The 72089-nt window shown below is 38.0% G+C and overlaps 1 protein-coding gene and 1 pseudogene across 3 annotated transcripts; one reads left to right on the forward strand and one right to left on the reverse strand.

Annotated features, from left to right (window-relative positions):
- Window positions 1-404: 404 nt before the first annotated feature.
- LOC141543219 (pre-mRNA-splicing factor SPF27 pseudogene) lies at window positions 405-1121 on the reverse strand (annotated as a pseudogene).
- Window positions 1122-5546: 4425 nt separating this feature from the next.
- LOC141543220 (uncharacterized) lies at window positions 5547-28965 on the forward strand. Of its 3 annotated transcripts, none has more exons than XM_074268155.1 (4): window positions 5547-5688; window positions 6364-6471; window positions 17186-17288; window positions 28048-28965. In XM_074268155.1, the coding sequence occupies exons 2-4, from the start codon at window positions 6379-6381 to the stop codon at window positions 28347-28349; spliced, it is 498 nt and encodes a 165-aa protein (XP_074124256.1). In that variant the 5' UTR covers window positions 5547-5688; window positions 6364-6378; the 3' UTR covers window positions 28350-28965. The 3 variants fall into 3 exon arrangements, with proteins under 3 accessions (XP_074124256.1, XP_074124253.1, XP_074124254.1); XM_074268152.1 differs by lacking the exons at window positions 5547-5688; window positions 6364-6471 and adding exons at window positions 12242-12357; window positions 21548-21707 and having other exon boundaries at window positions 28048-28847; XM_074268153.1 differs by lacking the exons at window positions 5547-5688; window positions 6364-6471 and adding an exon at window positions 12242-12357.
- Window positions 28966-72089: the final 43124 nt, after the last annotated feature.

The following is a 72089-nucleotide window of genomic DNA, read 5'->3' on the forward strand; positions in this document are numbered from 1 at the left end:
GTGGCTCCCCCTTTCTTTTGTTTTTGGAGGAGTGTCTTAATGTCTCTGTTTCTTCTTTACTATTGCCTGACCTTGCAGATTAAATATTGAAAATTAAATATTGAAAAGGAGCATGTCTTTGAATTTTTTCTGTAGCTATATGCAATTTGTGGTTCTTTAGTGTTTCCATGGTCTTTTGTAGACATGCTTCTAACATTTGTTCCTCAGGTGCACATCCCAAAATATCATCCATACAATATAACAATATTATTTTTAGAAATGCTTTTATTACTGGATCAGCAACATACATTTGGCACATAGTAGTTTTTCATTCCCTATGGCAAAACTGTCCGTTCATATCTTTTATAAGGCTCAGCCAAATTAACACTAGGCACTGAAAAAGCAAATCTTCTCATATCTTCCTAAGATGCCCTTTCTCTCCCTCCCCACTACACCCCAGTTTTTCAGAAATCCTGCTGGATGTTTTCTTTGTTTGCCTCCCCATGCTGCTACTTGATTTGGAAGATTTCATTTTCTAGCTGTATAATAGTCCGTTCAATCTCATAATTTTTACTGACGAGGGAGACCCAAGTTGATTCCATTTCTTGTAATTTAGATCCAGCAGTGAGTTGCATGTTCTTTCTCTGCCAGTTTAAATCCTGAATATGTTTTCTTAATTTCTGCAGTTCCTTCTGGGCTTGTTCAATCATATGAACTAGATTTTCATTATATACTTTCCAGGCATTGCAACCATGTTGTGACATCAACTCAAGGTTTTCAATGCGAACTGCCTGATGCTCCAGTTGGGCCATGGAATTGTTTACACATTCCTGCCATGCAGTGATATCATTCCTCTGCCCAGAGGAGGGAGCTGGAAGTTCATATCGTTTCATACTAAGCAATTCAATTGGCTGTTGGGCAGCCAGTCTTTCAAATTCATTTCTCAAAATGTCAGTCTCAAAGGCTGAGTAATCCGGGGCTGGGAGGTAGCTCAGATAGTTCTTGGTAGGCCGGTACCTACGCATTTCTTCCTCTACCAAGGCACCAGTAGCCTCCCGCACACCAGGCGCTTCGTAACCCTGATCGAAGTAAGGCAGGGCATCCACCACTGCCTCCCCAGTGACAAGACCAGTACCTGCCATCCTGCGGTCCCTGTTCTGGCACAAAAATGTGAAGGCCCGGGCTAGCTCCCTCTGAAGGGCTCAGAATCAGCCCTAGTCAGTATAAGCAAAAGTCTTTGCCCCACGTTGGGTGCCAAATGTAACGTTCTGATTGTCTTTCAGTTGTAATCCTTCTCTGGGAGGAGATTTCTTTTCTGTATAATCTTTTCCTCTGTGTGCAGGTTTCTTGAGAGGCTTCTGGAGCCTCCAGCCAGAGCGAATGTAGAATCTCAAATCTGCTTCTTCGTGAATCCTGGCTCTGAATCTCCTCTAGCTCTTGTCCTTCCCCAATCCAGACTCTCTCCTTCCAGACTGCCGTCTAAACTCAATCTCCCAGAATAGACTGCATGTCCCAATGCTGCCCTCTTTTATCCTCGAAGAGAATGGGAGGTGAGAACTCCCAGGCACCTGTGGGAACTCCTATAGCCAATGAACTTGCTCCTTTTAAAGGTTGTGTAAACTCCTTTTCAGAACTCCTTTTAAAGGTGTAAACTCCTTTAAATGTGTAAACTCCTTTTCAGAAGTCTAAAGGTGTAAACTCCTAAAGGTGTGAACTCTGAGCTAGAGAAGTGTATAGACAACCTGAGTTATCACCTTGTAATCCTAACAAATGAGTTTACTCATTTCATGTCATACTTTAGTCCCATTCAGCAAAATGATAAATATATAGGAAAGTACTTGGCTGGACTAATTAAAATTGGGTTTTGGTAAGGCATTTTGGTAATAAAACAAGAAATACTAGAGTAGCCAATAATGTGGATTGCATTGGTTTATTGAGGGGTTTGCTGGAAAGAAAGCAGCATTTAGCCAGAGTAGAAATGATAAATATCCTGGGGGAAAAAAAAAAAAAACAAACTATCAAGTAGTTGAGGAATTTAAGGTCATAGAGAAGATAAAGAACACCTGTAACAGTAGTAATGCACAAAGAGAGATGGAAATATAAAAATATGATCAGATAAAAGAATGTCATATTGTCTCCTTTCTTTGCCCCAGTTAGCCATTGAGAAGGCACATGTGAAGTTATGCAAAACATTTCCATAAAAGTCATTTTCAAAAGAAAACATAATTTCTACTCTCCCTTTCTACCTCCCCCCAAAAAAATCCTTAGAAAAATAAAGTTAAAAAATGTATGCTTCAATATTTATTCAGATAATCCATTTGTTTTCTAGGTATGGATAGCATTTTTCATCATATATCCTTCAGGTGGTCTTGGATCATTGTATTGCTGAACATTGGCATAGTCATTCACAGTTGATCTGGATGATACGTTTAGGTGTCAGTAATATCTCTCAAAGTTTTGTACACTATCACCTGCACCATGTTGGTTCTATATAATCAACCACAGAGATTGCCCACTTTCACTGAGCCCATATCCAAGCTGAGCTGATAATGAGAAAGCAGAGGATTTCCCCCCCCAGTGCCTTAATCGTGTGATTATTTTTTTTTTACTCCCCTTCTGATGGGAATATCAGGGACTCATAACTTCGAAGAGACATAGGTCTACAGAATTTTCTTAAACAAAGTATTGTTACACCAGTAAGCATGGTAAAGCTGCAGAAACTATGGCAACTAAGACTGGCTGGAGAAGAAGTTGGTATCCGAGAGTGGGAGACTCTCTCTTACAATGTGGTCCAATGACTTTCAATGGAGAGATTACAGATCTACCAAATTGGTCATGTGTTAGGACAGCCACATGATTTCATTTGTCTAGTCTCTTTGGTCCAAGTGTCATCTCCTAAAAGAGAACAGGACAGAATAGCACTGTCTAGAAATTTACAAGAATTAAGGATAATGCCTCATCCCAAATTCTTTAGAAAATATTTATAAAAGAAAATTGATTCAAACATTTGGCTTTAAGTGTATGATAACAAAAAGAATTACAGAAAAGAATTAGCCAGACCTGCATACCAAAATACTTCTCACTAAGTCATTCTTTATTTTAAATGATCAAATCATTTTCCAGAGGCAACTTGGCATAATATGTGCTTTCTTAACGTTTTTCTATGTGCATCATGGACTCATCTGGTGATATCTGTGAACCATACTTTCTTAGATTCATGCCTTTTGAAATGTACAAAATAAAATGTAGGATTATAAAGAAAACCAACTACATCAAAATACAGTATTTTTCTAAAGTTTAAGGACCATATGTACTGGATAGAGATCTAATTCCCAAGGCAGAAAAATCTGGGTCCCACCTCTGATACATACTGACCTTTGGACCATGGATTTAAGATAATTCTGTGACTACAACGAGTAGAAAACTCACCAGCATGTATTGGTAGAAGGAACTTCTTTAATGAGTTTTCCCACAGCAACAAAATCACAGATCATGTATCTAGATTAAAAAAATATATATCTGGCAACTTAACTTTTAGTTGCTTTCTAGAGGTGTTTGATATTTCCAAAGTGCAATGGATTATTTGGGTCCAAATACTTGGCCTCCTATTTGTGTGCCCTGGATTTTTATCTCTTTAATCACTGACATCCCACTACCCATCTTGTAAAATTCAGCTGAAATTCAGCTGCCTGTACAAAGGCATGTGTGATTTTCCCCCTCTCCTTATAGCTGACTTTCCTCTATTTGTATTGCTCATGCCAAGAAAAAGTAAGAGACAGAAACATTTTTAAGACTATCTAATTTACTTATTGAGCACTGCTTTCAGAACAAAAGGTCCTGGAAAAGGGGGAACTTGCTTTTGTGTTCTTTCCCTGAAGCCTTACTCAGTGTTAGGCACATAGAGAGTATTTCATTAGTGTTTGATGATTATAACTTAGACAAAACCAGGACCCTATCCTCATGCAGCTCACTTCTTAAAAGGTACATGAGACACAAAACTAGAGAGCTATAATCCCATCATTCTATGATCTGTTCATGGCTGTGCTGAAAAGCTCTCTGAGTTGGGGTGGAACAGAGAGCATCAACTACTTGATGAAGTAGCTTAGAGTCAGGAAGGCCTGAGTTTTAATTCACTCTCAGCCTGAAGAATGTTCAAATTCAGTCTCAGACACTTACTTGCTATGTGACTTTGGGCAAGTCATCAGTACATAAGAGGGTTGGACTAGAGAGGTTCCTAGGTTTTTCTTCATTTTAAATCTTTCATTCTTCAGTTCTACAAAAAAAGGATGAAATTAGATTTTTTTTTTGAGAAGGTAGGAATCTCAACTAGTTTTTTAAAGGAAAGGAGAGAAGGGAAATTCAAGGTAAAATTAAATATGTGAGAAGAATGATAAAAAGGAAGAGAGAAATATCATAGTGTGAAAGAATGACTGTTGGACCCCAAGCAGGAAAGACCTAAGTTTGAACCATGGTTTGCTGGTTGTAGAAGGAATAGATGATACATCTCTGAGAATATTTGCCTCCTCTTTTGTACAATGGAGTAATAACTCTTGACATTACTTCAAAGGGCTATGAAGTGAAAAATATCTTGTGAAATTCATAATTCTAAAGAAAAAGTTATTTTGGAAGAATGAAAGGGAAAAGAGATCCCCTCTGTGTTGAGAGCAGTAGTTTTTAAAGTGCAGTTCATAGAACTCTACTGTGGATCTCTGAGATCCTTTCATTGGGTCTTCTAGGTCAGAATGATTTTCACAACCCTAAGACATTTTCTCTATTTTCTCTAAAATAATGGTAGCTCCTTCTTTATGTGCTTTATAACTTTTAACAGTGACTTTTCTCCAAATCATTTTAATGCATCATGATTTAACCAAAAGAGAAGAGCTAAAGGTCAATTGAGCTGCTTTTTAACTAACATTACAGGGACTGTGAAGCAGCAAATAGATAGCCATATCACAGATCCAGATCAACAGCACAACAGCCTGTCCTAGAGTGGACCACCTCCCCCTCCAGATCCACTGAGAGTCCTGATACAAACCTCATGAGGTTGAAGCCTTCACTAATGACTGGAAGATCTGCCCCTCCTTCACCTGCAGTATGGAGATGAACAACAATTCAATGAGACTAACCTCCCTTTTGCCCTTCCAACACACCATTTTAGTTTCCCAGTGGCTAATTGGTATATCTTATCATCTTTGGCTGATCACCAGTATCACTAGATACTAACCCCTAAAGTGTAAGCACACTATTTATATTCAGTACGTAGCTACCATTGTAATTGGTTTATTAACTGTTTGACTACATTTGTTTTGTGATTTCTCATTTATCAGGAGTCCTGGGTAATTTCCCACATGAAGCACATCATAACTATCATCTTCTTAGCCCTCAATAGTTATCTTCCTCGTTCTAGAATGTAAGCTCTTTAGGGGCAGGGATTGGCTATGAAATGAGGGGTGGAGACTTCTGTAATATCCAATTAATGGAGGTTTAGAGAAGGGGCTTGTGCTTCATGATAGGAAATAAAATTCTTTTTCTGGCCTGACTTGGTTTCCCTCTCTTTAGGTAACCTGGTGGCCTCTCTGGTCCCACAGGTTTGCTATATTGGTGCTGGACTTTAATGTGGTTATTGAATCTGCTCAGTTCTGTTACACCTCAGAACTACTGCCCTGAAGCAGCTATCAGCCTCAGCCTCGGTGATAGCAGGAATTACAGGTGTGAGCCATCATTCTTGGTTAAGGAGCTTGTTAATATGATTCTACTTTGGGTATCGTGTAGCTGTAGAAATGAAGACATTATCCTTGCCCAGAAAGAGATTATAGACTTGTAGAGAACTAAGTGGTACAGGAGATAGACCCCAGGGACCAGGGTCAGGAAGAACTGAATTCAAATCCAGGCTTAAATACTTAATCTCTTTTTGCTTCAATTCCCTTAGCTGTAAAAAGGGATGATAACTGCCTCTAATCTAGTATTGTCGTGAAGATCAAATGAGATAATAACTGGAAAGTGTTTTGCACAATCCCCAGCACCTAGTAAGTACTATGTGAATGTTAGCTATTATTGTTGCTCTTATTATTATTATATGGCAGGAACTAGAGAAATTCAGGAAAGCCTTATTGGAAGAGTAAGTGAGCAGATCCCTGAAGAATTACTAAAACTTAGGGCACAAGGGAGAGGTTATTTCAGGGTAAGTAAATGACACAAGTAAAGACCCAGGAAAGATTGCACATGGCAGGTGTTGGATTTGGTTGGATTAGAATAGTTTATGTGAGGATGCTTCTGAGCATGATGGGCTGGAGACAACTCTTTGCATAGCTTGGAGTCCTGAGATTTGAGCTTATTTCCTTAATCAGTGAGGCTGCTCCACTAATACAATTGTGTTCCTTCCAGGCAGAACTTTCTCTTATGAGCTGGCTTTTTGGCTACGTCGATATCACAGATTTCAGCTTTCTGGCTGTTCTTCTCTGCATCATTTTCAATCCCCTTTTCTGGAACGAGGTAAGCTTGTCTGACATGACACATGTTCATACTACATGGTTCTATACCCCATACTGTCCCACTGTCAGATAAACCATGTGATGTAATATTTCCAAGGACACATTTTCTTTTTGGACAGTTTCCTAGGAGACAGGCAGACAGTGTTTCCTTTTACCCTGTTCTTTGGCCATCAAGTTTTGATTCCTTATTAGTTAGCTCCATTTCTTTCTTGCTATGAAGCAAGTTTGAAATGGAAAGAAATGGTATAGTAACTTATGTTATCCTTTCAAAGCAATAATTACTAATAAGTCCACATATCGGGTCCTACAAAAATTTGTTTTCAACTTTGGGCTGTACGCTGAGGGTAGAGAGCTATGGGAAGTAAGGTTAGAGAGCTGAGTGAAGGTCAGGCTGTTGTTGAAAGCCTCGGTCAGGTTCCCTGCTAAGATAATCATGAAAGAGTCAAAGGTTAGATTAAGCAAACAAGTGAATTTGATTGAATGACACGAATAGAAATGTCTGAGATCCTTATGCTTAAGTTAGAAATCTGATTCTTAGGGCACCAAATAGAAGACATCTGATGGATATCACCTGAATCAGAAATCTTTTTTTGAGAGCTTGTTACTATTTAGTATTCCTGCAGCTCTCAGTTTGGGCCAAAAACTCCTTGGTGCTTCAGACCTTCCTCTGCTTCAATCTTGTAGGTCACCTGGTTCCCTCCTCGTCTGGGGCTAAGTGCATCTCTGATGCTTGTAGTTCCCTAAAGGGGCTAGTGGTGAAGCAAACTTTCCTCTAGACTACTGGAGGGCTTTTTTTTTTTTTTTTAAACCTCCTTCCTCTGGCCTTTTCATCTCTGATTTTCTTCCCTCCTGGATTTGTTCTTGCTCTCTTGCCTTCCTTTTAAAGACTAACTAATACAAGCATTAACTTCCAGGGCACCAAAGTGCCAAGTAGTCAGTCTGTGAATTTCATCTTTGAAATGAAGTTAACTCAGTGATATCCTGGATAGGAAAAGTTTCATATATTTTTTTTTCTTTCTTTTTTTTTTTGTTAGTTAAAAAATGCATAGATAATTTCCAACATTCACCCTTGCAAGCCTCGTGTTCCAGATATTTTTGTGTCTCTGTCTCCCCATCCCTCCCACGGATGGCAAGTAATCTAGTATATGTTAAACATGTGCAATTCTTCTATACATATTTTCCACGTTTATCATGTAGCACAAGAGAAAAATCAGATCAAAAAGGGAAAAAATGAGAAAACAAAATGCAAGCAAACAATAAAAAGGTGAAAATGCTATGTTGTGAACCACACTCAGTTCCCACAGTGCTTCCTCTGGGTTAAGATGGCTCTTACAATCCAATAACTCACAATAATCACAAGATTATTGGATCTCACTGACTCTTCAGGCACATCCATCAGAATTGATCATTGTATAATATTGCTGTTGTCTTATCTAATGATGTCCTGGTTCTGCTCATTTCACTCAGCATCAGTTCATGTAAGTCTTTGCAGGTCTCTCTGAAATCATCCTCGTAATTGTTTCTTAGAAAACAATAATATTCCATAATATTCATATACCATAATTTATTCAACCTTTCTCCATTTGATGGGCATCCACTCAGTTTCCAGTTTCTTGCTACTACAAAGAGGGCTGCCACAAACATTTTTGTGTATGTGGGTCCCTTTCCCTCCTTTAAGATTTCTTTGGTATATAAGCCCAGTAGAAACACTGCTGGGTCAAAGGGTATGCACAGTTTGATAACTTTTGAGCATAGTTGCAATTGAAGAATGGTTTGAATTCTTATAAATTTGAGTCAATTCTCTATTTATGAGAACCCTTGGATGTAATTTTTTTCCTGCTTATTGCTTCCCTTCTAATATTGTCTGCATTGGTTTTCTTTGTACACAAAATTTTATAACTTGATATCAAAACCCATTTTGCATTCTATAATGTACTCTAGTTCTTTGGCCACAAATTCCTTCCTTCTCCACAGATCTGAGTGGTAGACTATCCTTTGTCCTTCTAATTTGCTTATACAATCACTCCTTATGTTTAAATCAGAGTACATACATTTTCAAAGAATTAACCTTGTAAATTCTCAGTGAAGACTTTTATGTTTTGTATAGTGAAATTTCATCAGTGATGGAACAAAGTCCTCACCGGTGAGGACAAAATTTCTATCTATACTTCCCCCTTGCCCCTTCCTCATTGACTCCCCCATGAAAGATCATAGATGTGGAAGAGCTTTGAAGTAGATAAAATAATATGTAGATGATATCATTATTTTTATATGAATTTCCTTTACAGGGAAGAAGTGATGAGGTTCAGTAGGAAGAGCAAATGCTAATTGGATCCTTGTGTTGAAGCAAAGCCATTCTAGTCAGTTCTTGCATTGTTAGAAGCACCCCGGCATCTCTGAAACTCTTTTTCTCAAATTTTGCATGTACTAGAGTTGGGGCTTTGAAAATTCTATCCTAAATTGTGTTTTCCATAGGTTTCTGCAGCACAAATAACAGGCCCTGGGCTGCTGTAATATAGTATTTCTTTGGCAATTGCTTTTTTTTTTTTCCTACTATGTTGGAGTCATCCCTCAAGAATACTATAAAGTTGTGAAGGGCTTTATCTCTTGGCTCTTTTCTGAAGGGTGTCTAATTTAGATGTTCTTGCTTCTGCTGGTGGTGATATTGATAGCGATGGTGAAACAGGGAATTACAAAATTTAGACCTGGAATGGTACTTTAAGAATTCTCTAGTTAATCTCTCTTTTTTGTTTTGAATGTAAATATTAGCAAATGTGAGTTTTCTCTTAAAGAATAAAGAAATGTGAAATCATGATTTCTATAACATGTCCTTTAAAAACCAGTATATCATTTTGGTAATACCAGCATTATCCTGTCTATTAATATTAATTTCTTTTGGTTCATTATGACTATCCTTCTGAATCTCCCCTCTAAATCATCCGTTGTTGTTCATTTGTTTCAGTTCTGTCTGACTCTTTGATCCCATTTGGAGTTTCTTGGTAAAGAAATTGCAGTGGTTTGCCATTTCCTTCTTCAGCTCATTTTATAGATGAGGAAACTGAGGCAAATAGGATAAATGGCTTGCCCAGAATTAGCCAGTGGGTGTCTTAGGTTGAATTTGAACTCAGGAAGTCTTCCTGATTCCAGGCCAAGTTCTTTATCTACTGTACTAGCTACCTGCCCAATAAGTCATCCCCTTCTAGGCAAGAATGTTCGCAACCCTCAAAAAAGTTCTTGTAACCCATAGGTAAGCAAAACAAATCCACACATTGGCTGAATATTTTAAATCTATTAGAAAAGATATGTATCCTTAGATCTAAATAAAATGCGATAGTTGTATAATTGAATTCTCTTAAATAATATGGTTTCCATACCTTTTGTTCCCATAAATGATACTTTGTTAGTTTCTAGAATAGAATATGCTATTCTAGATGGGTTCTGACCAATGCAGAATACAGAAGTACTATTATCTCTCATAATTTAAAAGCAGAGAAAACATAAAACACACAAGTGTGAATCTAGTACACAGCTCCAATTGTAGAAATTCTCTTTATCAGTACCACTAGTCAGTTGCTTGTCAGCAACTACATAGTCATATATAGTTTCTTGCAAATAAAAACTGAAGAGTTTGATTTATGGTCTCATAACTTATAAAGTTAACAGAGGTGAGATTTTTGTTTGTTTTTTGTTGTTTTGTTTTGTTTTCCAGGGGGAGTATAGACAGTTAGGGATAAGTGACTGAGGCCTGATTTGAATTCAGATTCTCTTTACTCCAGGGCGAGTGCTATATCCATTGGGCAATTTAGCTGTTCCTCCTCAGGGTTTGTTTTGCTTTGTTTTGTTTCTTCAGTGATGTACTTTGTTTCTTCAGTGATGTTTCTTCAGTTATGTAGATCCCCAGTATGAAGTAGTCACTCTAGTGAGTAGATATACAATCAATTAGGGAGAAATAGAACAACTCTTCTGTTGTTTTGAGGATGTAATTTAGATTAAATAACTTGATTTCAGGCAGATGGATGGTACAATATCTAGAGTGCTGGACTTGGAACAGGAAGGCAAGTTCAAATGCAGCTTTTATGCACTTATTGGTTTATAGGTCTTGGGAAGTCAATTCACCTTTCTAAACTTCAATTTCACCTGTAAAATAGGAATAATAATAGCTCCGACTTCCTGTGATTTGTATTTTGATTAAAATATGATGCTATTGCAAAGCAAGCTGCAGATAGTAAAACACTATGTAATTACTATAGAAAAGTTGTTATTAAGCACAAACAGCCCAATTTTATGACTTCCTCCATAGTCATTCTACAGCAGATAAGGAGAATGGAAGGAATCAAATAGTGATTATTGTTTTATATGGTTATGCCTGTCAGTCGACAAGGAAGCACAGTGATTTAAAAGTGTAGTCAAGTTATAGTAATAGAAATGTTGAGAGTAACTGATTGCCCAATTACTTGAAGACTGGGAAAGAAGAAGGTGGTGTCAATAGTGGGAATGGCCTGGGAAAACAAAGTATTTAAGGGATTAGAGTTCAACTAAGAATAGAACTGGAGTAACGTGACATAGAAAGATTAAATAAGAAAATGAGGTATTTGGACAGAGAAGTCTTGGAATTTTTAGTCATGGAATCCGAGTCCTTGTTGGTCAAGTTACTATGTATCCCTCTGTGTGGCAGAAGTAGAATGAAGGAGTAAGTCAGAGGAGTTAGTGAGTGGGGAAACCGTTGGGATTTTTGAGGAAGCATCGGCTTGTACACTGAAGTTTCCTAGTTCACAGTAGTTAAGTTGTAGAGGAACATTGATAGGCAGGATCCTGCGGTCCTTGAGAAATCAGGGAGAATAATTTGGCGCATGAGGGACACCGGGTTCTAAGTTAGGGGATACATTTGTAGAGGTGGGACTCTAAGCTCGTACTATTGCTTCTATAACGGTAGAGACTCTGGAACTGCCAGTGGACCGGGCGTTTTGACTTCCCCATCCCTGATGCTGACTTGGCGGATGGAAGAGCGGGTGGAGCTGGCACTAGACATGGTTGAATACAATGGTAGGGGCTTACATTTAGATCATAGGGTCTGACAATTGAGTACGAATAGCTTTCTAATTAGTCTTTTTCACCTCCCTTCTTACAATTCTTTTTTCCCTTCAAAGCTGCCAAGATCTTTGGTTTGGGTTAAATCACTATTACAAGCATTGGTGCATTCTCGGAGGTGATTACTCAGTCCTTCAAGGAACCCTTTCTTCGGAGCTACATCCATACTTTTTATGCTGCTGTCAGTCAGAAAATTAGTCATGAGAATGAGAAGGAATGGGCATGAGGTGGAGAAAAAATACACATACGCCGACTTTGCATGTTTGGGCTTCCGGCCAAAGCAGTTGCACTAACTTTTGGGGCATAATTGCAACATAATTGCAATTGTTTTAAAGGTAAACAATAAAAATTTGACAAAAACATAGGGAGTTCCTTACAATCCTGGGGTGAACTAGACCAAAGTAAACAGAATTACAAAGAAGGCACATTGAAATAAGTTACAGGTGAGGAATGATGAACGGATTTCTGGAAAGCGTTGCTGTGCACTAGCCTTAATTGGGCTCATTGCTCTGTCCTCACTTCTGATTTTATAACCTGAAGGGACAGCACGTGATCTGCATCAAGACACTGAGTGGCGCTTCCAAGATGAGGGCGGTCCCCCACATCCCAAAAGAGTGGGGGCGTGGTTCCCAGGAGCCTTTGCTGCCTAGGGGCGGGGTTCCCGAAATTACCCTGGAGACCTGGGCTTCCCAGAAGCCCTTGCAGTACGTGGGAGTGCGCCTCTAGTTCTCTGTGCTTCCTTCTGCCATAAGGACTAGACGGGAATACGACCTGAGGGGATTTTTACAGCTCTGAAAAGGTATGTGGAGACAGCAGTGGGGAGGGTGGCAAGTAGAGCCCAAGTTAGCGCAGTCTTGGACTGCATTATTCGGAGAGGTTTTGACTCTGCTCGGCTCCTTGTAGCGGGGGCTGCTGGGCTCATCTCCCCTCCCCCCACCTTGCCCTGAGCCCATACAATGTTACAAAGTTTGGATCGGACCATCGCAGGTTCAGATGGGGGAGCCCACTCTCAGTGAAACCGGCCAGAGACTCTCGGCCCCCTTGGTGCAGGAGCGTTAGACCCTGCAGCCGCCCACAGCGAACCCCGTTGGCCACATTTCTGTGGAGGAGCGTGGCCTGTACAAGTAGCATGATTCTTGCCTCCTGAGGGGCTTCCGAATATACCCCAGGTCTTCTGGTCGGGGGTTCGAGAAGGGCGCCAGTGATCAGAGGGCGTGTTGGAGAAGCCAGCCAGAATGGGCGGGGCAGGAGCCACGAGCTCCAATGGGTCTGGAATTGGTCAGAAGATCCGGGGATTCCGGGATTTTAACTACCTGAAGTTGTCCCTGGGGGGAGGAGGTGGAAGGGAGCAGGAAGAGGATTGGCAAAGAACTGAGGCTGGAGGCGGGAGGAAAGTCTTCCTCCTGAGGGGCGACCTCCAGGGAAATGGGCTGACTTCTTTTTCATGGCTTTTTATTCACCAGATATGTGCATGGGAAATTTTTCAGCTCTGACAATTGCAAAATCTCTTCTTCCAACTTTTCCCCTCCCCCCCATGACCCATACATGTTACATATATTAAAGTATAAATTAAACACAGTATGTGCATACATGTCCAAACAGTTGTTTTGCTGCACAAAGAGAATCGGACTTTGAGACATGTTTTCCCAGTTTGTTGTTTCCCTTCTAATCTCATGCATTAGTTTTGTTTGTACAAAACCTTTTCAAATTGATGTAATCAAAATTTTCCACTTTGTGATCAATCATGATCTCTAGTCCTTCTTTGGACAAATTCCTTCCTCTTCCACAGGTCTGAGAGGCGAACTATCCCGTGTTCCTCTGATTTAATTATAATCTCAGTCCTTATTCCCAGGTCATGAACCCTTGTTGACCCGCCCTTGGTGTTCGGTGTTAAGTGTGGTCAGTGCCTAGTTTCTGCCACGTTAATTTCCAACTTTCCCAGCAATTTTTGTCGAACACTGAGTTCTCATCCCTAAGGCTGGGCTCCTTGGGCTTGTCAGACACTAGGTTATTAAAGTCAGTGACTATTTTGTCCTTTGGACCCAACCTGTTCTGCTGATCAACTAGTCTATTTCTTAGCCAATTCCACGTGGTTTTGGTGACCGCCGCTTTATAATGTAATTTTACATCTGGTACAGCTAGGCCACCTCCATTTGATTTTTTTTTTTTTTTCATTTATTCCCTTGAAATTCTTGACCTTTTGTTTTCCCTAATGAACTTTGCTGTTATTTTTTCTAGGTCATTAAAATAGTTCTTTGGCGTCTGATTGGCATAGCGCTAAATAAATAGATTAGTTCAGGCAGTGTTGTCATCTTTATCATATTTGCTCGCCCCATCCAAGAGCACTCACTATTTTCCAGTTGGTTAGATCGGACTTTATTGTGTGGAAAGTGTTGTGTAGTTTTGCTCAGACAGTTTCTGATTTTCCCCTGGCAGATAGATTCCCATCACACTATGACTTTAAGTGGAATTTCTCTCTGTAACTCTAACTGTGGGATTGTTAGTGACATAGAGGAATGCTGGTGATTTATGTGGGTTTATTTTGTATCCTGCAACTTTGCTAAAGGTGCGGATTATTTCTCATAGCTTTTTAGTAGAATCTCTGGGGTTCTCTAAGTATGCCGTCCTATCATCCGCAAAGAGGGATCCTGTGGTTTCCTCATCACCTATTCTTAATTCGTTTACTCTCTGAGAAAACATAGTCTTAATACCTGAATTAGGGAAGAATAAAACAAGGCAGAAATATGTCACCATTAATTAATGCAAATTAAAATTATAAATTAATTGAGTGGTTAGCATTTTAAAATGTTTTCTCTAAAGTGGTATTTCATAAATATAACTTTCTTTAAACCTTAACATTCTGCATAGAGAAGCTGCCTGCATCTGTTTTTCTTTTGTAAAAGATTATTTTAAAAGTTCGTGTTAACGATCTTTATTTACAGACATATCCTCCTTAACACTGCCACCACTGATAACACCTCTCGCTAAATTATTCATGGATTGTTCCTCAGTCTCACTTTGCTCTGTCCGATTCAGTTCAGTTATGCCGCAGTACTCTGCCCCCCCACCTCAGGGATCATTTGCCAAATCATTTCCTTCCCCCAACCAAACCCACCTCATTATAGTATTAGCTTTATGAGACCAATCCCCTGAAATGTTTGGATGGCGATAACGATATGGGTGTAAGTTGCCATGTAATTGTCCTATATTAACACTAATTATTTCCTCTCTTCCTTTTAAATACTATGTTGATCTGAAGGGAAATGCTACTGACTTTATAAATTAATAAAGGTTAAAAACTGAAATCCATTTTTGACAAATTTTTGCTTAAAGCATAATAAAAGTTCACTTAAATCTCAATCTAATTACCAAACATAAATAGAATGCTAAAAAAAGTACCAATCATCCAATTTCTTATGATGTAAAATATATTCTATAAATATCATTACTTTTAGAGAACTTTATTTTATCATTTTCATTTTGCTTTTATGGTATTTATTACTGTATTTATTAACTGAAAGAATTTACTGTTAACAGTGGAACTTTTTCAGAATACTAGTTTTGCATTTCATTGTGAATAGATTTTTGTTTGGGAAATTATTTAATTTCAAATTATGTGTATATAATAACAAGCTATATTATAATGGGATTCTACTACATGTTGTTCTCAACCCCAAACTGCTATAATTACTATTGTAAACCTGTGGAATTGGTGTAACATTGCCTACAACACTTAAGCTTAGTATTATTTTTGACAAAGATTAAGACCCGGATTTATTTTTATGTGTAACTAAACAGGCCTCATCATATGCACATTATTAACATATAATCATCTTATCAGACTACTCTATTTTTATGTGATAGTAGTGTATGACGAAGTTTGCCTGACCAAATTGACTAGTTTTTTCTGTCTGTCCGTCTGTCTGTCTGTCTGTTTAGTATAAATCATAAAGCCATGGCTTCATTCATAAACATGACTTTCAGAATTAGTCAGGTCCTCTGAAAAGCCATGTTGCTTTTTCATAACCATGATTTGATTCCTTACATATAATTTTTAGATTTCATCGGTATCTACTGACTTTTCCAAATGATTTTGATAACTTTTTTCCTGTACTGATTACACTACTTTATCAACTTGGAGAATAATGCATATGTAGTTGTTGTTTTTTTCCCTCCCTATCCCACCTTTGGAAAATGCTAGGGAAAGGAATATGCTATTCCTGAACTCTTTGACATTGTAGATAATGATTCATAAAACTGATTTCAGGAGCGAATACTAGAACAGTTATTGCCCTTTATTATGCCCAAGCAACTTCTAGTACCTTCAATTAAATTTACTGATACTCAGACGAAGGCAGAACTTGGATCATTATATGCTCTTCAGAAGCTAAAGTTTGCTCAGAAAAGTTGGAAAAATAATGGTAGCTCCTTCTTTATGTGCTTTATAACTTTTAACAGTGACTTTTCTTCAAATCATTTTAATGCATCATGATTTAACCAAAAGAGAAGAGCTAAAGGTCAATTGAGCTGCTTTTTAACTAACATTACAGGGACTGTGAAGCAGCAAATAGATAGACATATCACAGATCCAGATCAACAGCACAACAGCCTGTCCTAGAGCGGACCACCTCCCCCTCCAGATCCACTGAGAGTCCTGATACAAACCTCATGAGGTTGATGCCTTCATTAATGACTGGAAGATCTGCCCCTCCTTCACCTGCAGTATGGAGATGAACAACAATTCAATGAGACTAACCTCCCTTTTGCCCTTCCAACACACCATTTTAGTTTCCCAGTGGCTAATTGGTATATCTTATCATCTTTGGCTGATCACCAGTATCACTAGATACTAACCCCTAGAGTGTAAGCACACTATTTATATTCAGTACGCAGCTACCATTGTAATTGGTTTATTAACTGTTTGACTACATTTGTTTTGTGATTTCTCATTTATCAGGAGTCCTGGGTAATTTCCCACATGAAGCACATCATAACTATCACCTTCTTCTCCTACAGAATGAGAAATTGTTTGTGTCCATTAGACATTGCTTATGGAATAGTCATCATCATAACATCAAATCAAACTTTTAATAACTTTTTATGCTGATATTAATTTTATGGACTAACTGTCTTTTCTGCTATATTTTTCACTGGTTTATTCTAAGTTACTGAATTATTTTAGAAATGAAACTATTCCATATGAGCCTGCATATGAGCCACTAAAAAAAAAAAAAAAGAAAATTATTGTAAATTTGGAATCAGGTAGGAAGAAAAATAAACTATGACCACATTTCTGAGTTACAGAATTCTCCTGCTTTCATCTAGTGTGTGAAGGTTAATTTTGTAAAAGTAAGTCCATTAACTTTGTTGTGCTAGTTGGTTTGCGAGAGAGTGTGTATGTATGTGTACATATCAACACACAACAAGATTAACATCTTTGGGTATTTAGATATTGGTCATTATTTTATTTTTTCCCTTCTAGATAGTGTTTTCTCTTTTTTATCAAAAACAAAAGCTCTTTAAATTAGCATTAATAAAGGTATCATGTACCAATTTGATTTAAAAATCTTACATTTATTTAGTTTTGAGTATTCAAGTTATATGTTTTTCTTCAATATATGTTTTAGCTCTCATCCTCGTACTGGCTCTGTCCAAACAAGCCTACTCCCGTGGTAGGACGCAGGGGACGACAGCTTCTACAACTTCCGCCAAAGGGGACCTTGGAGAGGAGTAAGTTTTATATTAAATTATGTCATTTAGGAAATGCCATTGGATTCTAAGGTGAATAAAGATTTTCTTTATACTTCTGCATTGATTTTTAAATGTTCTTTATCATCATTTATGTTTGTATTAGTAGATAATTCATTATTTTGGCAAAATATTTTCATTTACTGTAGGCCACATAAATTTTCTATGTAGATCATTTTGAAAACTATTACCATATCAATAATGGGAAAATGAATGATATAATATTCTTAAAGAATGTGTTGAATATTAGTTTCGTTGCTATGAATAAATTTGAATACTTGTTAGTTATAAGGAGTAATTAGTGAAATCAATTTTCATTCAATTGCAAAGGATGATTAGCTAGTGCACAACTATAGTGATCTTTCTCAAAACTAGAATATCAGAAAAGGTAATAATATAAAAATAAAAATACATGTGGTACTGATATTTTAATACTATCATAGTTTGGTGTAATAACCACTATTTAGACATATACACATGGTATCCGCTAAAATACATTTTTTTGGAAATAGAGTGTAATAATCATCTTTACTCATTTCCTTAATTAAATACCTTGAGAATCTTCATTTGGTTAGTGGATGGGACTTGGAAAATATATTGAAATGCCCATATATTTATTTTCTTTTTGAGAAGATGCATACTGTGCCTCTATATATTTATGTTGTTTTTAATCCCTGTCCTTTGGTTCCCTTTTTGTTTTGTTTTTGTTTTATTTTCCCTAGACAATGGAGACACGGAAGTAGAAGCTTATATATAAAGATACATAAGGAGGGCTTTGTTTTGTGCTGAAAGCCTTTTTTGGGGGAGCTGTGTAAGCAAAAATAAACCCAACTGCAATTGATGTTCCTTCATTGTGTAGACTTTTATTAGTTTAGTAAAATTTTTTATGGCTTAATAGTCAAGTATTTTTAATTTTTAATAATGCTAACAGGTTAATTTTTTTCTCTAAGAAATTTCACTTTTAATCAGTATTCCATGCTTAGAATAAGACTTTAAGCAAAGATATCAATTGCAGTCTCTGTTTATGTCTTTGATGGTCTATATTTCAAATTATATCATCAGTATTTTAATTAGTATTTATTATATTATGTTAGATATTAAATTTAGATTTAAAAATAAAACTTTGAATGATTTTTTGCCTTACTATATATTTTCTGCATCATTTTTCTTGATGCTCTAGTAAGTTCCTGAAGACTAATAGGGTCCTGGCTGTTATTTAAACATTAGATATTGGATTCAAATACTTAAGCTTGGTTGAAAGTAGGAAGAGCTAAAGCGGAATTATCAACAACAGGTCAGAGGCCAAGTGTTTTGTAAGAAGTCCTTATTTCTTTTTCTTCCTTGTTCTTTGCGTGAGTTAGCTGGGTTTAAATATTTTTTAAAGAAAATTAATAATTTTGTCAGCATATGTGTTCTAAAAACTACAATTGCTCATGTAATGCTGGAGAAACTAAGCAAGATTAGAGAGTACTTAATACAGAATTTATTAAGTGGAGAGAATTACTGGGACCAAATGAATCCATGGTTGGGTACCAGGGCTGAATGACATTAGTGTCTCAAAAGAATCCAGCAGTGAATGTCCTACAGAAGATTCTTTTATGAGGTAGCAAGAACAATGACGTAAGGGGGGAGGTATTTGGATGGGGATAACCTAATGGAGGGAGGAACCTAGGATGAGGATGACATAGTGGAGGCAGGCATAATGGAGGGAGGTACTGGAGAGGCTCCTGATACTCTAATGATGTCTAAAATGGATAAAGACCTTTATCCCATCAAACATTAAGAGAGAATGACATTAGCTGAAGGTCTAAGATAAAAGACCTTTATCCTAACATTAAGAGGGAATGGTTATAACCTGAGGCAGAGTAATTGAATAGGATAATTAGGGAAACTGAGTCAGGACATTAAAAGAGAACTGTGGCACGATGCTAATAGTATTTCCATGGAAGGACATAGGAGTCTAAAGGAAGAGAACATTTTAGGGTCCTTTTGGAATATCCTCAACATTTCAGCCTGTGATGGAGTGCCTCCATACTGTCTATTTTAACTATATTTTTGGGATAACTGACAAATTTCAAATTCATTGTATGAATTGCAGACCCATCTTTGTAAGGTTGTCCTAGTTATCTGATGGGAATTCTCCCAATTTAAATATTGCTCATATTATTTTTCTTTTCATAATCTAAGGAATGAAAAAAGCCAAAAATCCCTTCTTTCCTATTACCTAAAATCCAGAATAGAGAGATTTTAGCCCAAATATGTATATGCCTTGAATCCTGAGGAAATAAATTGTAAGGGGAATTTTCAGAGAAAGGAGAGAAGAAGATGAGTTCAGGAGTGAAGAGGGAAAAAAAAGGAGAAGCAATGTTGACTTACCTGTCCAGACATAGTTTATATTCAAATATCTTAATGAATCCGTGATTTCATCATTATGGGAATTGTCTCCAAGAATGTCATAAACAATTTACATATGCTAACCTTTTCCAACTCTTCTCCAACCTCTTTCATAAGTCTGTCACAAAAGTTCCACCCAGTCTGCTGGAGGTATGCCTCATTTTCTCTTTTATATTAAAAAAAAAAAAAAAACAAAAAAAACCCCCAAAAACAAAAACAATGAAACAGTGGACCAGTTGGTTAGCCCACACTTTTACCATGTGACCTGCCCATCTACTACTTTGCTCCTATCTTTATTTGCTGTGTATATAGAATCCCAGGCAAGGAAAATCGCTCTAACAATTCATGCCAGAAACTTCATTCCAACTTACATTCATCACTTTCAGAGCACTGAAAAACCAAATGACTTTTACCCAGAATCACATAGGAAATTGGTTGTCAGATGGCTTTTATGCCATTATTTATACCTCCTCACTGTAACACTCATGTCTTGTAACATTCTATAACTTGTTTAAAAAAGGTTAAAAACCTGTTTTATTGAGATGATCCTCTGCTCTAGGTTATCAAAGAGGGATTAAAGAATAATGTTGTTTTAAACAATTGGGGTGGGTTTGGGAGGAATGGTAGGAGGGGATTTGTTTCAGGGAGAATTTAAATGAATTTTGGAATTTTCCCAAAACAATTCATACTACTTTCCCTCTTTTATTTAGTTCTATATGGAACTCATTTCCTGTTTGCAGTGTCTTTGAAATACAGATGTTGAAGGAACGGTCTAATCATTAATGGAGATTATAATGTATTCATTTGATTTCTCAAAGACATCTTATTATATTGTAGAGTCTTGGTCCATTTGACCAAGATATGGACAGAATTTGGAAGTAAGCCAAAGAAGAATGTACTTATCCCAATATCTCCATCAGAGGATTCTTGTCCTGATTGACTTTTCCTCAGAGTTAAACATCCTAAGACCACATTGCTTTTGAAAGGTTCAATATTTAGAAGCCCACATTTGTTGATATCTCTAGAACTTTGTGGACTCTTCCAGACATATTCTTACTCATTGTATTCCAAAGATTCAAGCCTAAAATGGGGGGAACAGTTTTGTTTTTATTTTTTTTACCTTGGAAAAAGACATTAGTTTGGAAACAAATACTTTTTGTAAAGGATCTGGATCTTTAACACCTATTTGATGTGGATTTTGTAAAAGTACTTTTGGGGCAACAACTTTCATTTCTCTCTCTCTCTCTCTCTCTCTCTCTCTCTCTTCCATCCCCCCTCTATTTTTTATCTCCCCCAAAATTAACACAAGAGTAGTGATCAATTGTTAGAAGACAGCTACAGAACAGAGGGCACATTAGATTATGCACTTATGATATGCTGGAGGCATTAAATATAGAAAAGACACAGCACTAGGTAGTCTGAAATTTTATAATCTCTGGCTACAGGCAAAATCTAGCAGCTGGAAGGATTGGGAAGAAGGAAAATAGACTTACACAAAATGAACAGTCATTTGGAGAAGCGACATTCTCTGTAACCTCCAGCATCTTTCTTCTTGTTTCTTAGTGCCTCAGCCACACAAATTGGCACCTGGAACATGCAGAGAAGTAGCCAGCATAAAATATTTTGAAATGACCTCCAGATGCCCAGAGTGGTTTTGCTGTCATCCACATGGCAGCATGTGTGTTAGTGGTAGCTGTGAGTAACAGGGAAGAGCACCTATTATTGGCATCTGTTCTGCAGCAAGCGTTTGACAACAAAGTCCCCATAGGGTATTCTCTGATAAAGATACTGAGGTGGGGGACCAGAAACTGTTATGTTCTTGATAAGTATGGACAGTCCTATCCTAGAAATATAAGTAACTGAGAAGAAGGCACGGGGCATTCCTTGTTCAGTACTCTAAAGACCCTGGATGAGATCTGTTCCCCTGTGAGAGATTGGATGAAAGTGACTGATGACTGTTTCTGTCAAGCCATGGAAGACTGGAGAAACTATCCTTCCCTTATAAAGGTAGGAGCCAGCCCACCCAGGCCCTCAAATCTATGAAATTTTCGTCTACCTTCTAAGATAATAGGCAACAACATCATCGGATCAGGGATATAAGTTGATTCAAGAAAAAATTCTTTATTAACTTTCCCCTGTGCGCTAGGTATTTTGGATATGAGGAAAAAGTAGTTCCCGCTGATGCACTAATCCTGCAACTTCCAGAGTACCTCCTTAACATAGGATAACTTTGGCCATCTTCCTATCATTGCTCTGTCCTCACCTCTGATCTTATAACCTGAAGGGACAGCACAAGATCTACAGCCAAAGCACTATGAAGGAAAATTAATATCTATATGGATCCCACAAGTGAAACAATCAGGAAATGTTCTCATAAAAATTAAAATAATTATCAATTATAAATTAATAATAATTTAAAAAACCCACTGGATTTCAAATCAGAGGAGAGGGGTCCAAATTTGAAATCTGCAATATTTGGCAAAATAACTTTAAGACTTTGGGCTTTTGTTTTCTCACCTATAAAATAAAAGGGATTCATTTGACAAGTTGAAAGGGATTTTCTGATCACTGTATTTGTGTTGGTGTGTTGGGATGAGCAAGTTTCTCCCCCGGAGTGTTTGATTTATAAATAAAGGAGCCTGCTGAGGGTCAAGCTTAATCCAATAGAGTGAAATGCTCATTTCAAGCAAGATAATATTTAGAATAGGAGTTCTTAAATTTTTCAGTATCATATGACAATATGATAAACCCTATGCATCCTCTTCTCAGAAAAGTGCATAAAATCCATACAAAGGAAACCAGTTATAATGAATTGCAATTATCAGATATTTAAATATTTGAATATTTTTTCAAAAGTTTAGATATTTATATAGTTCCTACTCTGTTGCAGGCATTATGCTAAGCACTTTAAAGTTAGTATTTTATTTGATCCTCATTACAACCCCAGGAAGTAGGTAGGTATTTTTAATCCTCAATTTTCCCATGAGGAAACTGAGGCAAGCAAACAAAGGTTACATGATTTGCCTAGAGTCACTAAGTAAATAAGTGCCTTGAGACTTGATTTGAACAAAAATCTTCGGGATTGCAGGCTTTGTAGGCCATATACTGTGCCACTTAGCTGCCTCTGAGGTGGAAGAAAATAATTTGAGAAAGTCATTTCATTTTGATTCCCCTCAAATAACACTCATTTAGTCTATTTGTCTTATCTATGCATAAAACTCGCCTAAGGGAAGCAGTGAAGTTGCTTGCCACAGAACCAGTGAAATAGGGAAAGTCAATATATAGTAATAACTATAATATTCCCTTTTATTTAACTTTGTGGCAAAGATTTGGAGTTGGAAACAGGTTAGAGATAATTGAGTACACATCCTTGATTATTCAGATGTTTGGAGATTTACTAAGCATTTTGCTTACAATCATTCTCTGAGGTTAGGTAGTAAAAAATTATCATCCCCATTTTACAATTGGGGAAATAGGCTTAAAAATATCCAGTGATTTTGGCTGGCCAGTAAATATTAGAACAGGGGTTCTAGTTCACCTGACTCAGCTCCAAATTCAGTATTCCTTTGCCATGACTGCTTCTCAACAGAAGGCAAATGTGCCACTGGTTCATACAATTGCCTAGTCTATTCTCGTTCTGGATCTCTGCCCTTGGGATCATTCGTGATATCTGTCCGTGTGATCATGGTCTCACTCTCCAGCCTTGGATCTCCACTGGACTTCACTTTTCCACCTCATTGGCAAAGTCTGGGATGGGGAGGAAGACAATGTCAAAAAGGAAGCTGAAAAGGGACGGGGGAAGAGATGAAAGGATTGGCATAGGGAATGAATTCCGAAATCTGGAATATAGCCCGGAGAAGGATGAAGACAAAATTTACCCAGATATCCTCAAAATGGAGCCTCTTAGAGGAACCAGCTTATTAGAGAGAGAATATAGGGGCTGAAGGTGGAATGCTGAGCTTCCAGGGTGAACAAGTTTCTGTGGCATGGTGCAGAAAGTCCTGTAGATGTGGGTCAGCAGTGCAGCCTAGAGGGGAATGGTTCAGTTGTGTTGTAGTGGAAAGGCCATTGAATTTGGAGTTGGGGCCCTAAATTTGTTCTCAAAGCTGCTACCAGGCTGCTTTTTAGTGAAGTGGATTTTGCTCACGTCACTTAACAGTGTCCTAATCTGTAAAACAGAGATAATTGTGAAGATATTGTTCATCTCCAGAGAAAGAACTGAAAGAAATATGCATAGTATGGTTTTGTATGTATGTGATTGTGTGTGTCGATATATGTCAAATGGCGACTTTTCCAGTGCAGGATAGGATGGAGGAAGACAATTCAGAATTTAAAATGTAATAAAAATTAATGAAATATTACCTATATTGAATGGTGATATATGAAAATGTCAGTTTTTGTGCTTGTTTTGTTTTAGGCTTTTCTAGTCATAGAAAACACAAAAAACCTAAATTAAATTTTTAAAGACAAACTAGAGTGCATTAGGACCACAGTGGAGTATGAATGACTTTGAGGATGGAATTGCCATCTAATTAGCGGAAATGATTTCTCTGAACAAGTTCCTTTCTAGAAGCTCTTCCCTCCTATTTCTGTTGCTCTGCATCATCTATGGATAGGATCATTTCTGATGCCCAGTCAGAAGCCAGATTGGGTTTCCTTCTCAGCCTCATATTCTGGATGCTTTTGTTTCTCCTCTGTGTCTTGTGAGTTCTGCCCTGTCTGTGCCCTTTCCTCTGGCTGGATGAGAATTTAATGTTTGCTTCATTGTCTTCCCTCTTTCCTCCTGGGCTGGGGTAAGACCTTCATAGATAGATCCTTGTAGGCTTAGGATAAAGCAGAGTAGCTGCCCATAAAAACCCTCCCAAAGACTGTCTGACTCCACTTGAATGGACAGAATATTGAATTATAGCATTTCAATTCTTTGACATCGTCACCAGAGAATGCAGTATCTTGGATGAATTTGGCACCAATAAATAGAAATTACAATTCCACAAAACATAAGTAATACTACTGTGGACAAAATTAATTTTTTTTTATGATTCAAAGAATTCTTTAAGATCTTTTCAAGTCTACAGAGTTTATTAGGGAAACTTTTAGTTTTTATAGTTGTACAGATAACCCATTGGGCCAGTTAATAGGAAGTATTGACTAATAAATCTGCTTAATAGACATTTCTTGTTCACATAGACTTCAGTTTAAAAGAGAATTTACATAGAACTCTTAAAAGATTAACAATTTTCACAGAATTGTTGTTTAGTCGGCTGCCTCTTTATGACCCCATTTGGAGTTTTCTTGGCAGAGAGACTGGAGTATCTCTTCCATTTCCTTCTCCAACTCATTTTGCAGATGAGGAAACTGAGGCAAACAGGTTAAGTGACTTGCCTAGGATCACACAGCTAGTATCTAAGATTCTACTGATTCTGAGTCTGATGCTCTCTCCATTGTGCCCTTCACAGAATCATAATAGAGTTAAGTACATTCAACTTTCAGACTTGACACTTAATTTAATTTTTTTGGTGATGATTCAGAGAGTAGGTAAAGGTCTTGGGCTTTACAGCCATAATGAACATGTGCTGTCATTGTAGAACTCCCATGGATTTAATGACCATCTCTATGCTGGTGATGCTCAGATCTGCCTTTCCTGCTCTACCCTCTCTGCTGATCTCGTCTCATGTCTCCAGTTGTGTTTCAGACATCTAGAATTGGATGTTCAGTAGACAACTTCAATCCAGTATGTCCAAAAGTGAATTCATTATTCTTCCCCCCAAAACCTCCCTACTTCCAAACTTCCTTATTATTATTGAGGGCACAGCCATCCCCTTAGTCCCCCCCAGACTCCTAGACTCCTCACTACCGTACCCCCTACTTCTCCAGTCTCCCTCCAAGGCCTGTCAATTTCACCCTGCATCCCATCTTTACAATATCCTTCCACATTTTTTGGTTGTTGTGTAGTGGTTTAGTTGTGTCCCCATCTGGGTTTTCTTGGCAAAGATATTAATGTGAATTATTTTCTTCAGCTTATTTTTGCAGATGTGGAAACTGAGGCAAACGGGGTTGAGACTCAGGGTCACATCGCTAGAAGTGTCTGGAGGCAGAATTGAACTTCTGACCCAAGGCTTGCTGTTCTATGCGCTGTGCCACTTAGCTGCTCCTGTAAAACCTTGCACCCTTCTTTGTACTGTCTGGCTCAGGAACTCTGATTTTCCCTGCTCTTTCAGGAACAAGGCCTTTTACATAGCTTGACTCTTGGGCATTTTCGCTGGTTGTGCCCCTTGCCTAAAATGCTTTCCCTTCTCATGTCTCGCTCCTGGCTTTCCTGACTTCTTTAAAGTTCTAGCTAAAATCCCAACTCCTACAGGACACCTTTCCCAGATCCTCTTCATTCTAACATCTTCCCTGCTTCAAGTGTGTTTCCTGTAAAAAACATATTGTAGGAATCCGGTCTGTTAACCGCTTCTTCTTTTGGGGACTTTTCCCCATTCACATTTATGGTTAAAATGACTAATTCTGTATTACTTGCCATCATGTTAATCCCTGCTTATGCTTTTCTCCTTTCTTTCCCCCTTACCTCCCTTCCCAGTATTAAACTTGAAAGTACCACTTGCTTCTCACAGCTCTCCCTTTTTAGTATCTCTCCTCCACCTTAGAGTTCCTCCCCCATTTTACCCCTTTTCCTCACAATTTCTGTGTTCCCTTCCGCTTAGCTTGCTCCTTCCCTTTTCACTTTTCCCCTCCCACTTTTCAACGAAGTGGAAGGAGTTTTACCATAAATCGAATATGTCTATACTTTTCTCTTTAAGCCAGTTCTAAAGAGAAGATGATACACACTATGTTCATCTCCCTCCATTCCTTCTCTCAGATATAATAGGTTACTTTTGCCTCCTCGTGAGATGTAGTACCACCACTTTACCCTTTTTTCTGGTACAATTTCCTTTCCACCTCTAATTTTTAGAACAAAATATTCATGTGTTCTTTTTATATCTTTATGGCAGAAATATAGTTCTCAAGATTTCTTTTTACCTTCTTAGAAATCTCTTGAGTATTTTGTATTTGGAGATCAAATTTTTTGTTTAGATTCAGTTTTTTCGTCAAGAAATTTATTTAACCTGAGCTGATGACATTTATCGATTTTTAGTCTATTAGCTTGACCACTGTCTATCTGAATCCTGAAGGCCTGATTTTCTGTTTCTTAGAAATGAGAGGATTTTGGGGAAACAGAACCCTTCCATTCCACTCTCTCCAGATAGCAGTAACTAATTAAATGCCTCCCCCCCCCATTGCTATCTTATGATATCTTGTATAAGCCCTGTGTATCTTTACTACTTCTTTAGCCCTCCTACCACAAGCTTTCTCTTTCCCTTATCTTGTGATAGAAGGGCTCATCCTCTGCAGGTTTTAATAAACAATCTTTCTGCTTTCTACTGAGTGATCTCTGAGTAGTCATTTTGGGTAAGGGTCTTCTACATCCCTCATGGGTGGAGGCCTTGTAGTCTTTTGGAATAGTGTTATTTTCCTGTAAAATCTCTTATCTTGTGTGATGCTACTTTAAATTTTACAAACTCAAATTGTATCAAAAGTAAATGAGACAGAATTATAGAAATCTGCCTGTGTTATATGAGAAATGATTATTGACTCATAAAATGACTTCTAGATTCCTGGGAGAAAGCCTGGTGATAAGTTTTTTTTTTTTTGAACTTTATTTATTAATGTTTTAAAGGGATTCTGTTTTAGTGGCTCCAGTCTACATCAAAGATAGATTAGATTAAGGTTAAAGTAACCATTGCAAACAGACTCTGGTACAGTCTGAGGTTAATTTAAGCCATGAGCAAGTAAAAGAGTAAGCCTATCCCTGAAAGTGCCTTGACATTTTTACAGAAAAATTTTTGTGTCCAGTACCATCTATAAATTTTTAATCTTTCATCCATTATATAGTTTAGCAATACTTTGGATAAATTAATGTGATATTAGAAAGGTGTAGGGTCATTACAATTGGTTTAATTGACCTATTTACAGGTTTATTGGTAAAAGAAAGACAGATCCACAGAGAAATTGATGGTTCTTTTAGAGACAACATTTTTTTGAAGAAACCTTGTTTTCTATGTTCTCTTAGAAAGAAGAGAATTCATCAAATGAAAGGTTGGAATATGTCTGGATATCTCTGACACACAAGTAGATTGTGACACACAAGAAGGATGTGATCCCATTTTTTGACATTAAACATTTTTCTACAACAAAATTCCTCCCTGGATTTCTCATATCACCTTGTAATTTGATGAACCTGATTTCTCCCTCTGCCTTCCTCATTGCTTTTAAAATCAATAACCAGTATTTCCTCCCAAAATTTTAGGGAATGGAACAAGACCGGGAGCAGGAGCTGCGGAAGCTGCAGGAGCGGAAGCGGGAGCTGCAGATGCTGCTGAAGCTGCGGGAATTGTGGCAGCAGAAATGGGAACCGAAGGAGGAGCAGATGCGGCAGCAGGAGGAGCAGATGCGGCGGGAGATGGAGCAGATGTTGCAGGAGATGGAGCAGATGCGGCGGCGGGTGATGGAGCAGATGCTGCGGCAGTGGGAGGAGGAGCAGATGCTGCAGGACCAGGAGCAGAAGCTGCAGGAGTTGCAGGAGCCAGAGCTGGGGGAGCAGAAGCGTGAGCTGCAGGTGCTGCTGAAGCGGCGGGAATTGTGGCAGCAGAAGTGGGAACCGAAGAAGGAGCAGATGCAGCAGGAAGAGGAGCAGATGCGGCGGGAGATGGAGCAGATGCGACAGGAGATGCAGCAGATGCGGCGGGAGATGGAGCAGATGCGGCGGCAGCGGGAGCAGAAGCTGATGGAGTGGGAGCAAGAGCTGGGGGAGTTGGGGGAGCGGGAGCGGGAGTTGAGGGAGCAGAAGCTGCAATAACACTGGAAAGTGAAGGCAGCAAAGGGCAGAAAGAGAGGATTGTGGGCACTGAGTGTGGTTCACTTCTTTTGTTGTTGTTTGGATCGTTCCAGATGCCCTCTTATATTTTAATTCATTCTTGCCAAGTACCTAGTTATGTTTTTTTCTATTTTGCTGAAGGCCTGAAGTGCTATTACCACTTTAATGTAGTACTCTGGAGCAAAACTTTGGTTGCCCCACCCTTGTTACATGGGCTATGTCGAACAGAAAAATTTTGTTTAATCATTCAGTTTTGGGTGAAAAACAGCAAAGGTGATGTGTTGATTACCTCTTGAAGGAACACATTGGTTTACACATAGAAAAAAAAAATAAAAACTTTTTCTTTAAATGCGTAAATGTTTGTTTTGTTTTGAGGGGCTTGCTATTTTCAGGAAAGAGTATGAAGAGTGGACCATCATGACTAACATGAGAAAAGGCTGAGTGGGATGAGGGAAGGGTTACTGGCTTGGCAATAGAATTTAAACCATTAATCTGAGTGAAATGGAATTTCTGCTGCTTATGAACAGGAAGAACCTGAGACTAGTCACTTTAAGGCCTCTGGGGCTCTGCCTTCTACACTGTCAGTGATGGTTGTACTGTGTGACCTCCAATATCCCTTCTTCCTAGAATACCTTCTATGATTCTTGGTCTCCATCACCTCTCATCGTTGGGTCACCGAGTTTAGGCATTTCCTGTTTAATATCCTAAAACCACACGCACCTGTGACAGGGTCTATTCCGTGTTCCCCATGTATCATTAGTACTGATATTCCGTGATCCTGTGTTCTATTGTTCTAAGGTCTTTTCTAACTAAATCTTAAAGAGCAGTTAGATGACACAGTGGTGGCAGTGCTGAAGCTGGAGTCAGGAAGACTAGTTCAGATGTAGTCTCAGATACTTATTTGTTTGGGTAGATCATCTCATCGCTTTCTGACTCAGTTTCCTCATTTGTAAAATGGGGATAATAATCTCTCAGGATTATTACAAGGACTAAATGTTACCATAGTATCGGGCTCATAGAAAGCATTATATAAATGTTAGTTGCTAGTATTATTATTATATCTTCTATGCAGTGTCACAATCTCTGGAGATGGCTGTATTTTAAACAAAGTTGAAGGGACAAACACCATGTAGGTATATTACAATCTTATAATTTTTAACAAGAAAGTGAAGAAGGACCCCTTCATATAAGAATAAGAGCTTTGGTTTGTGAATAATGCACCCAGAGAACATTATATTTTAGAGAAAAGAGATGATACTAAGGAAACCTGCTCCCAGAGAACATTATATTTTAGAGAAAAGAGATGATACAAAATAGCAAGTTTCATACACGCTCAGTTTCTGTCCCTTCAGCTCTCTTGCTTTCCCTTTTCTTTTCATTTCAGATCATCATGAATCACAACATTCTTTCCAGATCATTTGTGTCATTTAGCCAATTGATATATCACAAACAAAGCTGAGAACTAATCTTTTTAGTTAGAATTTACGCAGCTTTTTCATTTTCCCAGAAGTGATTTTTCCCCTCACCACACAAAAATCTTTTTTCTACACCCTCTGCTCTGAGGTGATCCCTTTCCTTTGAAATCATGGGCTCTGTCATTTCCTAGTGTCTGTTTTGGAGAGGAGACTGGGAAAGGGGATGCTGCTGAGGAAGTATTCCTAGAGTTCATCCGCTGCAGAAATCATCCAAGAGGTTTCCCAATTTCTTGTCATTTCACAGCAGGTATTCTTATATTGTTAATTTTTTGTTTTTTTCTGAATCTTGCTTTTTCCTAGATCATGGAATACTGGACCATGGGGTGCGTGGAGATATGCCATTGCTTGGGGGGGGATGTGTAGCTGCTTAGAGTGAGGGCAAGTTACCTCCTGGAGAACTGAACTTCTGCCTGAGAATATTTTGGATTCTGGGTTTGTGAAAAAGGGAAAAATTGTGCTTTGAAATTTTTTTCCCACATTGTATTGGTCACAACCCTACTAACCTCCAAAGCTTAGATATATGCTAGGCTTTATTTGATCATGCTGTCTTGTGTTCATTGCTGCTGCCAAGAAAGTTAAGTTAGTAATCATGAATGCATGAGGCAAGGGGCCAAGCCTTTCTAAATTGCTCATCGAGCCACTTATACATTTATATTGAACTCTTAATGGTGGGATCTGCCCCTTTCCTCCTCCCCTCCCCAGATAATAAGAGCTTTTCCAGGGTGATCTCATTTCTGAGTCTTTCCTCCTCCCATCCTTACTCCCTATTTCTTTGGTTACAATGTATAGAAAAATACTGCCTGGTTACTACTACAGTGAAAGAAAACAGGAGATGATTCAGATATTATTATTATTATTAATACATCTACAGTATGTGAAGTGCTTTTTAAAAAATTATCTTATTTCATCCTGTTATTATCCCTACCCTTACAATTGAGGAGAGTAAGAGAAGCAGATATTAAGCAAGTTATCCAAGATCACAGAGCTAGTAAGAGACTAAAGGTTAATCTGAACTCAGATCTTTTTTTTATTTTTTATTTTTTATTAATTTTTATAATTATAACATTTTCTTTGACAGTACATAAGCATCGGTAATTTTTTTTTTTTTTACAACATTATCTTTTGTACTCCCTTCTGTTCTGAGTTTTTCCCCTCCTTCCTTCCACCCCCTCTCGGAATTTATAATCTAGGAAGGGAGATTGGAAGAAGGTAGGTAGCCCACAGGGATTCTCTTCAAGAGATTACATTGTTTTTTGAAAATTGCAAAGGCATAGTTTTGAAAAAAAGATATATTTGGCTTACTTTCCTGCTGTATTTCCCCCATGATGTAATATAATATAAAAATGTACTAAAACTGAGAAACTGTGCTAATTGCCCAAGTATTACCAAATCTGTGTTTGCCTCAGTTTCTTCATCTATCAAATGGGGGTAATTAATAGCACCTACCTTCCAAGGTTGTGGTAAAGATCAAGCTTAGCACAGTGTCTAGTACCTAGATGGATGTTAGGTGTCAAGTGTTAGGAGGATGATGACGATGAGGAGCAAAGTATTCTTCAATCACTTTTGTAAGTGAATATAAAAAAATCAGATCTGATTTGAATGAAGCCATAATCTTTTATATGAGTCTGCCCTTAATGAATGAGTGATTTTACTTGAAGAAGTCTATTATTAAATGGCATTTATTTAACCTTAGAAATGCACCAGAGGGCTGTGTACATTCCTGCCCTTTCATTTCAGATTTAGAGAGATTCAGTAATCCTCTTTTCCTTCCTTTTCATTAGAATGTTTGTTTCTAAAAACCTCCTTGAGGGCTATCAGTATTCCCAAATAGCACCTAGCTGTTTGTTTTTTCCACCATGTTCCTTAATCTGGCAGAATACTTTGCAGCATGGAGAAACTAATGAGAAAGTCAAAAAGGAAAACTTTCTTACTTTTTAATCCCACACTTAACACCAAGGATTCTAGACCTGAATATTAAATTAATACAAACTAATATTGTTATTTAATATTGCATTCTTAATATGAAATAAATCTAGGGTGAATAGACAGACATGGCAAGAAACTAAAACTTTTGCCAATCATCTGCCATTTCACCATAGAGATCAGAAATAATTGTGACAAAATGTTTTGTCAGTATTCACTAAAAACTGACTTTTCTTCTCTTTATTAGGATGTTCTGTTTTTAAATGTGATCTTTGAGATGGATAGTACTTTCTGTGCCCTTCTCCCATTCCCCTCCCCCCAAAATGTGGCTTGTGTTTTCAGTTTGGGAGAATTCTTCTAATTTTTTTGTCCTGGGATAAAGGAGCTAATTGTAGTAATAAAGAACATAAAAAGTTTTTTTTCTTTTTTTTTTAAATGTTCATTTCCCCCAGCTATGCATAAAGCTTTTTTTTATTTATTATGCACATACTTTCATTTTTTTTACATATTTCCACATGAATCCTATTAGGAGAGAAAAATCAGAACAAAAAGGAAAATAATGTGAGAGGAAAAAAAAAGAAAAAGTGAACATAGCATGTGTTGGTTTACATTCAGTTTTCATATTTCTTTCTCTGGATGTATAGGTATTTTCCATTCAAAGTTTATCGGGTCTGCTTTGGATCACTGAACTGCTGAGAAGAGCCACTTCTATCATATTTGATCGCCACATTATTTTGCTGTTGCTGTGTACAATGTTTTCCAGTTTCTGCTTGTTTTACTCAGCATCAGTTCATGTAAATCCCTCCAGACCTTTCTAAAAGCAGCCTATTGATATTTTTTAATAGAACAATAATATTATTTTTTATTATAGCTTTTTATTTACAAGATATATGCATGGGTAATTTTTCAGCATTGACAATTGCTAAACCTTTTGTTCGCCCTTTTTCCCTCCTCCCCACCCCTTCCTCCAGATGGCAGTTTGACCAATACATGTTAAATATGTTAAAGTATAAGTTAAATGCAATATATGTATACATGTCCAAACTGTTATTTTGATGTACAAAAAGAATTGGACTTCGAAATAGTGTACAATTAGCCTGTGAAGGAAATCGAAAATCCAGGTGGACAAAAATAGAAGGCTTGGGAATTCTATGTAGTGGTTCATAGTCATCTCCCAGAGTTCTTTCGCTGGGTGTAGCTGGTTCAGTTCATTACTGCTCTATTGGAACTGATTTGGTTCATCTCTTTGTTGAAGAGAGCCACGTCCACAGAATCGATCATCATATAGTATTGTTGTTGCCGTGTACAATGATCTCCTGGTCCTGCTCATTTCACTCAGCATCAGTTCATGTAAGTCTCTCCAGGCCTTTCTGAAATCAAATTGCCGTTATTTCTTACAGAACAATAATATTCCATAATATTCATATACCACAATTTATTCAGCCATTCTCCAATTGATGGGCATCCACATAGTTTCCAGTTTCTGGCCACCACAAAGAGGGCTGCCACAAACATTCCTGCACATACACGTCCCTTTCCCCTCTTTAAGATTTCTTTGGGATATAAGCCCAGTAGTAACACTGCTGGATCAAAGGGTATGCACAATTTGATAACTTTTTGAACATAGTTCCAAATCGTTCTCCAGAATGGCTGGATGCATTCACAATTCCACCGACAATGCATCAGTGTCCCCAGTTTTCCCACATTCCCTCCAACATTCCGCATTATCTTTCCCTGTCTTTCTAGCCAATCTGACAGGTATGTAGTGGTATCTCAAGAGTTGTCTTAATTTGCATTTCTCTGATTAATAATGACTTGGAGCATCTTTTCATATGGCCAGAAATAGTTTGTGAAAACAATTTTAAAAAGCTAAAGCATCTTATAAGTCAGAGATTATTTCCATATGTCATGCTGCTATCAATTATAACTCACCTGTATTAATCTTTTTAAATTAAATTCAATTTTAAAAATCAATATTAATCCATTTTCTTCCTTCTATTCCCATCACCCAAATAAGAACAAAAGAAAGCAAAACCCCCATTACAAATATGTATGTTCAAGCAAAATACATTTCTACATTGTCCATGTTCAAAAAAAAGAAAAACATATGTATATATATGCACACATATGGAGTGTGTGTAAAATGTATGTGTGAGAATGTGAGTGTGTTGCTCATTTTGTACTTCATCTCTGTACCACAAATGGTATAGTATGTTTCGCCCATAATTCTCTGGAATCATGATTGGTTATTGCACTGATCAGAGTTTCTAACACTTTCAAAATTGTTTGTCTTTATAGTATTGTTGTCATTGTATAAATTGTTCTCCTGGTTCTGTTCATTCTGCATCCATTCCTACAAGTGCTCCCAGGTTTTTCTGAAACCAACCACTTCATCATTTTTATCTTGTTTTATTTTATTTATTTTTGCTGAAGCATTTGGGGTTAAGTGACTTGCCCAGGATCACACAGCTAGGCAGTGTTAAGTGTCTGAGGTCAAATTTGAACTCAGGTCCTCCTGACTTCAGGGCTGGTGCTCCATCCACTGAGAAATCTCACTATTCCTCTTCATCATTTTAATAACACCATCGTATTTTATAATATTTATATATCATAATTTGTTGGGACATTTCCCAGGTGATAGGCACTCCCACAGAGTGCTATTCTCTGTCACCTTAAAAGTGTGTCATTTTTGTACATCTTTAGAGCTTATTTTTGCTTAGGACTGATGTATTACTCTTAATTATAATGATTGTACTTCTAAACAGCACCCTTGGTTTCTTGTAGAGGAGAAAAGAAGGAGCAGGGGGAAAAAAAAAAAACAAGACACAAAGAGAAAAAATCACAACTAAATTGTCAGACAATATCCCCATGCAGGCTCTTTCTTGTTTGGTCTCACATACAGTCCTAATCTCATAGAATTAGAGTTAAAAGACTCTTTATAACTCATATAATGGGGCAGCTAGGTGGTGCAGTGGGCAGAGCACCAGCTCCGAAGTCAGGAGGACCTAAGTTCAAATCTGGCCTCAGACACTTAATGCTTCCTGGCTGTGTGACCCTGAGCAAGTCACTTAACCCCAACTGCCTCAGGGAAAAAAACAAACAAAAAGAAGTCATATAGACACTTTAGGTCCATTCCAGCCATTCTTGCTGGCTGTTCCTTATACCTAGAATGCTCTCCATTCCAAGGACTGACCTCCTTGGCTTCCTTCAAGGCCTAATTAAAATCTTTTTTCCAACCTTTCATAATTCCAATAACTTCCCTATTATTTCCCATTTATCCTATATGTAGATTTCTTTGTCTATATGTTTGTATGTTGTCCATTCCTTGAGGGCAGAAATTGTTTTTTGCTTCTTTCTGTATCCCCAGCACTCAGCACAGTCCCTGACACATAGTAGGCACTTAATAAATCTTTATTGAACCAGCAGGATGAATACAGAGAAGCTTGGAGAGACTTACATGAACTGATGCTGAATGAAATGAGCAGAACCAGGAGATCATACACTTCAACAACAATACTGTATGAGGATGTATTCTGATGGAAGTGGATATCTTCAGCAAAGAGATGAACCAAAGAAGTTCCAATTGATCTTTAATGAACAGAACCAGCTACCCGCAGCCAAAGAACTATGGGAAATGAGTGTGAACCACTCCATAACATTTTCACTCTTTCTGTTATTGTCCACTTGCATTTTTGTTTTTTTCTTCTCAGGTTATTTTTATCTTCTTTGTAAATCTGATCTTTGTTGTGCAACAAGATAACTGTATAAATATGTATACACATATTGTATTAAACATATACTTTAACATATTGAACATGCATGGGACTGCCTGCCATCTGGGGGAGGGTGGGGGGAAGGAGGGGAAAAGTTGGAACAGAAGGTTTTGGGAGGGTCAGTGTTGAAAAATTACCCATGCATATGTTTTGTTACTAAAAAGCTATAATAAAATTAAAAAAAATCTTTATTGAGTAAATGATTGATCTACTCTGACTTTCTCACTTTATAGATGAAGAAGCTGAGTCCCAGAGAGAGGAGTGAATATCTTTTTTTTAAGGTTGATGTTCTTTTCTTTTTCTAAAAGAAAGTGAGTGTAAACTGTTTGCACTATTGTCTTTCTACCCAGATTATTTTACCTTCTGAATCCAATTCTTACTGTGCAACAAGAAATTCAGTTTTACATACATAAAAAAAAGAGGAAGAAGAAGAGGAGCAGGATAGTCTCTAGCTCCTTTCTTCCACCCTTTCTAAGGGAGATGCTCATTTCTGCATGGGGTGGAAGTAGGAAATTGGGACTGGAGGTCACTACTGTGACCGGAGCTTGGGGTGGTTACTAGGCTATGTAATATTTATCTGCTTCCTTACACATGATTAGCCTTGTTTCTGTTTGGGATCAATTTTTGATCTCTGTTTCATTACTATTAGAAGGCAGGGTGGACACCAAGCCCTATATCCAAGGTCTGATCTTTCCCCACCTAATAACAACAATAATTCCACAATGAATACACATGGAGAATAGTAAAGAAAATCCAGTTATCCAGTTGATAGCAAAACAGAAACCAGAGGAAGCATACACAAAAGGGTACATGACAGACAGCACAGAGGGAAGGAGCTCTCTCACTGAGAACAAGATAATGCAATACAACTAAAAGAAAGAGTCCCAGATCTCACCCAAGGAGAAACTCCTTGTAGTCTAGCAGCAATTGGGAGGCAGGGAGATTATGGAGACTGCCAGCTTTTCTCAAGTCTTCCCAGAGTCTTTTCTTTCAGCTACTTGAAGTGTAGTTGGCCTGTTATATCCTTCTTCAGTGTGGAAGCCAGAAGTACCTGAGGAACCTGAAGCTTGAAGAGTCCCAAGGAAGATCCAAGAACTCTGGAGGTCTCCTACACTCACCAACTCTGCTTTTCTCCTCATCTGGTCAAGGTATTTATCCCTACCAATAAGGAAAAAGTTCCATACCAATGGGCCTAGGGCAGGGATTATAATTATATTCACACAGTGTTGCGAGCTATCGTCTCTAGAAGCTGCTGGATCGCTCTCTGGGAAGAGATCTGCTGTGTCTACTCAAATCTCTCAGACAGATTCTTCTTCCTGTAACGAACCGTTGTCTCCAGGCAGTTGCTGTTAACTCTTGTCCAAAGAAGTGACTTCCCTTCCTGCAGAGAGCCCCGTCAAGCCTGATGCAATTCAGAGTCTTCTTCTTTCTCTGAGAGTCCTCTTTTATTCTCCCAGAGAATGGGCGTGGGATAATGCAAGGGCTTCTGGGAAGAACCACCCCAGCCAATGAGCTTGCCCCCTCTATCAAGTCAACCTGAGTTCTCACCTTGTAATTGTCCAGAAAACCTGAATTCTCACCTTGTCACTGTCCAGACAACCTCAGTTCTCACTTAGTAATCCTAACATCTCCCCCTTTCTTTTGATTTAGAACATAGGACAGTCATGACCTTGAAACATAAATCCATCAATATGGGAAGTATTACAGATAATTACATAAATGACCTTGAAACATAAATCCATCAATATGGGAAGTATTACAGATAATTACATAAATTACATAAGCACATAGTAACATAGTAACATAACACATGCTAGAAGTATATAACATAATCATAATCAAATAATCATAAATTGAAAATTTATAAATGTCCATAAGTCCATTGTCCATTAGTCTCATCTTGTGTGAGGAAGTCCAATGATTCCTGCTGATTTTTAAAGTTCTTTAACAGTCTTCTTATTATCCATGCTCTTTCAGTGTCAGATGTTTCTTAGATCTTCTCCTTTATTTTGAGGTTTTTCTCTTTTTCTGTCTCTCTCTGATGGACAAGGCGAATATGACTCGTTGGCACCCATCTGATTCCTTCTCCTGCTGAAGAAATATAAGCAAACCCTCTCCCCCAGGCAGTTAACCTATCTGGTCCCTTCCATTCACCACTTTCTGGATCTCTCCACATCACCTGGCGATTATCTAAGGACAGTGGAGATGCTCTCACTGGACACTGCCCTTCTGGTGGGTTATAAAACCTGTCTGCTGGACCCAGTGCATCTTTGTCAAAAATTAGAAAATTAATGGTATAGAGAACTAAATTTAGAAGTTCCCTAGGGCTACCTGTGGCTCCCCCTTTCTTTTGTTTTTGGAGGAGTGTCTTAATATCTCTGTTTCTTCTCTCTACTATTGCCTGCCCTTGAGGATTAAAGGGTATGCCCGTGGTATGTAAAATCTTATACTGTGCACAAAAGTGTGTAAAATGTTTGGACGTATATGCAGGTCCATTGTCTGTTTTTATTGCTTGTGGCACACCCATAATTGCAAAAGCTTGTATAAGGAATTTGTAGTCATAACTAACCAGTGGGAACCACCTTTACCATCATGCTAAAAAATGTTATTTCTAAGATAAAAGATGATTCATAAATTTTCATATCTAGTGGAATTCCTTTAATCCTCATCTTCCTTCTCTTTCTTTAATATTTGAGCCTCTTGATGATGTCAAGAGGTTGTGAAGTTAATGGAATAGGGAGACTTATGTTCAAATCCAGACTTTGATTAATGGTTGTAAAGGGCTGAAACTCCAAAAAGGTATGTGTGAATCAGATCACGGAGCACTTAAGGCTAATTACCTATTCCATGTGAGATAATGACTCTATTAGCATATATTTGGATAAATGGCTCTTCTCACTGTTGGTGCTTGCTGAATGATTGGTGTTCAGATAATCATAGGCAAGGATTGGAGGGAGGGGGGAGAAAGACCAGAGGCACTTGGAGCAGGATGAGGAGGAGAGAGGTTGGTGACTCTGGAGTCTAGAATCCCAGAGAGATCTTTCACTTCTTCCCCTAAAGACCAAGGACTTTAATTTATCCTGACTCTGGCTGACCCCGAAGCCTTCCAGGGAGCTAGCCCGTACTTTACAATTGGTAGGTGAAAGATTCTAGCCGATATGTTTAGCTTTTCTTTGCCTTAATTTTCTCTCTTGTAAAAAGGTAATGAAAATAATAATAATTCATGTTTCTGTAGCACTTGAGTAAGTCAGCAAGAATTTAAGTTCCAACTATGTCCAATGCTAAGTACTAAGGATATAAATGTAGCATGTGCAAGGCATGTGACTTTAATTGTTTCTTCTCTCTTTGATATCCTCACCTTAATCTGCACTTACATCTTATCAAGTAGATGTGACCATCAAATAATGGGGACCATCAAAGGGAATGATCACAGTTCTGTACATCACTCAGATTTTTAAAAGGAATTCTGGTAGAACAAAGTCTTCCAAGTGGACACTCTAGTTTTATGAGTCCTCACTGGTATTTTTCCCATTGCACAAATTAGAACGGTGAGCTCTATTAACTCTTAATTAGGAACATTTATTGAACTGGATAAATAATAAAAATAATAACAAAAAAAAATTTCCCCTGTAGAATGGGAAAATATTCTCTAACACATTCATAGAAAAAGGAGTGATGTTTATAGAGTGCCTGCTATACTAAGCACTTTACAGATATTCTCATTTGATTTTCACAGTACCCCTAAAAGGAAGATGATTTATTATCCCCATTTTATATTTGAGGAAAATTAGATAAATATAAATTAAGTAACTTTCCCAGAGTCAACCAGCTATCCATTATCTGAGATCACGTTTTTACTCAGGTCTCCCTCACTGTAAACTCAGTATTCTATTTATTGCGTTATCTATCTGCCCCGCACCACTGCACAGTAGGCATAGATTTATGTAGAGAGGAACTACGTAAAGAACTTATGTGGCTATGATAAATCATAACTCTAGCCTCTGAATTTTGGTGTATTTTGTCTCTCTCAGGTGTGCATCCCAATTCACTGATGGGGGGATGGGTACATTTTCACTAGATGCTCCATTCTAGCTGCTTAGATCTCAGCTATCATGAATGCTGTGCTCTACTGGACTAAAACAAGGTCCCTTCACTGATACGATTTATCTCTGTCTCATGGCAACAAGGCAAACATCACAATTATGACACAAATTCAAATATTCATACTCCCATTTTCAGGGTACTTTATTTTTTAGCCCTCTTATCTTCCTCGACTCTGAAGGACGTGTTCCATTTTACAGAGTAAGAAACTGATGCCCTTAGAGACAAAGTGCTTTGCTGAAGACCATACAATGAATTAGATCAAAGAATTACAAACTCACAGGTTCTAAGTTTTGAAAAGACTTTGGGTGTACTTTGTGCCCCATAAAGTTGAGCAGGACTCTTTTCTCCAACATCTTTACCAAATGTTCATCCAGGTTGCAGCAATGACCTTCAGTGACGATGAACTCACTACCAGAGACAAACCATCTCCCTGTGGATCAGCTCAAATTGTTAAGGGGATAGGCTTTTGTTCTTCTCTTTGTAAAGCTCGTACTTGGGTCAAGCCGAATAAATCTGATCCCTTTCCCACATGAGAGCCCTTCAGATGCTGCTCTGCTGTGGGTGTGCCTGAAAGTTTATCTTTTTCCAGGCTTATCATCCCCAGTTAGTTTTTCCCTCTAGACTCTGATGGTCTCTTCTTTTACCATCCCCATGGACTTCCTAAACGGTAGTAACAAGAACTTCACACAACACTACAGATGGGGACGGAAAAGACCAGAGCCAGGAGCACTAACACCTTCCTCATCAGAATGCTATTCCTCTCTTGATACCGCCCAGGGCCTGCCAAACAGTAGAATTGGACCTCTACCTCAACCCCCCCTGCCTCTAAGTCCTGGATATGTACTCTCTCTCACAATTTCTTTTTCTTTCTCTGTCTCTATGTGTTTCTCGTCTCTTGCTCTCTCAATCTCTCTCTGTGTCTCTGTCTGACTCTGTCTCTCTCTGTCTCTGTCTCTGTTTCTTTCTCTTTCTGTCTCTCTGTCTCTCTTTGTCTGTATCTCTGTCTTTCTGCCTCCCTCTCTGTCTGTCTCTGTCTGACTCTCTGTCTCACTGTCTGACTCTGTCTCTCTCTGTGTCTGTCTCTGTTTCTATCTCTTTCTGTCTCTCTGTCTCTCTTTGTCTGTATCTCTGTCTTTCTGCCTCCCTCTCTGTCTGTCTCTGTCTGACTCTCTGTCTCACTGTCTGACTCTGTCTCTCTCTGTGTCTGTCTCTGTTTCTATCTCTTTCTGTCTCTCTGTCTCTCTTTGTCTGTATCTCTGTCTTTCTGCCTCCCTCTCTGTCTGTCTCTGTCTGACTCTCTGTCTCACTGTCTGACTCTGTCTCTCTCTGTGTCTGTCTCTGTTTCTATCTCTTTCTGTCTCTCTGTCTCTCTTTGTCTGTATCTCTGTCTTTCTGCCTCCCTCTCTGTCTGTCTCTGTCTGACTCTCTGTCTCACTGTCTGACTCTGTCTCTCTCTGTGTCTGTCTTTTTTGTGCCACATGTCTGTCTGTCTCTGTCTGTCTCTGTCTCTGTCTGTCTCTTCTCTCTGTCTTTCAGTCTGTGTGTCTCTCTTTCTCTGTGTCTGTTTCTTTATCTCTGTGTCTGACTCTGTGTGTGTCTCTCTGTCTTAGTCTATCTCTGGTTCTGTCTCTCTGTCTCTGTCTTTCTGTCCCTCTTTTTCTGTGTCTCTTTCTGTCTCTGTCTCTGTCTTTCTGTCTCTCTGTCTCTCTCTGTCTCTCTCTTTTTATTCTTCATCTCAGTTTCTCCCAAAGTTTTTTATTTTTTAGTAAAGTTGAATTAAAGGAGCAGTTGGTAAAGGGTGGTGGTTCCTAGAAGGCTTCATTTGGCATAGCAGCAGCCGTGCATGAAATGTGATTTAAGTCTCTGTGATATTGATCTTGGGGAAGGACAATAGCTCTGAGTGCCACGTGCAGCAGTGAAGGCCTTGGAGAATTCTGAAAGCAAGAAGAACAAACGGGAAGGGACAGGACAAACACATGTTAATTGGGCCTGACAAAATCTCTTACTTAGCCTCTTCCAGAGGAATTGTTATCCCAGGGCATGTTGTGAAAGAAGCATCTTAATTCTGAGATAGAAGATAATTGGCAGTTGTGATATAAATAAACCTATTACAAAAATGGCAAACTGCTCAATTATAATTCAGAGATTTCCCCGAGTTTTCTGAATGGTTAAAAAAAAAAAAAGTCATTGTTCCATGGAGGAAATTAGCATGAATCTGATAAAACTCATGTTTGGAGTAAATGACACTTTGATGATTGTGGGACAGGATTGGATGTGATGCTTTTGATGGATAATATTTGGGGCTGCCTCAGGTTGGATTTAATTGTTCGTTCTTGGTTCTCAACTTTAGTTAAGTGGAAAAGAAAACCATCCACTATGATGGAATTTATCTTTCCGTTGGCAGATGTATGGCTTAATTATTATTCTAAAGACTATAAATTCTCTGCGAGTTTGTGTGTGTATCCTTGTGTGTCTGTGTATGTATATACACTTGTACAAATCTTTGGGCCTTGGAGAAAAGGAGTTGTACCCTCAAGATCAAGCAGGTTCCTCAATTCCCACCGCCCAGGAGTTGCAATTTCTGTCCAACAGGAATTTCTAAAGATGAAGGTTTTGCATTTATAAAAAATATACAAAGCTTACAGAAAATATAGTCCTTGTCCTCATGAGGTTTATATTCTTTTTTAAAGTTTATTTGTTTTAATACATATTGCTTTATGAATCATGATGGGAGAGAAAAATCAGAACAACAAAAAAAACAACAACAGAAAAACAAACCAAAAAAAAAAAAGTGGGAGAGGAAAAAAACATTAAAAAAGAAGTGAACATAGCATGTGCTAATTTACATTCAATGTTCATGGTTCTTTTTCCGGATGTAGATGGCATTTTCTGTCCAATATCTATCGGGATTGCTTTGGCTCATCAAACCTGAGAAGAATCAATTCTTTCATAGTTGATCATCACACAGTCTTGCTGTTACTGTGTATAGTGTATTCCTGGTTCTGCTTGTTTTGTTCAGTAGCAGTTTGTGTAATTTTTCTAAAAATCAGCTTGTTCATCATTTTTATAGAACAATACTATTTCTTTACCTTCATATAACACAACTTATTCAGCCATTCCCCAACTGACAGACATCTACTTATTTTCCAATTCTTTGCCACCACAAAAAGAGCTGCTATAAACATTTTTTGCATCTGTGGTTCCTTTTCTCTCCTTTATGATTCCCTTATTTTCTTTAAGTGTCTCATCACCAGCATTGTTGTGAGAGGACCAACATTTCCTGAGACAGGTTCTTTTCCCCCCTTTACTTAACAGAAGACATAAGCCATTCTTAGGACCTAGTGGTCCAGACTTTCCTGATACAGCTGACTTTTCTGATCCAGCTTCTTCATTATGTTGGACCACAAAATTCTAGTCACATGAAATCTGGCTCTCACACTTGATGAGTGCCTAAGGCCATGTGATTCACTCTACCTGATGACTTACTGACCATTTCCAGATGGAGACATCTAAAGAAATTAAGTAATTTCTAAATAATTAACTAAATAACTGTTTATTTATTTGCTAAATAAATAACTAAATAACTGTTGCATATCCTTGCCATTTTAGGACAAATTAAACCTCTTTTTGTAAATGTTCCATGATTTGTGAGTGCTTTATTTATTTCCCAAAATAGAATGTAAAATATGAGCGTGCTGGCATTAAAGCTGCACTTTAATAGTAGGAGATTCTAACATACAAACTAATAACATCTGAAATAAGCCAGTTTTCAGTTCTAAATCTTCTCTTTATTTTTCATGGAACTCGAGCAAGCCCATTCCTTCATATCTAAAAGGACTCAAAAAGGCAGAGTTCTGGAGCTGACAGTCCTACAGTCCTAAGAGTAGTATGCACAACACCAGCATGGCCAATGATGGTCACAACAGCAGGAGAAGGGGAAAGCAGATTAAGGACCAGAGAAGTTGACCTGTAAACTTAAGCGGTCAGAAAGATTCAGCACTATCTAGGCCTGGAGCTCTCTGGCTTCCAATAAGTGAAGTTTAGAAATGACAGAAATGTCAATGAAAAACTTTGGTTGAAGGTAAGATTTCTACTGGACATCTGTAGAATATAGATCTAGCGTTAGAATGGATCTCAAAGACCAACTAATCCAATTTTTTTTTTTAATAGAAGCGAAAATAGAGATAAGGGAGAGTTAAGGGTAGAGAGTACAAGTTTGGCTCCAAGTTGAATAACTTTTGTCCTGGGATTGGATTCTGCAAATGATGATGTATGTTTTCACGTGGTACGCTAGGCAATTCAATATTTGTTCTAGATGCAATAGTACCAGAATCATAGAGTGAAACAGAGATTCTGCAAAGGTTTTAGCCAGTCCCACTAAGATTATGGCTTTCTGGGAAGGGAGTAATGTAAATAAGGAGGAGATATTGACATATTACTAGCTCCCTCCATTATGCCTGCCTCCATTATGTCATCCTCATCCTAGGTTCCTCCCCCCCATTAGGTTATCCCCATCCAAATACCTCTCCCATTATGTCATTGTTCTTGTAATCCTATAAAAGGATCTTGTATCTGACATTCAAGGCTGGAATCTTTGAGATGATAGTCTCATTCAGCCCTGGGACCAAACCATGGATCCATTTGGTCCCAGTAAATCTCTCCATTTAATAAATTGTTAAATTGTTCTCTAATCTCTATCTTGCTCAGTTTCTCCAAATCTGGCCTCAGACACTTACTGGCTGTGTGACTCCGAGCAAGTCTGAAAAATAAGCTGAAGTATGACAAATCACCCTGGTATCTCTGCTAAGAAAGCCCCAAATGAGGGTATGGAGAGTCAGAGTCAGTTGAAAAATAATTGAACAAAAATGACTAAACAAATTCCTTATATGCCTCCCTATTGCTTCTGTGATTAAAATACAATTTTTTAAACTTAGATGGTAAAGACTTTCACAGGGATCTCTCTACATAGGAGATGGCAGATGGCAGGTTGACTAATACTTGCTAAATATGTTAGAGTATAAATTAAATACAATATATGTATACTTGTCCAAAGACTTGTTTTGCTGAACAAAAAGAATTGGACTTTGAAATAGTGTACAATTAGCCTGTGAAGGAGATCCAACATGCAGGTGGACAAAACTAGAGGGATTGGGAATTCTATGTAGCGGTTCATAGTCATCTCCCAGAGTTCTTTCGCTGGGTGTAGCTGGTTCAGTTCATTCCTGCTCTATTGGAACTGGTTTGGTTCATCTCATTGTTGAAAATGGCCACATCCATCAGAATTGATCATCATACAGCATTGTTGTTGAAGTATACAGCGATCTCCTGGTCCTGCTCATTTCACGCTGCAACAGTTCCTGTCAGTCTCCCCCGGCCTTTCTGAAATCATCCTGTTGGTCATTTCTTACAGAACAATAATATTCCATAACATTCATATACCACAATTTACCCAACCATTCTCCAATTGATTGGCATCCATGTAGTTTCCAGTTTCTGGCCACCACAAAGAGGGCTGCCACAAACATTCTTGCACATACAGGTCCCTTTCCCTTCTTTAAGATCTCTTTGGGATACAAACCCAGTAGCAATACTGCTGGGAAACTTATATTTCAATGCCAAGGCCAGCCGTGTTGTCTTCAAGCAGACCATTGAAAACCATTGATGGGGAGAAGGAATGTGGTAGAGAGGCTTCCTTCATTGTGATGATATTCTCTAGTTCTGAAGCACTTTGATTCTGATCCCGCGCTTAATGCTCTTTCCAACCCTTTGACTAGAAGAATTCTTGAAGCAAGATTGATCAACAATCTTGCTTTTTGCTTGGCTGGTAGAGGCTTCTGGAAGTTGTAGTGAAGCCACAGAGGCTAAAAAGCTTGGAATCTGTTGATGTCCAACTTGGTGCTTCCACTAAAGGTCTGATTGACTGACCTAAGGCAGATGGAGCTAGTAAAGATTTAACAAGTGGCTCTAGGTTGGGAGAAAAAGTATGCACAACTTGCTTTGCAAGTGTGATTAACATTTTCTTCATCTTTTTCTTAAGTCTAGGCAGCCAACAAAACAAATAATAAAGTCTTTCTCATTTTCTGTGGTTTAAATACCTATATGGAAAATTTAACTATTGGTTCTTCCAAGCTACACAGGGCTGGCTCCAACACATCCTTGAGCTAAGGTTACAATATGATGAAGTGAGAACAATAAAGAAAGAGAGCACAAGATGATGGAGGGAATAGAGAGAGTGACAAAGACGTGAAAAAGAGAGGAGGATATATATATATATGTATATATATATGTATATGTATGTATTGAAGATCAGAGTGGGAGAGATATCCACCAGAAATGTCTGCACAATGTGTATTAGTCCTCTACTAGTCACTGAAAGAAAAACCTATCATAAAGATCCATGGGCAAATGTGGGCTAAAGTCCCAGATCTTTTTCAGACTATAGTATACGTATTTTTCTTTGTGTCTGGGATGCGATAAAGCAGTACCAGTGGTCAATCATCGTAATGATTCTTTGATTCTACCATGAGGAAGCACTGTACTGATCCCCAGAATATTCTTTGTTTCTACTGCTCCAGAACACTGGAGGCTATTGGTCTGGGCTAGGATTCCTCCTTCTCACCTGCATCAATCATCACCAAAGGATATCAACAGGTGATGCTACATTTTGGCAGTCATGGAAACTGCCACCACTATTGATTCTGCAAGTCAATCTGTGACTTTAAATGCCTTTGTCAATATGTATTGCCAATAGCAGAGCCAACCACTCATTCATTAAGCTGAAATGCCGTCATGGTCAGTAGCCCACAATATACTAGGCATTTGAAAAGGTGAGTACAACCCATAATGCACCTGCCTAGAGCTAGCTTTTTCCTGACAGAAGCTGCATCTCTTTTCTCTGGCTCCATGTCTGAAAATCAATGAACTTTGCAATTTCCATCCAATGTGGACTAATGGCAAACAATGTTCTCTGAGGCATCTACTTTTTGCTGGTACCTAATTTTGTTTAAACTCCTGGTATTTGTGAAGGAAACAGTGCCAGTGTTAACTCATTTCTTTTAATAATCATTTATTAAATAATGACTAGGTGCCAGACACTCTGAGCACAATGTGGTAGATGTTAATTTTGAGGCTTTCTGGGAGTGAAGATGCCATTGTTGTCAATCCATTGCTCTTGATCCCTCACTCTTGCTAGTATGACCCAAAGTTTGGGGATATTAGTTCCCTTCACTAGGATTTCTTTTCCAGGTATGATGCTGCAAAACAAACACAAAACACTGAATTTGAAGGCAGAATAGCTATGTGCCAGTCCTACTACTGTGCTAACTCCCTCTGTGATTTGGGGAAAGTCACTTAAGCTCTTTCATCATCTACCAGATGAGGTAGCTTGATTTTGAAGGGCCTCCATTGACCTTCCCAGGTCAGAGTTTGTGAGGCTATGATTTGTAGGAACCCCTTCCAGTTCTAAGTCTATAACGAGATCCTACTTGGTTTTCAAGATCAGCTGGGGCTACTCTCAGTTTCCTCATGTGCATTCTTAAAGCTCTGAAATTAAATCAAATACACGAAACATAAAATGATATATTATTAGTGGTGTATGTTGGGGAATGAGGATATAAGTATGGTGACTCTTGAGTAATGAAAGATACTGCCATTTCCATGCCTTCTCAAGACCTGTGTGGAAGAGGCAATGTTATGTGGGGGTCTGGAAATGGAAGCTTTTTTTTTTTTTTTTAACAAGTTCAGGGTAAAAAAGTTTTGTGTCCTGAAAAAAGATTCAGAGATCTGGGCCACTTCCAGTCCAGTCACTTTTTATATGTATGATTGGAGGGAAATTGTCTTCTCTAAGGCTGAGTTTACTCAACAGGCAGCTTTGTGGTGCAGTAGATAAAATACTTGTCCAGCGTCAAGAAGACCTGAGTTCAGATCCTGTCTCAGACATCAGCTGCATCACCTCGACAAGGTTTGCCTCAATTTTCTTATCTATAAAATGAAAATGACAACAGTACCTGCTTCCCAGGGTGGTTGTGTGGAGCAAATATATACTATTTATTTTTAAAAAGCACTTAGTACAGCGCCTGGCACATAGCATCAATGCTAGTTATTATTATTATTGTTATTAGTATGACGATTATTTTTCAAATGAGGATAACCATACTTTCAATAGATAAATGAACACTAAGGCTGAATATGACTTGTTGAGAGGCATTGGGTCCCTTGACACCAGGAAGAGGTGGATTCAAATCTACCTCTCCCATATATTGGCTATGTGACTATAGACAATTCACTTCTCAGTGTTCTAAACCAAAGGTGGGAAACTCACAGTCCTGGCCTCAGTTGGCCTTCCAAATTCCTTGAATCCTGTCCAAATCAAATTAAAATGTAATAAGGAAATATCTAACAAAATTCAACATACATCATTTTAATGTGTGGTTTTCTAAATGAATTTGCTGTCCACAGTAATCCCATCCCATTTGAGTTGGACTCCATTACTCTAGGTAGCTCTTTCTTTGGTTGCAGAGAAGACAATAGTTTTCACTGATATTGGTTTTTAACCAGAACTCCCTTCAATAGGTTGGATTAAAAAATATTCATATAATTACAGTCCTTAGTATCTTTCCAGACTGAATTTAATCAATACCTTAAAAAAAAAAAAAAAAAAAGACATCTTTCCCCATGTTCCCAGCTGTTACTTTTTCCCTCCACATAATTCACTTTGGGCACATTCTGTATGTATATCCTTATATGTGTACTCACTGGCTCTTCCAATAGAATATAAGCTCCTTGAAGGCAAAGAACTGTTTCACTTTAGCCTAGGCTAGTGCTTGTTGATTGATCAAAACAAAAACAAAGAAACCTTAGGAAAAACCAAGGTTGCTAGGCCAGCTTTTTAAAAATGGTTTAATCATACATTTTCCAAAAACAATATTTTTGGCGTAAGACATTACTGAATTCAATGATGTAGTGTATTTCCAGAACAGAATTTATCCTTCCCACATTCCCCATAACCTTAACAAGTCTGAAAATGAAAATTGGAGAAAATGTCCTGTCAGAATTTGAAGCTCTGTTCTTTCCAGCATGATTTGAAAAGGGGCAGTGCATGCATTTACATAATTGGGTTCTTATCTGGAGCCAATGGAAACTTGAAAACTTTGAGGTTTGTCTGCTGCTAATCATTACTTCCCTTTGCTGAAGAGGAAAAAATTACTCCCTTCAAATATGCCTGAGAGAGATTCTACAACACATTTTCCCATCATTTTCATTTTCTGCTGTTCTTGCTTGCATGGCATTCTGAGCTGATCTCCAGGGAGTAAGAAAAAGAAAAATTCTTAGTTTTTATTTAGGGCTGTTTTCTTTTTAAAATAAATAGTTTCTTAAATATTAACCACCCCCAAAATTTCTTCCATCCAAACAAAAATATTGGCTGAGCAGCCACAGTGCAAACCAGGGTGAGATGACATGAATGTCTGCAGAGGACATGTGTGTGTGAAGGGAAATGGGAGATGTGCTTTACTGTGTCTATAAATAGCCATGTATTGTCTTTATCTCTCATTCTTTCCCATAAACTCCACAAGCAATATGAATTTTGGGTTTGAATCTTTGATTCATAGAATCTAGAGCTGGAAGGACCTTTAAGCCATCAACGAGGTTGCTTTTATTCTACAAAGAAGGATATATGATTACTCTACCACCTAGCCAAGTTGGGGTACAGACTAGAACCTCTGATCCTCTGCTCTTTCCATTGTTTTCCAAATCTCAGCTCTGTTCATAAGCTATATGACTCAGAACAAGTCACAATCTCACCGAGTCTCAATTTCCTCACCTATAGAGAAGAGATGATGGGATTTTAATGATGTACTTCGTAGCTTCCACTACTCCCAGAAATACATGTGATCAAATCTCAAAGTCATAAATTTGTGTTGTTTTTGATCATACCTGTGAATTCATTGGCTGGTTAACTCTTAATGAAAGCATTTGATCTCCCTACAGGTCATTGCTGTGACCCTTGTGAGAGCTGGCTGGTGCCATGGAGAAGTTAAGACTGGTCCATTGAATATGGTAGCCTCTGGTGAGTCCATGAATTTGATTCAGGAAATTGTCTCCCCAAACTCTCACAATTCTTCCATGTCTATATATACTGCCTCATATGACTCTGGTAAACCACTTCCCAAAAGATCCGAGAGTTTGAAAGGGACTATTTTGCTTTCCTTTTACTTTGTGAGGGCTCCATTGTTATACATTGACTGCCCATGATGGTGGTTTTTTTTTATTGTTACTAGGAAATAAGCCCAACTTCTCTATCATTCTCACAGTTTTTGGCTGTTTATCCTTTATTAGATTTTGCTTCAGATCTCTTGATTGGTTATCTGCTGCATTCTGCTTATATACATCTTCCCATGACTATATATGCGTAGTGCTCAACTTTAATTTGTGGGTTCAATGGCATTCCAGATCTAGAACACATGGGAGAACATAAGAAAAATGTCAGTTTTGAAAATATGGGTCTTTGCTGTCATAGGAATCAGTAATAGAGGTCAGCAATTTCCTCAAAGCAAGGAAGTCCAGTATCCTTCTATTTTTGAACATCAACAAGGTGTCCCTGTTTTTATGAAATTTGACATCATTCAATTTACGTTATATTTGTAAAACTCCTCCCATGTGTAGAGAGCTCCAGTCCAGTCTAGGCACTGGCTTCTGTAAGGCTCAGTTTATTCAAAGGGCAGCTTAGTGGTGCAGTAGATAAAGTACTTGTTCAGAGACAAGAAGATCTGAGTTCAGAACCTCAGACATCAGCTGAATCATCTGGGTATTGGGGAAAGACAAAGCAGAATTAGACTACCCCCCTGTGAAATAAAAAGCAACTAGGGTACATTTAGAGTTATCCAAAAAAATGCTCTAAATCACTATTGATTGAAGAGATGCAAATTAAAACAACCCTGAGGTACCACTTCACACCTCTCAGATTGCTAAGATGATAGGAAAAGATAATGACAAATGTTGGAGGGAATGTGGGGAAAACGGAACACTGATGCATTGTTGGTGGAGTCCAATAGACTTGTGATGGAGAGAGCCATCTGCATCCAGAGAGAGACTGTGGGGACTGAGCATGGATCACAACATAATTTCACCTTTTTTGTTGTTGTGTGTTTGCTTGTTTCTTTCCTGTCATCATCATGGAGCAGTTCATTGAAGTTACAAATAGGAACACGCAGGTCTGGTCAAAGAATTTTATTTTTGACAAGTTATTACTGATTAGAGTTATTCGTAAGCATAATACACTAATTGGGAGGTCTTTCATTGGAGTTCTTCAAGCAAAGACTAAATGGCCACTTGTCAATTCAAGATAGGCAATTACACTCTTATAATTTTGTGATTGATAGACTTTCCATAGCTAGGACCAATGTGCTAAGACTTACTAGAATCTAGGCTCTTGGAACATACCCTCTCTACCTGAAAGTTCCTTCTATTCAGGCTCTGAGACATTAAAGGAGATAAAGGGTTGGTTATCACATACTGGTATGTGGAAGCTTAATGGGGAACTTCCTGAAGTTAGGGTTTCTGTCTCAGAACAGAGCTTCTTTCTCCTGTTTCACCTCTGTAAGGAAGAAGGCTCCCCAGGAGAATGGAAGGTGCTTTCTCTATTTTGGACACCTCCCTTTAGAGATGGATGCTAGTATACAGTTCCATCCTGTAATGATATGAGAGAGGGAGGCACAGTTTTGCTGCATGGACAAACATGAACCTGTGGACTTTGGCCCTCCAGAAAATAATTTTTGCTCTCTAAACTTCATAATGACTTGGCCAACTCATCCAGAAGATGCTACATGTCCAAGAATATGTTAACATTTGTTGAGGCTGTGGGATCAGGAGGAAAAGGCACATTCTGAATAAGCTTCAACTGCAGACAGATTTATATAGAGTTTATTCCTGCATGTATGCGTTTATTTAAACAGGTGACATATACTTGGTAGAACTCAGTATGAGGAGCATGTTCATGGAGCTCACCTTCTAATCTGACCTGTCATGATAGTCTCATTGAAGAATCTTTGCTTCTCCTTAAATGCACACAAATGTGCTCACAATACAGACGGAAACAGAAATACATACATATGTGTTACCCAGCACTTAGGGCTTTGTAGACTGATAATTCTACATGAACATTCGATATTCATACTTTGGCCAGCATGTATTTCCAAGGGGCTCTCTTTGTTGGTTGGCTCAAAAGTAGGATTGTCTCATTTTAATTCTGGTTTTCCCAACTGCTTACACAATTCTTAGTACTGAATAAGTACTTGTTAAATACTTGCTGATTGAGTGAACATATGAGTTTTTATCAGTTATTTGTGCTATAGATCCATTCAGAGTGACACACGCAGCATTATCTTCAAAAGTGAGGTTGCCAATGCTTACATTATCTACCTCACTATGGGGTTGGGAAGAGATAGATGATTTCTGGCAAATCTCTTTTCTTCTCAGCCTCAGTTTCCTCCAGACTCTAATTATTATCTACCTGAGGACGACATTGCCAAAAGAGCACTTAAAATGTAAGTCATTATTCAAATATGAATGATTATCCCCACACAGTTAAATAATGTGAAGATGACTTGAAAGAGCATGAAAAAGTGAGGTTTGTAATTTTTGTCCTTGGAAAAAAACCATGAATTGTAAGGTAGTAATATATCATTAAGAAAATAATCTGTGATTTCAGTGTCAGAAGTTGTCTTGGTCAAGGAACTCCTGCCACTAATGCAGATCTTAAAAGATAATTAGATAAGTCCTTGAGGATTTCTGAAGGCCAGACAAATTGTAATTTTGCCAGGATCACATGGCTTGTACATATCAGAGTCAAGATTGCCTCCCAGGACTTCTCCATCCATTACGCTAAGTTATAATCATGTGATATTGAGTGAAACATTAATTTTCAATATTATTAATATTGTATATTGTATTTAATATTGTATTTATATATTCCTAGGGAATTATTATATATTAATAAGATATAGACATCATTGGTTATCAAAAATGTTTTTCTTTAGGTTATAGAAACAGCGTGATGCACTGAGGAGAGCCTTGGCTTAGGGCCAGGCCACCAGTGTCTTATTCTGTTTTTACTGCTGGGTGAGCTTAGACAAGTTTTTTGGTCTCTCTTTATAGGTGCTTGGATTTGGGGTTCCATTCCTCTTCCTATGTGTTATACTATGATAACGAGAACCTGAATTGGAAGAAGGAATACAAATAATTACAAGGCGCCAAGCATTCAGCACCTCTGACCAACACGAATCTGCAGAAGCTGAAATGTTTTCACCATCTACCCTTTCCTTTTCCTCAAAAATCTCAAATTGTGGAATTCTTACACTCTTCAGTGTGAGGTCCAAAAAGACCCTGATCACTGGAGGTAAAGAGGGTGAAAGAGATAGAAAGAGTGCAACTGGTCTAAAAGTGGTCTTTGAGACTCTCTTTGTAGTATCAAATTCAGATTAAAAAAAAGCCAGGATGTTTCTGACCCTTGATACAATCCTGCAAATAGAAAAAATTATCACCTTTCTTTCATCCATCCCTCTATCCATTCATTCAACCCATATTTGTAGTCTACCTGTTCTATGCATATAAAGCTTAGCTCTTTTTCAAATAGTGACCATGCTCTGGAACTCATAGTCTAATCAGAAATTAATTTCCTCATAAAATGACCAAGTTCTGAACTCAATCCCCTTTCCACACATAGATGGAGAGGAAGTAATTAACTATTACCCTAAATCATGTAGAAGGAGAAGTTTTTTTGTTTGTTTGTTTGTTTGTTTTAACAATCAGAGCTTTCTTAGTTTGGAATTAGTGAGCTATCTTAGATGATATTGAAAGAAGTGAAATCAGAGGTTAAATGACCACTTATTGGCATTTTAAATAAAAATGACATCTACAGAATTCCTACTTATTGCAAATACTATAGTTATCATTCTTATTAAGTTACTGATTTAATTAGATAATTTCTGAGGGTCATTCCACTATAAGGATCCTATAATGTGTGTTCTCAGATACAGACAGACTTAAGTAAAGCAGAGATTTGGCATCCTGAAGTCGCCATTATGGATTCTCTAGAAATTTAGTTGAATCTGTTTTGAATCCTAAAGGTCTAGAATGTGAAAGCTGGATGGGATCTTGGCTAACTTTCTGGCTAGAGAGAAGAGGAAATTCAGGTATAAGTGAGAAGGAGTAGGCAGCTGAATTGAGGAAGCCATTTCTCAAGGTCAATTACCCCCAGTTTTCCCAGAAGTTCATCCTGTTTGATAGTCTCTGAGCCACTATCTTTTACCCACTGCCCTCCCCAGAATCCTGATTACCTTGCTCAGGTAAGAGATTGTAATTAACAAGTGAGGGAGGGATCATTGTCTCTCTGAGTGGAACTCCTTTTGATGAATTACAAATCCATAGTGTTTCTTTTGTACGGTGGGATTTATGAGACCCTGTCATGGCTGTCTATTTATTGCCCTGTGTTTTTAGTCTAAGTTATTGTTGACTTATCTTCTAAGTTTTTTTTCCTTATTAAATTTTTTTACATAGGGTTGGTACTCAAAGTATCTGACTTATCATGTATGAAATGAATTTATCCACCTATATTCTCTAGGCATTCTTTGGAATCCATGTAGGTGAGAGACAGCTATCTAGTCCAAATCCACTATAAGATTTGACAATTGTCTCCTCATTTTATTATAAAGATGACCAAGCCTTTGTAACATCAGAGCAGAGAATAAGAGTGGATGTGGTGAATCTCATTGTGGATTACAAGTGAAGTGAAGTGTTTCAGATCGAGCTGGAACTTTTTGACTAAGGAAGACAAGGGGAGTTGGGTGAGTTTGGGAGAAAAAAATGCCAAAAGAGATGATCAGGGCTAGCTGAGATATATTCCTAGAAAGCTGCTATGTAACTTCTCAGATTAACTAGTGGAACCACTTCAGATGCAGGCAGCAAACATTTACTTCTCACCTAATTTTAGGGTTGTGATTAGGGGGTACATATGAATTTGGGTCTAAAATTGGATTTAAGTTCATATTCATTCAAAATTAGGCCAAAATAATAAATGAGTGATATCTTAAGGTACTTTTTGAGAAAGTAGAGGCCATAAACCAGTCCTTCTGGGCAGAATATTGTATTTCCTTGTTGCTGTTAAGATAAGGCAGAGAAGATACTTTGAGCTTTGGGTCCTGAATCCCGTCCTGGAGTAGTAACAGTAAAAAAGAGAGAGAACATCATTTGCTTAATTCAGATTTTGACTGATGAATGAACTTGAATTCAAGAGACCTATGTTTTAGATCTTTTTTTTTTTTCATATTGTATGAGTCCGATTCAATGATTTCCCAAGATGGAATGAGAATATAATGGGAGAATTTCTAAAACTGAACAATATAGGCACAATCCTTGTGTAAACCATCGGTGATGAGGAAGCCATTGCCTCTTTCACTCCCTGGGTCCATTTAGTCTTCTGAAGCCATAAACCATGGCTGAAATAGTTCTAGCAAAATGATCAGTTCAGTTGTGAGCAGGGATGGAAGTTTTTTCTGACTTCCTTGGCTCTCAATCCACCTATTTTGTATGAACTTTTCTATATACATATGATACTCTCTTCACTGGAAGATTTTAGCTCCTTAAAATGAGATGTTTCTTTTATTTTGGTCGTGATATATATTACTGTTATTGCATAAACCTCCCCTTAGCCTCTCAGTATCAAGTCTTTATGTCTCAAAAACATCCTCCCCACATCAACCAATGATTTTCCTAAAGCAAAGTCCAACCATACCACTCCCTGAGTCAATAAACTCCAGGGAATGCCTGTTATCTTCAGGATAAAATAGAAAATGCGCTGACATTTAGAGCCCTTCACAAGCTGGATCCAATCAATTTTTCAAGCCTCATATTCATTATTTCCCTTTCTGTATTTTACAATCCAGACAAATTGACCTACTTCTTATATGAAGGCCCCGTCTCCATTCTCCATGCCTGTGTCCTGACTGTGCTCCCCTTCTAGAATGCTTTCCTTCCACACTCTTCTTTTTGGCTTCTTTGGCTTTCTCCATATTCATTCAACTGCTCTTTTCTCCAGGTTTCATGCTACAACTGCTGCTACCCTTCTCTCTATGGTTAGTTTGCATTGATTTTCTATGTGTTTTTGAGATTCATATTTATCATGTTGTCTCCCTACAGATATACATCCTACACAGACTCCCCAGAGTGTAAACTCCTGGAAGATAATTTTCATCTTTGTAGTTGCAGAATTAAGCATGAAAACACTTTATAAATACTTCATCAATGATTCACTGGCAGAGCGTTTTCTTGACTTCATACCCCAAATGCCAGTGGCTTTCTCTCTCTTAATAACCTTAATCTTATTTTCTTTACTTGTTAACTCTGTCAGTCTCTGTCTATTTTTCTTTCTTTTCCTTTCTTTCTTTCTATCTATCTTTCTATCCAAATTATCTTCTGTGATAGAATGTGAGCTTCTGAAGGACAGGAAGTATTTAATTTTGTTCAAATGTCTGGAACAGCAAAGTATAGACTTTGCTATAGTAAATGCTTAATAATTACTTCTTGTTATTCTTCAGAATAATCACAAAGGGCTTTAATAATCACTAAGGATTTTCCTCACAAAGGCCTTCTGCAATATGCTGTATAGCTGCTTTGAACATCATGACTGCTGAAGAAATTATCTCTTATTTGATCCTACAGAATTGTCTTCTACTTAAACTCACAGAATAATGATGAATAATTTTAAAAGTATATTAATCATTACAAAACCCTTTCCTCACAATGACCCTATCAAGTTAGAAGCACATACATCATTATTCCAATCTTACAAATAGGGAAATTGAGTTTCAATGAGAAAGAGGTTGAATTCAAAAACAGGTATCCCAATGTTCTCTCCATTTTACCACACTGCCCTCCACAGGGATACATATACCCATTTGAAAAATGGGCCAGGTTCATTCATATTAGTTTCAGTGAACTCTCAGAGTCTGACTCATCACTTACTTTGACCATGTCTAGTGTTGCCAAGATCTACTATTGTTTATTAGTATTAAGAAGTTTACACCCTGTCCATTCTGTCTCCCCCCTTCCCTTGCGAAATTGTTATAGTGACAACAATCCAGCAGACAAAACATTCTAATTTGCATTAAAAACAAAAGGCATTGACTAGGGAATGCACAAGTGAAGAGATACCACCTTCATAAAAGTGTCTTTCTCTCCCTATTGCCATCATGGGAGTGGGAATATAGAAGGTATGCTATTGCTATTCAGTATTTTTTCAGTTGTGTCTAACTCTTGGGATTTTTCTTGGCCAAACTATTGGAATTGTTAGCTATTTCCTTTTCCATCTCATTGTATAGATATGGAACTGAGGCAAAGTGCAATGACTTACCAGCTAATAAGTATTTAAATCTGGATTTGAACTCGGGTCTTCTTGAGTTGAGACCCAAAACTCTCTCCACTGAACCATCTAGCTGCCCCTTAATAGGTTTATGTTAGGATTACAAGGTGAGAACTCAGGACAGTGACAAGGTGAGAACTCAGGTTGTCAGGACAATTACAAGGTGAGAACTCAGGTTGTCAGGACAGTGACAAGGTGAGAACTCAGGTTGTCAGGACAGTGACAAGGTGAGAACTCAGGTTGTCAGGACAGTGATAAGGCGAGAACTCAGGTTGTCAGGACAGTGACAAGGCGAGAACTCAGGTTGTCTGGACAATTACAAGGTGAGAACTCAGGTTGTCAGGACAATTACAAGGTGAGAACTCAGGTTGTCAGGACAGTGACAAGGTGAGAACTCAGGTTGTCTAGACAGTGACAAGGTGAGAACTCACTCAGGTTGTCAGAACAATTACAAGGTGAGAACTCAGGTTGTCAGGACAGTGACAAGGTGAGAACTCACTCAGGTTGTCAGAACAATTACAAGGTGAGAACTCAGGTTGTCAGGACAGTGACAAGGTGAGAACTCAGGTTGTCTGGACAATTATAAGGTGAGAATTCAGGTTGTCAGGACAGTGACAAGGTGAGAAAGGTTGTCAGGACAGTGACAAGGTGAGAACTCAGGTTGTCAGGTCAGTGACAAGGTGAGAACTCAGGTTGTCTGGACAATTACAAGATGAGAACTCAGGTTGTCAGGACAGTGACAAGGTGAGAACTCAGCTTGTCAGGACAGTGACAAGGTGAGAATTCAGGTTGTCAGGACAGTGACAAGGTGAGAACTCACTCAGGTTGTCAGGACATTGACAAGGTGAGAACTCACTCAGGTTGTCAGAACAATTACAAGGTGAGAACTCAGGTTGTCAGGACAGTGACAAGGTGAGAACTCAGGTTGTCAGGACAGTGACAAGGTGAGAACTCAGGTTGACTTGACAGTTCTCTGGCTCAGACCTTTGGTTTGGGCCTTTAAAGGGAGTTTATACCTTAGGAATTCTAAGAGGATCAAGTTCATTGGTGGAAGTATTTCCCCACGCCCGTTGAGTTCTTACACGCCTATTCTCTGGGAGGATAAAAGAAGAGCAGCACTGGGCCTGAGGAATCTACTCTGGGATAGCGTTGTGACGGCAGGCAGGCTGAAAGGAGACCAGTCTGTTTTGGGGAAGGACAAGAGCTGGAGGAGATTCAGAGCTCCCAAGAAACAGGTATATACAATTCTTATTGAATAATTTGAAGTTGCTGATTTGCAACATTAAGTACCAAAAAATACCTATGTTTTCTGTACGTTCACAAACCACAGCCTCCACATGTTTAATAGATAGCTTTTTCTTTATAACTTATAGTCAATTTGTCATTGTCTCGAAACCAAATCATCAAGAATTCTGAATTAAGAAAGGTGATCTGCTAATTACTATTTTTTCTATTGTTGGGACCATAGTTGAAACCCTGGGAAGGCCAGTGAATGGTCTATCTGTAATGCCTCAAGTGTAGAATTCCATGTTTATTGAACTGCTGTCCTCTGACATAATTCTATAATGTAGCAGAGACATAGCCGAGTCTTTCCGCCAACTGGAAAATGAGGATACAATCAGTAAAAGAAGATGTATTTTCTAACAACCAAGAAAGAGAAAAGGGATATTGAAAACTGTAGTATTTGGATGAAATTGAGGAATCAAAAATAGAAATTAGCCCTAAGAATAGGTAGAATGGCTCTGCAGTTTGCCTTATAGTCAAATTATCTGGAAATGATCATAAAGGCTCAGTCCTTGTTGGAGAGCCATCACCCCTAGATTCAAGATGATGAGGGATTTAATGATTGTGTATCTCTTCAGAGGGTACCTCAGTGTGTTTTGAGCTACAGGTATGCCTCTGTCCCTCCACACACTAAACTGTCCCAAGGAAATTAAAAAGACAATTGCATGGAATGGGACAGAGGGAAGAAAGTATGTACCCTGGTTCCTTCAGACCCTGAGTTCTCTCCTCCATAGACACCAAACATAAAATTTGAATCCCACAAGTGGACCCTATCTCTCTAGGAACCTCCTCAAATGCTGGAGAACTATTCCACCCGGTCCCTATGCAGTTGTCTTGGGGCACATCTGATGAGGTTCTGAAAGGGGAAGCTTGTTGAGTGGGTAGAAGTTTGGAGCCCTCTATTTCTCCATTTCTATATATATCTTCAACTTCAAAAGATTTTAGCTGCCAGAAATCTTGCTTTGGTGTTACTATGAAATGAAAGGCTTTAATGGTTTGTGATTTTCCATCATTTTCCATGGTGTGCCCTTCTGCTGGATAGCAGAATGATTCCATTCTAATCCGGATCTCAGCAAGAATTATCTCTAACATATAAGTGAAAAGCAGCCCGTTGGAAGACCTCCATTAACGGCAAGGGCATTGCTTACTGTGGCAACTTGTAAGTTACTGGAGAGCTCTCACTTTTCAGTTACTTTTCCTTACCTGGAGCCAATGACCATCTCTCCTTTGCCATCGCCCCTAGCTCTGAGTTTTGTCCTTGACATGCATACACACATGTGTACACACACATACACAATCTAATCTCCCTTTCACATGACCAACTATAGTAATTGAAGATAGCAATTATACTTCAACCCCTTTTTGTCTTCTCTTTTCCAAACCATTTCTGGTTTCCTAATAATCAACCAATTAAGATTCATTAAGAATCTGTTATGTTAAGGATAATTAAGAATATTAGAACTGAGGAATGCAAAGATAGAAGTGAAATAATCATCTTCTCTGTGGATTTTGCTTGCTTTGGTCTTTGGTGATCTCACTCCTGGTCACATCTCTCTTGATATGTTCCAGCTTGCCTTTGTTTTTCCTAAAATGTGTCTCACAATGTGGTTAGAAGAGAAGCAGACAATTCTCTGGCACCCAAAAAGATGAGAGGTTCCTTCTCACATGTAAAAGACATCACCATGCAAAGCATTGGAGAATTTGCTCCATTTCATTGGTAAAAATGTATATTTCTTTATGATATCTACTGGAGAACAAATCCAACTCTATAACTTGTTGATGGACAGAAGTCAGATGAAAAAGTAGTCTGGGTAGGAATCCATATCATTGACATGACTGAGCAATGAAGAGGAGATGAAACACTACAAAGGATTGAACCATTAGCATAAGATGTTTGCATATTTTACAATCTTGCTTCCCAAGAACTATTTCAAGACTTTCTAATATATTATCTGGATACTTCCCAAACACTGGAGTTTGAAGCAGCTGCTGCAAGTGTTGAATACTACTTTTAATACTTGGCGTTCTTGAACCCATCCTGGAATTCTTGCAGATTGTATTATAGACTGGCAAAGTCTGTATTCAACCTATAGTCATGTTGCACTTCTACTGAGAAATAAGTCCAAGTGTTCCTGAACAATAAAGAAGAGATACTGTGATGGGAATGATGGAAGCACAGATGAGCTCTTCCGGGGAACTCAGCACCTTAGACCGAATGGATGCTCAAGAAATCACATTTGATTGGATTTCCAATTTCAACTCTAGCACCCTCTCCATCATACTATGCTGTCTGCAAACGTATTTGCTTAGGACCTTGCAGGCCAACTAATATGATCTGTTGCAGAATAGATTTTCTAACATTCATGACCAATGACTATATGTCCTCTACCCTTCAATGATGGGTAATTTTCTATCTCTTAAGGTAACCCATTCCACTTATGAATAATCCTAGCTCTTAAATTCTTTATTTAGTCTGAAATTTGTTTTATCCATCTTTTTCTCAGTGTTCTTGGCTCTGCCCTTTGGGATGAATGATTGTCCATAAATTGTTTTAGCACCTTTTCTAAGGTCATTCTAGCTCATTTTCAGGTTCTCTTCTTATGTACCAAAAGTGAATCACTTTCAAGGATTACTCACAGTCTCATAAGAATTTCTTTGAGTAGTCTATAATCAAACTTTACCAGCCATTGGATACATAATGTGAGTGACTTAGAAAAAAAGATAGCACTCCAGGAAAAATGCTTTTTTATGGATTATAATGTGGTTTGCAAAGTCAGCCTCTCATTATTTTACTAGTTTGGTATCCCTATGAATGAAATGAATTGTGAGTCACTGAGAACATCCTTTAGGATTAACAATTTTTCAGGTAAATAGTATCAGATTTCTCTCTCTTTCCTTCCTTCCCTTTTTAAACTCCTCCCTCCTCCCTCCCTCCTTCCCTCTTTCCCTATCCCTCCTCTCTGTCTCCCTCTGTTTCCATGTCTCTCTCTCTGTCTCTCCCTCAACTCCCTCTCTTTCCCTTTAGATGAATATTTACATCAATAATGATGATAACACAATTGAGATTGTCTGCAAAAACAGTGAAACCAGAGAAATTCCTAGCTTGGGGAGTGATTTTTAGTTTCCCCAACATCTCCTATAGTCACATCTCTAGGAATGATGAGTAAGGGTAATTTGTAATGTATGCATTTAGAAAGCTTCAATGCACTATAAAGCCCTGCTTTGATCAATTTAAATCAATTAATTCTAGTTAAATACAATCCAGGCCAATCTAATTTAATTCAATATAATTCAGTAATTTTGATGGGGGTTGAGGTCCCTTTAAGAACCAACCCCCCCATGACTGACCTTTGATTTACAAATCCTGGTCAGTGGGCTTTCCCCATCCCCCACTGGATCTGAGCTAACTTGGGTTTTCCCAACCCCCACAGTTTAAATCCATTGAATTCTATTCAATGCTGACCCTGGCTGAAAACCCGTCAGGAGCCTGGGACTTCACCCACCTTCAAAATCCCCAAGAGCCCCCCTTATAAAAGGGGCTATTTTTGGAGTCCACGTTGCAGAAGTCCTAAGCATGGCATCCTTTATGTCGGTCATGCCAAGGGTTTCTGACCACAGGACCTAATCCGGTGCCCTTTTATCTCTACCCTCAACTTTACTAACTAAACTTTACTTCCAAATCCCTACAATAAACCCTTTTTATCAATCTAGGATTTTGGAGGGGTTGTGGGAAAATCTGGGACACTGATGCATTGTTGGTGGAGTTGTGAAAGAATCCAACCTTTCTGGAGAGCAATCTGGAATTATGCCCAAAAAGTTATCAAACTGTGCATACCCTTTGACCCAGCAGTACTACTACTGGGCTTATATCCCAAAGACATGCTAAAGAAGGGAAAGGGACCCACATGTGCCAAAATGTTTGTGGCAGCTCTTTTTATAGTGGCTAGAAACTGGAAAATGAATGGATGTCCATCAATTGGAGAATGGTTAGATAAATTATGGTATATGAATGTTATGGAATATTATTTCTCTGTAAGAAATGACCAACAGGAGGAATTCAGAGAGACTTGGAGAGACTTACATGAACTGATGCTGAGTGAAACGAGCAGAACTAGGGGATCATTATACACTTCAACAATGATACTGTATGAGGATATATTCTGATGGAAGTGGATAACTTCAACATAGAGAAGAGCTAATCCAATTCCAATGGATCAATGATGGACAGAATCAGCTACATCCAGAAAAGGAACTCTGGGAAGTGAGCATTGTTTTTGTTTTGTTTCTTTTCCCAGATTATTTTTACCTTTCGAATACAATCCTTCCTTTGCAACAACAACAACAATAAAATTCAGTTCTGCACATATATATTGTACCTAGGATATACTATAAGATATTTAATATGTATGGGAATGCCTGCCATCTAGGGGAAGGGGTGGAAGGAAGGAGGGGAAAAACTCAGAACAGAAGGGAGTACAAGGGATAATGTTGTAAAAAAAAAAAATTTACCTATGCATATGTACTGTCAAAGAAAATGTTATAATTATAAAAATTAATTAAAAACAAAACAAAAACAAAAAAATTAAATTAAATTAAATTAAATTTTAAAAAATTATTTAAATTATAAAAAATAAAAAATGTTAGTGATACTGGGTTATGATAAGGAAGATTTTATAAGAAGTAGGTAGACCTTGATTCTACTTTTTGCTCTTTTATTAACTATTTGTTTTTAGTTAAGTTGACTTCTGTCCCTTGAGCTCATGTTTTTTCTTTATAAAATTAGGGAGCTCTAATGTTCCTTCCACTTCTGACATTCTCTATTCCATGTTCTTTAAGTCCCTAAATTCCTTATTGTACATTCAATTCTGTGACAGACAGACAAAAACACACATACACACACACACACACAGACACACACACACAGACATGCCTTTATTAAGCACCCACTTTATTTGAGGAACTGTGCTAAGTGCTTGAGATACAAAGACAAAAATAAAACAGTCCAAAATCTCAATATTACATTCTACTGGAGCAAGGGGAGTGAATATCCACCGAGAAATATAATATTCACAAAATAACTGCAAAGCAATTTTAGGAAGTAACAATTTGGGACTAAGAAAAAGAAATGGTGTGGAAAGTGGTCCATAAGCTATGCATTGAGGAAGATAAGAGATTATGAAGCAGGCTTTGGTACCTTTAAGAAACTGTATTTCCTATTGATCTGTGATCCCTTTCAGATTCTCAGCCCATTCCTGGCTGAGGCATATCTTCCCTGGAAAAGATCTGTCCCAGCCCCCACCAAGACACTCAATATAATAGCTTCCTTCATTGAAGGTCTTTTACAGATGGATCTTGGCAGCTCCCTTTGCTGCCAGGACCTTCTGTCCACTTAGAACTGCATTCTCAGTGCAAAACTCCATTTTCCATAGATCTGCCACTATAGAAGTCAGTCTCTTGGTAAACTGATTTCTGTCTAACAATACCCTTTCATTTTGCAACTAATATTTTGGGAATGAGTGAATTCTTTCACTCCTAAAACCTGCGGCCAATTTAAAGGGTATTCTTGATAACTCTGGTATAGCCACTAACCTAGACCACAAGGAGTCTGAACCACTCAAACAGCATCACTTATAAATGTTGGAAATAAGGAGACTAGGAGAACTGGGGGAGAAGCACAAATGGAGTTTTCTTGTGTGGGGGAAAAAGGCCAGTTTTGTAGCAACACAAAATATGTGAAGGATCATAATAAGTTTAGAAGGAGAGGTTGGAGCCATTTTTGAAGACTCTTGAACATCAAACAGAGAAGTCCATATTTGATTTTAGAGATAATAGGAAATCACCAGAGCTTTTTAAATTGGTCAAACCAATGCTTTACAAATGGCAAAATGGTAACAAATTGATTAGAAAAGTGAAACACTGGAAGTGGGGAGACCAAGGATGAGGCAATCATGACAGTTAAAGTAAGAATTAATAGAATCAGCTAGGAAAGTGACTGAATGAAGAACAGAAGATGGATATATTCACATTTCTCTGAGTTCTCAAAATTCACTTTCTGTGTTTTTTCCGTATGCCTTCCAATTCTCAAATTCTCTGCTGAATCTATTCTTTCTTAGCCTTCTCATTTAATTCTAAGTACAGAAAACTCAACTCTCACTGATATTATTCAGACTCCAATTGTAATCATGGGTCTTCTATAAGTAGCCTGAAGCTCCAAAGCAACTTTTTTTTAAAGAATTACTTTTTTTGCTTTATTTTGCTCTAGTAAACCAAACTTGTCAGTATAGGAATATAAGATCAGAAGAGCATTGAGCAATTCTTTTATCTTTGATTTCACGTTCATAAAAACTTCATAATATTTGACTCTATAGCCACTGAGATAAACTATGTACAACAGATGGCCAGGAAGAATTTAAGTGCCTTATAAGCCAGGAAGAGGGAACTGAGTGACTCAGTAGAAAGAGGGGTGAACTTGAATTCAGGAAGATCTGAGTTCAAATCTCACTTCAGACACTCATTAGCTGTTTGATCCAGGGAAGGTCACTTAAGTTCTGTTGATTTGAATCCACAAACCAGTCCATTTCTTTGCCAAGAAAACTCCATTCAGCATCACAAAGAGATTGACATGACTGACTACAAAGACAATGCGCCAGTACCAGCCAAAAGACAATCTTATCCTTCAAGGACCTCATAAGCAAACAAATATATACAAACACAATGTACTGGATAAGTAGGAAATAATTATCAGAGACAAAGCACTATAATTATGAGGAATTGGGAAAGGCTATCTTATGTAAGAGGTAGGATTTTAGCTGGGATTTGAAGGAAACAGCCAAAATGGGGAGAAAATGCTGATTTGGAGGAACAATAAGGTGGCCGGAGTCACTAGATCAAAGAGTAAATGAGAGAGTGTAAAGCTCTGTTGTCTTCAGGGACTGCCGATTGCTCTCTGGGAGGAGATCTGCTGTCTCAACTGCCGCCAACTCTGACCTAGAGTAGAGACTTTTTTTTCCCCTTGCTCAATGTTGCTTCTTTTATCTTCCCAGAGAATGGGCCTGGAATAACTCAGGGGCTTCTGGGAAAAAATACTTCAACCAATGAACTTGCTCCTCCTAATCATGCAAGCTCCTCCCAAGAAGTCTTTTCTCTTCTAAATGACGTGACAGGAGGCAGCCCAGCTGCTTTTCAGAATCCATTGATATTATCATGTGTTTTGAGATGGGTTTATTTTTAATATGTCCAATTATGTGAATTATCTTCCTAAAGTTGAATCATTTTTGCATCCCTAGAACAAATGCAATTTTATCATTATGCATAATGCTTGGATGAACTAGCTGTGATTGGTTGGCTAGAATGGTATTGAATGTTGTATTGATGTTATGATGATATCTGTTGATTTCATTTTAACTAGAATTGATGTCCATTAATGATGCTATTCTATATTTTTTCCTTTGCTTTGGATTTTTTCTTCTTCTCTGAGAGTAAGAACATATAGAATAAGACTTTTCTATGAGACAAGAAAGTGATAGGCAACTGTTTTCCTCATTTTCTCCCTCTTTTTCACTCTCCCTGTTAAAAGTTGGGAAGTCAACATATCCTCAAATTGAAGTAAGTTAAACTGGGTCTAGGAAAAAATATCTGTTTCTATTCTCCTTTCAGGAAAAAAAATTGGCACATCTTGTATTTTAAAGATTATCTTAAAGGATCCTATTTCCATCTTACTGAGATAATGTACTTGTATATGTTTACAATGAGCTAGGATATGCCTGAAAGCTTATATATCTGATAGTTTCTGCCAAATGTGTCTTTCTCCTTCCCTTCTCACCCTCTTTCCCTTTCACTCTCATACTCTCCCCTCTCATTTTCTCTTTCATCACCCCCAATCAAAATTATGTTATTGTTTTTGTTCGCCCTTCATTCCCAAAGAGCACCATGACATCAGGAAGGTGATGGCATGCCATGTTGAGTTGGATTTAAGTGAGGGAGGGCTGTGCAAGGTCACCAGTCTTACTTTCCCCTTCAGTCAACTGGGTCCAGTTGTAGGATATAGATCAAGATGACTGGAGATGGTGCTCAATGCAGGGTATCAGTTTTCTTTTTTTCTTTTTTCTTTTTCTTTCTTTTCTTTTTTTTTTTTTTTTCTTTCCCTGAGGCTGGGGTTAAGTGACTTGCCCAGGGTCACACAGCTAGGAAGTGTTAAGTGTCTGAGAGCAGATTTGAACTCAGGTCCTCCTGAATTCAGGGCTGGTAGGGTATCAGTTTTCTAAAGGCAAACCTAAGAGACATTTTGTTGGCCATTCCCATGAAAGATCGTTATGTGGAAATAAGTATCAGTCCTTAATAGATTTGAAGTCTTACAGCCTCTTAGCAGCTTCTGATGTAATGATAAGAGTCCTAATGAAATATTTCCCATGACCGGTAGCAGATTCTTGGTAGAATAACACGGGTAATGTTCGCCACATGGTCATGTGCTTCAGTCCTTAATGCAGATAACTGGTTAGATAACAGGCAGTGACATTAATAGCTATCATCACCACATCCCAAAGGGGCAGTGAGAGCAAATCTTCTTATCTCCGTAGTGTATCAATGTGATGAAAACAGTTGAAAGAGGAAGAGACCATCCCATATCATTTGGTTAATAAGCATCAGGGGTGAGTTTGACATTAAAAGGTCAATAGAATCGTGAAAAGAAAAGTGTGATGGAGAATGAGAGACTCCAGTTTTCCCTGTCCTCAGAAAGGATGTCTAGCAGAATAAGCCCTGTGTTAAGTGCTGGGCATGAAAAGAAAGGCACAGACAAGTCACTGTCCTCAAGGACAATCTAATAAAGGTGAACATGCAGTAGATATTTGTGTTCAAAATAGGTATATCTTTTATATTTCATATATAGGCTAATTTCAGAAAGAAGGTACCAGCAGTATAGAGGACAAGAAAAGGATTAATACAAAAAACAGTATTCAAACTGAGTATGGAAAGGGGCCAGGGAATCCAAGAAGTGGAAACAAAGAATTGGATCCTTGTAGGTCTGGGAAGCAGCCAGGAAAAAGGCAGAGAATCTGGAGATAGAGTGTGGGATAAAAGGAACAACAAAGAGGCTGATATAGTGGATTATAGCAGATGCTGAGAGAAGTATACTGTGAAAAGACTGAAAAGGGAAGAAGAGGTTGGGTGGGGAGAGAAGTTGGAAAGAAAAATATTTGGGCTCAATGTGAGAAGAGGAAAAACAACTTGCTTACAATCCTAAAGTAAAATGGGCTACCTCAGAAGGGAGTGAGCTTCCCCTCACTGGAGGTTCTTAATTGAGATTGGATGATGTATTTAGGTATTGGATCAGGTATTTAGGAGAAAGGTGTCCTATTTAAATGCAGCTTAGACTGGATGTAGCCTCTAAGTCTTATACAGCTTTTGACTTTCTGTGATTGTATGATTCTTCTGGCTTCTGCTCCACAATACTGCCTTTGCTAAAGCCCAGATGATGAAATCATTTTCTTGTGTAGCAAAACCACTGGAGGAAAAACTCTGCTGGTCTCTGACAAAGATTTTGCTTACCCAGATTTTATTAAGAAGCAGACAGCATTTAACCCCTATTTGAAACTGATGGATGGATTTTTTCCCTCATTCATTCCAGTAGCCACTGACATTGTGGATATCAAATCAATCTTAGTAGTATGAACAGCTCCGTGCCGTGAAAAGAGCTTAATCAAATCCCTCTATTGGTTCAAGGCAGGCGAGGGGGACTGGCGTGTTTATTCTCCATATGAAAATGGACAGCTTGTAGCAGAGTCAATGCTGTTCACTTATTTCAGGAGGGATTCTAATAGAAATACCATATTTTCAGTTTCCTCACTCAGTTTTTGAACATGTTTCCCAACACCTTGACTACTGAATTTCTGTCTACTGAGTTAATTTGAGACTTTGGAATGACATTTCTTCTATTGTGCTATTATTTAGGACTCCAGACCTTTGCAAAAGAAATTGATCATAAACACGACCTGCTGTCTCCTTTATAGGTTTATAATCTATACCAATTTCTTGAGAAATTGGTGGAGTTGAATACATTGATTTGCAAGGTGGGATTCTGATGGCTGAGGATGGTAGGAACACACTGATGTTTCAGTTGTTTTCAAATTCCCTCAATTGGAAACATGCTAATTTTAATATAAATGGATTGTGTTGCACAAATACTCCACTGAAATCTTCTTCTCCTATGGAATTGAGATGACCCAGGGATATTAAGGTTTGGATGCAAAGGGAAGGAAAGTGTGAGCAGCTGTAACCAGGGTTCAACATCTTCAAAGACTGATCCAAAGATGGACTGTAGGTCTGGAATCTAAGAAACAGCTTAGAAAAATACAGATACTACTTCATTCATTTTGGCCAGAGCATCACATTAAGACTAACTAATAAGGCATAGAAAGGATGGGTTTTGTTTCGATGGAAGGATGACTTGCATTGATGAAAAATTATGATCTTTCATGTCCATATTTTGCATTCCCTACAAGACTTCAGGCTCACTGATGGCAGATGACATTCTCAATATTGTGGGGAGAAGTAGTATGTAATGGAAAAACAAACTTTAGATTTCTTATTAGAAGTCAATTGTTTAAAATCTCAGTTATTATAATTATTAGCTGTGTGACCTTGGAAAATTCCCTCAACATCTCATAGGCTTAGTTTGATCATATGATAAATGAGCATCATAATATGCTTATACTTTATCTGTGGATATAATTATGAGCAATGCCCTTCTAAAATTATGCACTATAGAGAACAAGGCTATTGTGTGTTTCATACTCTATAAGAGGACCAAGTTCTGAGACTTGCATCAAAGAATTGAGAATTACACAGATAGCTAAGTGAAGCTAGGCATGGAGAGCATGTTTTTGAGGGAAACTAGGAGAGCCCAACCAGTTTCCTGACTTTACTGCACCATCTTCGCTCCCAAAACTTAGTTATGGACTAGTCATGTGGTTAAAAATTAAAGTTAGTCTCAATTTTGTCAACTTGGAGATCAGGATGATAATACAGGGCTATTTTTAGGATTTTTGATAATTGAGAATGTAGTTAAAGCATTTAATCCTTTTAAGGTTATATACAAATGCCAGCTACCATAATTAACAAGCTGAGCAAAGACAGATTTAGTGTGTAGTCTTTAAACTACTCAAGAAACTGAGGATAGGGAATATATGCCTTATTTCAACTTTAAAAGATGTCACAGAGGCTTTAAGTGCTATTTTTAGCTTTACCTTGACAAAGGAGAAGGGGGGTAAATCACCATAAGCTCTGCTAAACCATACACTTTAGAAAATGCAAATAGAGCAAAGGGGACTGCATTGGGGAACAATTATTAGCAGTGAGCACAATTTGGATTAGTCTGCTTCCATGATCTTTTTTAAAGTACCCCCTTTTGATATCTTTTTTAGCAGAGAAATTAAAACTGGGGGCTCTGATGGGTCATCTGTGATTTTAAAAGGTTCTTGAACAGTCTTCTTTTCTTTGAAATCATAATCTATGATTATACAATTGTCTGAAGCATATTATCTCACTCCCAAAAATAACTGGACAATTAAAGAAGAAAAGAAGAAACAACAGGTAACAATTTACTTATACCCAGATTCTGAGACTTTCCTTACTTCTGCATTTGTAGATTTAATTATGTAGAAATGGCCAACACACATGTATAAATATATAAATACATACACACATATACATGTTGGGGAGGGTAGTATTGCTTTATATGCCTTGTTCATGTTTTCTTTTGGCCTTTATAATTCTCATAATCTTTTAACTAAAGCTTAGTTTCTATATTTCCCAAAGTATATATATTCTCCCAGGGATGCTCAAATTAAAATTGAAGCAGTGCTTCATCCATTTTTTAAAATTTTCCATTTGTTAACATACTTGATAACTGGTGAATCTATTTCCAAAGTTCTGTGCCCCCCTATTCTTGGGAATAATAATAAGCATGTATTCCTTTCCGCTTTGAAAATGTCACATATGCCTAAAATGGCCAAGTTTACTTTGCCTTGACAAAGGAGAGGATAGAAAAAACTGAGACATTATAGCTCTGCCAAACCATGTACCATAGAGAATTTCAGGTTCAGCAAAGAAAGTGTATCAGCACTAATTCACAAGAGATACATTCCAAGAAGTAATCCATTAATCATATCTGATGCTTCCAATATCTGTACATAATGCATAATTCATAGACATAAATGACTTGTTGCAGATTTTAATAAGGAGTCAAATTTGATTTGATAGATATCACTGTTGCTTGGAAAGACCTCATTACTCGACTATGATGCTCTAAGAGGGACAAACATTCAGACAGAGCAGAGAGCCATAGCTAAGGGCAAATTAGCCATGTGCACACACACACACACACACACACACACACACACACACACATTTACATATGCACACATAATCAGAGGAGAAAACCCAGAGTGGAAGAATATGGCAACTGTTCATGAAGGGATACTGAGAATTTAGTATTGTGGGAGATCCTTTCTACCTCTACAAGCCATTAAGAAGAGTGGGAAAGAGATAGAGTTTTCAAGAAACACACAAAAGCTCTACCACACACGCATGATTTAATGGGGATGCTTTCCTACAACTTTCAAGATATCTACTGGAGAACTTTTTCTCGGGCAAAAAACAAACAAACAAAACATAGAACAGCCATCAATGACTTTTGCTTTAATGAAAATTTTATTCCTCAAAAGATAAGGGTAATTAAAAAAGGAGACTGTTCTACTCTGATTGATACTGACTGAAGGGGAAGAACTGAATGGATCTTGCCAGAAGATGTTTCTCTTTTGGAGTTCATGATAGAGATCGAGAGGAAAATTGAATGTAATCTGACATATACTCTTGATTTTGGTAGAGAACATTTCAATGAATATAAGAGAAGGCTCAGGAAAGATCTCATTCACTGAGAAAAGTTGACCCAAGATAGTTCAGGAATTCTCCACAGTTTGTAAAAGTATAAATTAATCAGGGAGGAAGGGGGAAGGGAGATCTACCAAGAAGAACTGGAGTTAAGATACAGAGAAATCATCTACTCATGTAGAGAATATTAATAATAATAAATCTATAGGAGTTAAAAGAAAAGAGAGGTGTTACAAATAGTAAAGAGAGGAATAATTAATGCAGAGGAGGAAGTGAGATTGTCAATAAACTCTTTTAACTACTTTGAGAGTGAAAGGAAGATCAAGGCAAAGACTGGAGCAGTACTTGTGGGTAGGGCAATACCAATGGATGATCAATAGAAAACAAAAGTACTTGAGACTGGTGACCTTCTATTGAATTGTAAAGGAGAATAATATTTGGATTGGAAAGGATAGAATACAAATGATTAACATAGAGTTGAAACACAATAGAAGGAAGGAAGGAAATAGCAAAAAAGCCTTGGGCTCTCCTTAGTTAACTGAGATCATGTCAGGACAAACGATATCCTGAAGTAGTAAAAGAAATGAATATGAAGAATCATAGAAATTCAAGATG

Source organism: Sminthopsis crassicaudata, chromosome 5 (assembly GCF_048593235.1).
Source record: "Sminthopsis crassicaudata isolate SCR6 chromosome 5, ASM4859323v1, whole genome shotgun sequence".
In the NCBI taxonomy this organism is placed as follows: domain Eukaryota; kingdom Metazoa; phylum Chordata; class Mammalia; order Dasyuromorphia; family Dasyuridae; genus Sminthopsis; species Sminthopsis crassicaudata.

What these genes read in the sequence shown, in the direction of transcription:
- LOC141543220 (XM_074268152.1), top strand. Translation starts at nt 21,639, where the DNA reads ATGAAAGTGACTGATGACTGTTTCTGTCAAGCCATGGAAGACTGGAGA. An exon ending in ACTATCCTTCCCTTATAAAG is followed by an intron (nt 21,708 to 28,047) that starts GTAGGAGCCAGC and finishes CCAAAATTTTAG; the next exon opens with GGAATGGAACAAGACCGGGA.